Source organism: Ruditapes philippinarum, unplaced genomic scaffold (genome assembly GCF_026571515.1).
Source record: "Ruditapes philippinarum isolate M1 unplaced genomic scaffold, ASM2657151v2 ctg228_1_1_1_1, whole genome shotgun sequence".
NCBI classification, from domain to species: Eukaryota; Metazoa; Mollusca; class Bivalvia; order Venerida; family Veneridae; genus Ruditapes; species Ruditapes philippinarum.
Genome location: NW_026856125.1, coordinates 720055 through 792143, shown reverse-complemented (window position 1 = coordinate 792143; position 72089 = coordinate 720055). Strand labels below are relative to the sequence as shown.

At 31.9% G+C, this 72089-nt stretch overlaps 2 protein-coding genes across 2 annotated transcripts; both read left to right on the top strand.

The window, feature by feature from the left end:
• The first annotated feature begins 14938 nt into the window (after positions 1–14938).
• LOC132745456 (uncharacterized) lies at positions 14939–16374 on the top strand. Its single transcript, XM_060734389.1, has 2 exons — positions 14939–15549; positions 15905–16374. Exons 1-2 carry the CDS (start codon positions 14977–14979, stop codon positions 16097–16099), a joined length of 768 nt encoding a protein of 255 aa, XP_060590372.1. The 5' UTR covers positions 14939–14976; the 3' UTR covers positions 16100–16374.
• Positions 16375–33155: 16781 nt separating this feature from the next.
• LOC132745471 (uncharacterized) lies at positions 33156–46092 on the top strand. The gene is made up of 2 exons (XM_060734420.1): positions 33156–33507; positions 43805–46092. Exons 1-2 carry the CDS (start codon positions 33501–33503, stop codon positions 46012–46014), a joined length of 2217 nt encoding a protein of 738 aa, XP_060590403.1. The 5' UTR covers positions 33156–33500; the 3' UTR covers positions 46015–46092.
• The last annotated feature ends 25997 nt before the right edge of the window (positions 46093–72089 follow it).

Below are 72089 nucleotides of genomic sequence, written 5' to 3'. Positions count from 1 at the left end.
TCATTACTACAACTATTGATATTTTTGAAAAAATTATACAGATCGTTTATATCAGAATTAACAACGTTTTTCATTCCACCATTTAGGATCTTCCAGTACTCTCTAGGACTTGATTGTTTTAGACTTTTAAGTTTTTTAACATTTGTCGTTTTAAATTGATTATAACTTTCCTTCAATTGTTTTTTATATATTTTGCTATTAGTTTTTAAAGTTTGTTTATAAACATCATTTTTACGTAATTTGTACAAATATTTGGCTCGATGAAAATTTCGTCTAGCTGCTTTACATTCAGCATAAACCCAAGGCGGTAAAAGATTTATCTTCCGTTTATTACTGGAAGTTTGTTTAACACCATTTGTAATAAAGCTTTTTTCGATACTATTGCTAAATACTGAGCAAATATCTGTTACTAACATATTAACAATTTCTTGAGAACAGTTGTTAGTCTCCTGTATAGTGATTAATTCATCATATATTCTATTTACATTATCTGTATCTAAGTTATCAACAAACGTTTGAATATTATTTTGATCCCACAATTTAGGTATCTGATTTATGACAGTTGGTTGAGTCTTTACAAATGTATCCCCATGATCAGAAACAATTTCAACTGGACAGTGAGCGTCAGAATACATGGGGCAAAAATCTAAAACAATCAGTTTAGAAATAAAGGAAAACATGCTTCTAGAACAAATAAATAAATCAATAGTACTAACATTTTTGCATGTTACGCGGCCACAGAGGTCGCCATTTGTTCTTCCATTAAGTATATACACTGTCATACTATTGTACTTTAAAAAATCAATAAGTTTGTTGCCATAATTGTCAACAGAGTTGTCTTCACTGTTTCTTAATTTATGCACATTTGTACTAATGAATGTATTTGTTTCTTGTTTTAGTTCATTATATAAGTCTATCATATCATTTTCTCGAAATTTGTCAATACCTGGTTCGGTGATTTCTTGCATTTGTTTTAGTCTAGCATTCCAATCGCCGAAAATACAGATGTGTTTATATTTCCTTGTAAAAGTATCCAATTCTGTTTGAATTTCTAAGAAGGGGTCGTCAGATGCAAACATCGAATTTTCAGGTGGCACATAAACCACATCATACAAAATATCACCGTTTTTGGTAAGACTATTTGAAATAACAAACCATTTCACAAATTGTGAATTAGTATCTATAAAAGAAATGTAAGGTTCAATATTCTTTTATATGCAACACAAATTCCGCCAGACTTTCCACCTCTATTAACTATTTATTTCCTGTGTTTATAGTAAAGATTAAAATTTTCTAAAATAACAGTGTCAAGAGAATCAGTTTTAGTTTCTTGGAGTCCAATCACATCGTATTTCTGAATAAATGAGTTAAATTCTGGACTTTATTGTTTTGACGCGAAACCGCAAACATTTAAAGATAAAAAAGATAAGTTTTTTGCTTGGCCTTTAAAATCAAAATCTAAATCCGGTAGATTTTTTTGTTCGAATAAACAATTTGAATAGTTATCAATACATGCACTGTTATTTTCAGTCACAATTCTCTCCGCCTGGCCTAGTGACCAGGTGAACTTGAATTTATATTTACTTCTCCGCTATTTATTGAATCTATGTGAGGCCCCACCTGAGGGGACAGAAGTTTCGGTGTTGTTTGGTCGTTATATGTACTTGAAGCGCCTTCGATGAGACAATTGTCTACGTGTGCTCTCTTGATGTCAGTTTCCTCAAGGGTGGATCGAGCCTTATGTTTGCTCCTTTGCAGCGATTCAGATCGTTCTCTGTTAAATGCACCGTATCTATTTGGTGTTGAAAAGTCAATATATTTCCTCTCAGTGCCACGTCCGCGGTGTATCTCTTGGTTCAGATAAGGTCTATTCGGTTTGCGATTTTCGTTGCGCGATATGTCACGAGAAGTCGCGTGGCTCGAATTGCTGCTTCTTTTCACATGTGTTTTTGTTCGTCCAGTGTCTGGGTTTCCATTTACATTTTTAATTGTAAGTTTTGGGTCTTTGAGAGAGTCGGATTCAAGATCGTATAGAAATCCCATTTTTTCCGATGAATAACTAAAGAACGATTAAGCCTAGGAACGTCAAACATGGAATGATTATTATACATGATCAGTAGATAACCCTTGTTGATTTTGGTGTGAAGGGTCAAAGGTCAATGCCACATTGATCTTATAGGTAAAAACGGTTTCCGACCAATAACTCATCAATTGAAGTTTCCTAGTTTGATATTCTTTATTTATCTAAAAATGCTTTTGGTATACACATTTGGATTTGTTGTATTAATAACGAATTGGCTGCCATTAAGGAGGCATACATGATTCATTAAATTTATTCATATATTTTTTGATGATAAATTATCATAAAATTGCTGCACACAACTATTAAACCTGTAAAAACCCCTAGTGATTTTTTTTGTCACTAGGACAAGTCAGTCATAATAACCTGACAACATAACCAATTGGCTGCCAATATACATGTTTTACAAACACATCATGTTTAAGTTTGCTGTATCTTTAAAAAAATCAAAAAGTTAATCACTTGTAATATCCTCTGTTCTTTCATCTGTTGCTTTTTGGCAATAAGTACAATTATAGATAATTAATATTTTGTATGGCAGTCAAAGTACTATTTTGTTTACAATTGCTTCTTTTATAACGAATATTTTCAATTTTATCCTATTTTCTTCAGGTAACAATGATTTGACATCCTCTAAAACAATTATTTAAGCATAATTAAAATTATGTTCGCCTAAAGGTCCATTATGCCGCTAAAATGCTTTTATTTTTATTTGGCAAAAGCTTTTTAATGTTGGTGTACTTTCATAGTATCCAGAAATGTTATTCATTGACCAGTTAGATGAACCATCTTTTTTATCTGTTGCTTATTTGCAATAAGTACTATGACAAAAGGTTTCACATTTATCGCTTCTCTCTTCAGTTACCAAGCATTTGATATTATTTAAACATTATTCTGATCTTTTTGAAGAAGTAAAAAACACTTGTTTCTGAGGCATAATGCGCCTTGAAAACAAATATTCAAACGTCCCTTTAATACATATTTCAATAAAGATTAAAGACAGTCTAGCAAAGTTAAGACGCTGTTTAGATTTATTCATTCACGTCATTTAAAAAAATTATCAATCATAAATTAAGTTTGAAAATTTTGACGCTTGAAAACAATAACATGCCTTTGCAAACTTATAATGACATTTTAAACCATAGAATCAATAAAGAGTAAACACTTTAGAAAATTTACAGTATATAAAAATTGTGCCAAAACTTTATATCGAAAAATATAACAAAGATTTTTTTATCTTTCTTAACAAAAGAAAATGTCTAGACTCTCATAATTGTTTTTATAATTTATGTAAAGTTTGGAAATTTAGACTATTTAAAAGAACGATATTGTGAAGGTAGCAAAGAAAGTAATTTGCGCACTGCAAACTATGGTGGCCGGTTGCGGCCATTTCTAACCCGCTAGAAATGTTACGTTTTAGTATGTCACGGGGAATGTATAAACCTCGATTAATCATTACATTTGTCGGAAACAGCAATGAATATTTTGACTCCAGTGGCCGATAGCGTCCATGGTTTGACTCTAATCATCCAGATAAAAAGTCGAGGAACAGACAGAAATCAGCCACATTTTTTTTAGCAAATGTTGTAGAAATTCTACAAAAAAGTTTAGCGGAAAAATTGGCCGCGACTTTTTGTTCTTCAACAACGGTCTTATAAAATATCGCGGCGAGTAATAGCAATTTTCAGCCGCGATCTTTAAAAGAGACCACCCGGAATAAATAGTTGATTTTTAACAGAAATGTCCCCGAACTATGATACAAATGTCTGTTTCAATGTTGATCGCCGACATTATCGAATTTAGTTCTATGTATCTCTATTGAAGGCAGCCATTTTAATATTGTATGTTAATGTATGAAAGTGTTTTCTGACCGATTAAAATATTATGATAAGTGCACAAAAAGTATGTTGTCCTATAGGCCAAGTAAATATTTTATATTTTATATATAGTTTTATATTTTCAACAAGAACATACATTATTTTTAATTGTATTTAGTTTTGGGACCTTTCTGTTGAAAATGTGTCTAGAATTAAATCGTATACATATACATGCACAGTGCGTTAACTGGAGTGCATGTATTAGTTACCCGCACACCAGAGCATGCCCATTGATTGGTTCATTTTGTCTGGGGTTTACATTTACTGTTACATATTGTGATGACGGAGAAAGGGATAGCTATAGAAATATCATGTCCAGATGCTCGTTCATTGTAACTTTTTTTCTGGGGTTTCATATTGTGAAATAACATCAAAACTCCCGGTAATCTGATCTGTACTTTAAGGAAACACCCCCTCCTACAAATCAGATAGCCTCGTGATTCGATGCTCTTTGTATTACTTAGATCATTTTCTTATTAGTCGTTTTTATTCATTTATCTGTTGTTTAAACTTCATCGTCGTTAAAGTCCAATATTGATACTCGTATTTTCTTCAAAAGTGCCTTCTCACAAACGTGAAGAGGACATTTCGCTAGGAAGATCTAGACATTATCCTCGGCCTCGCCTCTGGCAATGTCTTGTTTATCTAGCAAACTGTCTTCGCCTGTAAGAGAAAATAAAAATCTAAGGATGACCTGTGAACATTAAAGACACAGTGTGACCAAAATATATAAATATTTTATTAAAAACGATAAAAAAAATGAAATATTTAGCACGGCTGCAATATATTTTTTTTGTTATAATCTTATGTTTATGTGTATTGTTTAAAAATTGTTTTAAAACTTTCTAAGGTTTGACTTTATAAATTAAATTTTAAATTGGTTCAACTTTAAATTTTGGAAAACTTAGTGAAAATCAAACACCATGGCTGACAAAAGCCGAAATTACATCTGACTTATATTCAAATAACGCAAAACAATTAAACTAGGTTAACCACACCCTATGATCTTTTCAAATGTACATGAAACAATAATGGCCCTGTAAACAATATACAAAGGTGAGCTGTAAACAATATACATTGTATACTTCTTTTCTGCCAACGGTATGTACGAGATATTATATAGAATGTATAATTTATATCTTCAATAGTTTAATGTAAAGGTAGTCATAACATTCGCATTAGCACAGTTGGTTAAGTGAACCTTACTGTTACAATTGTTTTCCTCCTTTATTTTTGCAGCATATTTTAATGGTACTGGTTAAGTGCTTGCAAAAAAAATAGACACGTATAAAACACTGCTTGTTTTTAATTTTCTTTTATGGATCTTGATTTGAATCCGGTTGATTTATATCAAAAATTAAAATAACTTATAAACAAATTATGTTTAAAAACAGCCACCACAACTAAAACTGTCATAGCTTTAAATTAATAATGTTTCAAATATAGATAAGAAAATATCATTGACCTTCCCGGTCTCGGTCGTACAACAAGTAGGACATGTACAAACTTCTTCAATTGCGTTATAACGCTAAGTATAATTATTTAATAGAAGCAAATTAAAATAAACCCGCCTTACAGCGTTTGTCCATCGATCTTACCCAAAATATATCGATCTTTTATTATGATTTAAACGGGTTTTTTAAAAAATCCCCAAAAAAATCCCTTTTAAAGAAAAACCTTTGAAATTAAAATTTTAAAAAAAAATTTAATTTTTAAGTTTTGCCCGTATGGCATGTACTTTTTTGTTATTTTGCCAAATATAACTTAATCGAAATTTTATAAAAGTTTTTTAAATGTTTCCCTAAAACTGTACAGAATTTTAAAGGGAATTTTTTTTAAATGATTTTAAACTTAAACAATTTTAAAAACTTTTTTTCGAAAGGGGAATTTTTCTATTTTTTGTTTAGTTTAATTTTATTTAGTTTTTGCAAACTTTTAGTCCGTTTTGTAAAAGGAACTTTTAGCCTTTTAAAAAAAACTCTTGAATCCCTTTTTTGAACCAAACCAGGTCTTTAACCAAAGGCGATAGAATGTCTTTTTAAAAGGGAACAATGGTTTTTAAACCCCTGACGGGGTTTGAACCCGCAAGGATCACTAGTCCGACGGGCCGACTGTCATGCCGTTTTTATTTAACGGGCAGCTGTGATTTTACCATGTAGTGTATTATACAATACTATTTACTTTTCCTCTATTCTATCATAGGAAACATACTAATTTATCATTCATTCACTTATTCTGCTCTGTTTTTATGCTCAATATATACGATAAGTATTTTATAACTGAAGATAATGTTCAGCGTTTTATTCAAGAATACATGTTATTTAAATACATTTTAACTGAAAATTATGAATTTTATTCTCGTGAAATATTTTACTTTAAACAGCGGCGTTAATATTCAATGATTTCAACTATTTGTATATTTAGATCTTAATGACCTATTCGTCACGGTGCTTTGAGTATGAATACACTTTATTATTGATTTTAAGGACAAATTTAAACGACTTCATATTGCAATTGATATTATTTTGTTCAACCAGTAATACGATAATACATGCAGCTAAAACTATCTCGTACATTTAGCAAAGTGTGTTTTAATTATTTGAATAGGAAAAGAGATAGGGAGGTAATTTCTCTCTTTTATAATTTTATTAATGTTGAAAAGATTTCTATTTGTTTACATTAATCTATTGCAAATTATCAACTTGCCCTTACATTTTCGGTAAATGAAAATGTAAAACATATTAAGTACATAGCACGAGTTGTTATTTCCGAGTTTTAATGTGATACACGTTCTAAATAACATTTCTAAGAAGTATTTGATATAAATTCTTAACATTGTCATAGCTTTAAAGTTTTGTCGTGCAAACACCTAATGTCCAGTTCCAAGTGAGAGAAATAAAATTATTTAATAATGTTATAGAAATGAATATGTTGAGATGTCACATATTTCAGTTCATACGTGTCATCACATCAACAATTTATAATTTAAGTCATCTTATCTAAAAAAAAAGAAAAAAAGGTCATATTTAAGAAGTCAACTTTCTGCAATTTATCCTGTGAAGCCCAAAATCTACCGTTGTTCGCATCCAAAACAATTCTGTTTGTCTCTTTTGCAAAACTTGATTGAAAGAAAGTACTGCATTTTTTAGACAACGAGTCATTACGTCAAGAATAGTCAATAAATTGCAAAAATCCTTCCAGCTATTCGAAGTTAAGCTACAAATTAATGACATATAATTTGTAATATTTTGGTAATTTAGCAGGAAAATGTTGGGAATGAGGGGGGCAAAGGTTAAAAAAAATTTAAAAATTTTTCAAAGGGGAAAATGTTTTTGCCCCTTTCCCAAAAAATTTTTGGAATACCCCTGTTTTTTCCGTAAAAATTGGGGTTTTGGAAAAATACTTAAAACCAAAAAAATTGGATTTTTAAATCCAAAAACGTGTCTACTTTGTAGCCCCGATAAAACCAAGCCCAACTTTCAAAACAAAAACATGTACAAATAAGGGTTGAAAAGTATTATAAATGATAAAAAATATTTTTTAAAATTTCCCAAATTTAATCTTTTTTTTGGTAAGCGGGCAAAAAACCGTCGGGTTGCCCTCATTTTTTGTTTTTGCTCGGGGCTTTTTCCCTTCTTGAAAAAAATTGGAACAAGCTAAAATTTCTTTTTTTCTGTGAAAATGCCCTTGTTTTTTCTTAAAAAAGGGTTTTGAATTTTTAAAAATTATGAAGACCCCTTTGTTAAAAATTTTTTCGTAAACCTTCTTGTTTTCTCGTTCGTCTACGGTAAGTATCTTCCCTTTAGCACCTACTTTTATTTCTTAAAATCCTACCCCCTTTCCATGTGCCCTTTTACTGAAGTGGCCTATTGATCAATCATTTATTTGTTTTCTTTGATTTTGATTTCCTTGTCGTTAACTATTATTTCTTCTCATGTATCATTTTTAGTGATTAAAGATTGTCCTGCTTGTTTCTTGCCGCCATTTGTTCCTGCTAATGGGGTTTGGGTTCCTGCGGCTTATTGCCACTGGTTCTTGTTGCTGGGTCGTGTGGGTTTTGCGTTCATTGAACGCCGCATTTGCCAGGCAAAAAATCGCAAATACGACAAAGTAACGACTTTCCCTACCTTCGTTCCCTTGTGGCACAAGGCGAAAACACCAACATACGACAGTCACCACTCTTTCCTGTTGACAAAAACCAATAGTTGTTAGTTTTAAGTTTTTTAAGTTTTTTTACATCAAGTGCAGAGCCGGAATTACACTATCTGACTGTTCTAGTTCTTTATAAACATGTTTTATTTTTATTTCAATAAGATAGTATAAGACATTTGTGTTTAGTGGGCATGTTAGGTATTAACCGTAGACGTAGAAAGTTTACAATGTATAAAGTCTACAGTATAGTCGGTAATAAAAACAACATATATTATTATAATTTACGCCAGAAATATTGGTTATCTGTTAAAAAACACCAGCGGCATAAAGACAGTGCTGCATCGTTTTATCACATCGCGTTTTCAACATTGTATCATCTCACTTTCATCATCGTAATTATCTTATATAATGCTTATTAATGAATATTGAATAATTACTTTCTTAAGTTTGTCTATTCGTTTTCGTTTAGAAAATATTTACAAATTTATTAGTGGTTGACCATTCATATATTACTTTAATAGAAGAAGATAAATGTCGATATTCCGAATACTTTGATGCTATTTTAGGTGATTGTATTAAAGTGTAATTGGAAAAAATTATCTTATATAATTTTAATTTATGAATAACTTACTTATGTTTATTTATTCGTTTTCGTTAAGTAAATATTTATTAACGTTTCAAGTGAATGTCTGTCAACTAACGTATAAAAAGACAACGACTTTTGGGAGAAGTGATTAATATATTAGAACATATGCGTAATCATAACGGTAAATCAAATAAATATTCTGAATCTCAATAATATTTTTAAGTCAATGTCAACACAATTTATCAATATCAATAGTTTGTAAGGTGCAAATTTGGTGCAAATTTAGAGTTTAATTAACCATAATAATGCACGCAGCTCCACAAACGATAACGCAACCCAGTGAGTGTTCCAATATACCGATGCGGCAACAATAAGTGCTTTATAGTGAAATGGCTAATGTTTTTATAAACAAAAACGAATTAATATGTATTGTCCAACAACATTGACCTTGCACACTTGCATTTGACCCTCTAGTCGGTATTCTAAAACAATTGTTAATCATAATGAAGTTCATGTTTGTCATTTCTAAAGAAGTAAAAAAGGTTTCTGAAGCATTATATGACTTAGAGGCCCATTATGCCTCTAAAATGCTTTTAATTTTATTTGTCAAAAGCTTTTTAATGATGGTGTACTTTCATAGTATCCGGAAGTGTTACTCATTGGCCAGTTACCTGAACCATCTTTTACCTTTTCTTTTTATTTGATTTGTTTTAAGTGCATATATATTTTATACGTCTTTTGTATGGAAGTCAAAATACTTTTTTATTTACATAAATTTTGCTACTTCTATGACAAACAGTTGCACATTTATCGTTACCCTCTTCGAGTAAAAAACATCTGATATTCTCGAAAACCGCTTTTGAAACATTTTTTATGCTCTTTCTGAAGAAGTAAACATTTATTTTCTTCTGAGGCAGAATGTGCCTTTAAAACAATTATTCCAACGTCCATTTAATACATATTTCAATGAAGATTATAGACAATCTATCAAATTTAAGACGCACTTTAAATTAATTTATTCAGCAATTATATTTGGCGTTTTTTCCCGGCAAGTTCGCCTAGTAACAAAATTGAACGCTTGAAAACTAGTGTATCTCTGCAAACTTATAATGCCATTTTAAACCATAGAATCAATAAAAAGTAAATACTCTAGAAAATTTACAGTACATAAAAATTGTGCCAAAGATTCATATCGAAAAATATAACACAGATTTTTTGTCTTTCTAAACAAACAAAAAAAGAAACACACAATTTTTAAAGCATCTAGACTCAAGATATTTGTTTTTAATGTCATTATTGGAAATTTATACTATTTAAAAGAAAAATATTGTGAAGGTAGCAAAGAATGTAATTTACGCACTGCAAACTATGGTGGCCGGTAACATAAAATGTTGCGGGCAACTTGCAAACCTGCGAGACTTTTTGCCGAAATCGTACAAAATGTCGCGGGGAAGGTATAAACCTCGATATTTTATTACAGTTTTTAGAAACACTCGCAGACTTTCAGAAATTTTCGGTGCGAATGGAGAGAATAACAGCAGATCATTGATTTCCCTATATAAATTGTAATGCCTTTTTGCATAGCTCACTGTTAACTACTTACTTCTCACATGCAGATTAGTAATATCACGCAATAGTGTTATGTACTTAATTCGGTTTAATTCCCCAGAGTTAAATCCGTAACGTACAAGCAAACGGTATTTAGCTAGGTTTTCGAAAATGTCAACTAACCAATCATGTACGGTTTACAGATGACGTGCTCCTCTTTGTACCGAAAACAGGTTACATGCTCCTCCATGCCTTATAAATTAATCACGTACCAATACCCAGCGGTCTCCAGCCCACACGGACTAAATAATATCTTCAATAGCTGAATGTAGAGGTAGTCATCGTACTTGCATAAGCACAGTCGGTTAAGTGATTGACTAATACCTAGAGAGGTCTGTGATGCCAGCCTTACTGTTGCCATTGTTTTTCCTTTTCCTTGATGTTGCAGCATATTTTAATGGACCTGGCTTTGTGCTTGCAAAAAAGCAGACACGGATGAAACCCTGCTTGTTTTGTATTTTATTTTATGGATCTTGATTTTAATCCGATCAAATTTTATATAATATGAAAAAGGCAAAGCCTCAAAGCGAGCTCGATTTACTTTTACCTTGAAATAGTATAAAATAATCGTTCATTTTTTATTTTAGATTTTCCGTTTTAAGATTTCATTCGGTATTTTATACACTGCTTCCGTTTATTCTGGTTCCCTGTCCTATTATGATTCATATATAAGCGCACAGGACACCAGTCTTCGCTTCCGTTTTCAATCAGAGTACCTCGGTTTTCATCATCATCTTGTAATTCGAAAAAAGCGATGTGTCAATTCAGTACCTCGGACGATAGTTTTCAAAACCATCACGATCTAGCTGAGCAGGTACTCGCATTACCGAAACTTGCTTTGCGAGCAGGCCCTTTGGGCTAGCTCTTCGAGCTCGCTTTTAATTCTTAAACTAAATTATTTAAAAAGAATTTTAAACCAAAACAAAATTAATGTACATCATATAAAAAAACAAACACAACAACTAAATCAGACATAGCTTCAGTAATGTTTTAAATATACATAAGAAAACAATCATGGAACTTAGCGGTCTCGGTCGTTCAACAAGTATAGGAAATGTACAAAACTCTTACATTTGAATTACGATATAAAGCTCAGTATAACTATTTCATAAAAACAAATTAAAGTCAAAAACATCTTACTCGTACGTATATCTTACAGTCTTACCAAAAATATATCAATTTGAAATATATCAAAGATAAATATACAGTATAGTGTATGCGCTGACCGTAAAATCTGTATACAATTGCAATTTGACAGATTGATAACATCAAACAATCAGCTAAACTAAAGGACAAATGTAAACGACTTCACATTCCAATGGATACAATTTTGTGCAACCAATAAAAAGATAATACGCGCAGCTAAACTAAAAGGAAGCTCGAATTCGACATTCTTTTCATTATCTGTTTACATCAATATTGACAATTGGGGTTCTTATAGAAAAGCATATAATTTATCACTTAAATCTTTTACCACCTAAACAATTATTAGACGCCGGGTGCACGCGGCTGCTATGGTAGATATGCATTCGTTCATTCATTCAGCAAAGGGGGGATTTTAGTGTTTCTTTTGTTTATTTTATTTGTTTTATCAAAATTTTACTGTTTTTAGATCCTCTGATAAGAATAGCTCTTCTGATGTTCAACATTAAGGAATTAAGGATTAAAATATACGTTCAACTCATGTTTAAATATCATATTCTTTTTATTTTCATCTTTTTTCATTTTCCTAGTTAATAACGTGTCAATGAGCCAGTTTACATTTAATGATTGTAACAGTGTAGGTGTTTCCCTTTCCATTGCTTTCTTTTGTCCGGACCATAACTTGAAGTATTCAATATAACTTCATACAATGGTCAACCACATTGAGAAGAAGTGCAATACACAAGAACCATAACTCCATCGTGACTAATTACAGAGTTATTGCCATTTGTTACTTTTCCTTTTCCGGATCATAACTTCAAAAGTACTGGTTGGAATTCAAAACAACTTCATACAATGGTCAAGCATAATAACAGAAAGTGCTGTGCAACAGAACCATAACTCTTTCTAAAGTATTTACAGAGTTATTGCCCTTTGTTACTTTTCCATTGCTTTTTTTGTCCGGAGCATAATTCAAAGACTAATGGTTGAAATTCAATACAAGTTCATACAATGATTCAGAACATTAAGAGAAAGTGCAGTGCACAAGAAACATAACTCCATCTTTACTATTTTTAGAGTTATTGCCCTTTGATACTTTTCCTTGTCCGGAGCATAACTTGTAAAGTACTGGTTGGAATTCAAAACAACTTCATACAATGATCAATCACAATAAGAGGAAGTGCATTGCACAAGAACCATAACTCTGTTTAGAGTGATTATAGAGTTATTTCCCTTTGTTACTTTTTCATTGCTTCTTTCTTGTCCAGAGCATAACTTGAAAACTACTCGTTGGAATTCAATACAATTTCATACAATGGTCAAGTATATTGAGGGAAAGCACAGTGCACAGAAACCATAACACTTTTTTGACTCAATTAAATGTTTTTGCCCTTTGTAACTTTTTATTGTCCAGTATATAACTTGAAAATTAATGGTTGGACTTTAAAGAAAATTCAAACAATGGTAAACGACAGTGAGATGAAGTACAGTGCACATGAACGATAACTCTATTTGAACTAATTACAGTTATTGCCCTTCGTTACTTTTGTTTCCAGTGCATATCTTGAAAACTAGTAGTTCAAATTCAATACAACTTCATACAATGGTCACCACAATGAGCAAAGGTGCAGTGTACAATAACCATAACTCCATCTTCAGTATTTGTAGAGTTATTTCCCTTTGTTCCTTTTCCTTGTGGTGCATAACTTTAGAACCAATGTTTAGAATTTAATGAAACCTTCAAGCGCAATGAGAGGAAGTGTAGTGATCAAGAAGCGTAACTCTTTTGGGACTTATTACAGAGTAATTCAATAAAACTTCATCAATGGTCAACCACATTGAAAGGAAATGCAACATACAAGAACCAAAACTATCTTTAATTGTCCACAACTATATAGCTCTATTTCAGTTCTTTTGCAAGAAATTCTGTTATCAGTAAACTTCATCATTTCCGAAGCAGTCTTGCGGGGTATTAATCACATTTAGCGATAGTTCTAGTTTATTTTGTTTTTGACAATTTTTCTTTATCAAATTTTATGGAGCAAATTGCTTGAAAAATATGTTATAATATTGCTTGCTCTGAAATGATAAGAAAGAACAAATATAAGGTTATAGTGGTAGCAAAAGTTGCAAACCCCCGTCTGTCAACTATATTTATTTAGCAATCTTTTTTAAATAAATGTCAATATGAATCACTCCTCGATATAGTTATTCCATAGTAAAAGAAAAGTCTTTGATTTAAATCTGTTGACTACTATCCAAGAAAGAACTAATTTATTGTCAGAGTCTGGTATTTAGTTTAATAACTTAAATACATACAATTGGTGTTTTGTTTATTTCTTATAAAGTAAAGTCCAGAATAAAGGGAAAACGTGTGATTCCAAGCTTCAGCCCTTCAGATATAAGAAGCATAAAAAGGAGAAAAACTTTCGAAGCCAGGTTATGAAAGCTTTGCAACATGTGGCATCGGGGATAGCCCTCTCCTGCTACGGATTAAAGTAATTAAGACTACGTATTGTCATACATGCTGTCACCATCTTTACTAAGAATTTCAGACATGACATTACTTTGTGAATTTATGCATTAACTTTTACCTTTTCACAAAAATATGCAACTTATGAAACAACGAGCACATACCAAGACAAATCGATTTGTGCTTCAGATATCCAACTGTAATAGAGAACAATTTTCAAGGCTGATTGTGTACATTACCTGTGACTGTTCACATCATTTGGCGGTGTCTTTGATGTCCATCATCAACATCTAACTTGTTTACTATTTATCCCTTCAGCGTATAAGCGTAGTGGTAGAGTGTTCGCTCCATGACTGTCCGAATGCTAGAAAAGGCATTCATTTTAATATTTTCTTTTTAATTATTGTCTTTTGATATTTTTCAACTTACATGATTTCAGTACCTCGTGAATTGCATACATAATGCTAACGAAGAACATGAGATGGTTCGATCTCTTCTTTTGATATTGTTTAAGACCTATTCTTTCTCTATTTTTTAAGTATATTTATAACATTACTGTGTAATTATTTACACCGCAATACATTTAAACTGCATGACTGTAAATTGTATGTATACAATTTGTATGCTGCATGAAATGAATGTCTCGTCAACTATATGTGCATTATACTGTAGATTGAAGCGTTAACCCAACGAATCACATATTTATTTATCAAAATTCATGGTCACCTGCCGTATGGTTTGCTATTATGTGCTGTGCTGTGCTATGCTATGCTGTGAAAAGGACTTTTCTCACTCTTGAAGTCCTCCCATGGTTACCTTTAAACCAAAGATGACCAAAGATGAAACATAAATAGGAACAAAATGATTTTTGGGAATATGAGATTTTATACCCTTAAGCATATTAAACAAGCATAAAAGTAAATAAATATAGGTATTTGAGTTTTAATTTGAATACATTGGCATGATTTAAATGTCCATCATATTACATTATAAAGATATAACATTTATAGATATATTTTCATTCAGACTGACCTGTTTCGAAAATGCTATTATAATAATGGAAAGTGAGAACCAGGATAAAGATCTGTTTAAGAATTGGGTGCGAGGATCAAAAGGTCTTGAATACTTAAAGGAAGGTCTTCAAGAATTTGTTGGAGAAAAAGTACTGCAATGTCGTGATAATACCCTTCAAAAGATAATATTGACATTACCATCTGGATCATCACAACAGTGCAACCAGTGTACAGAGAATAATCTTTCTCCAGAACATTTCAATTCTACGAAGGCATGTAACAGATGGACATGTAGCCAAAAGACCTCGAACAACTGTTTTGGAAGCAAACCAGTCGGACGTAGGAAATGTCCTGATGGCATTTGCAGTAAATTTTACGACGCAATTATAGATGAGCATGCATTTAAAGACCCCTTATGGAAGAACACAGACCCAAGTACGTGGTGTACGGATCCTAATGGGTGGAGTTATGCAAAATGTTTCCAGACAACTAAAGGTCCAGGGACATCAGCTAAAGATACAGATGCTGCTGGTCTGCTTAGCATTATTATAAACAACAAGTCAATACAAAACTTTGTGACCATGTTTAATCCTGATACTACCAGTTCGTTTCATACGGTAAGTACAGGAAACAGTCAATGATTAATACATGATTTTTATATTCATAAATATACTAAGTTAATTACTGAATAGATCTAGACTTACTTGTTAAAAATTTCATTTTGCCATTTTATTTTAAAGATAACCTTGATCGAAATGTAAACGTTTAAATATGAACTCGAACTGCAGACTTTCCTTAGTAAGGCTTAAACGTATAAAAAATCATTATAACCAAGTATTCCTTATTAACCTTGAGCAGAAAATAATAATGTTCTTTATGATTATACATAAGAATTAAAAGTAAAAAGTAGTGGAATTATGTGTTATGATTCCTTCCTCTTCACAAATGTATGTATTTTAAAACTTCTTTCAGGCGCGAGACATCCGAAATGAAATTTTACATAGGTCAAAGCTTGAAATCGACGAAACAACTGTGTGTTCTTATTTGGACGCGTTCATTGTTGTTCTTCAAGATCCAAAGTGTCTGATTAATGAAGAGGCGTCAAAGAAAGCTGTTAATAAACTAACACAGGTTATCACTATTATTTTACAATATGAATCTGATTGATTAATGTAAAATATGAGTATTTGGTTTGATTTTAAGTGCTCATTGAACATTTTAAAAGCTGATATCCGGCTGTATTTGAGCTAATTTGGTATACCAGTTTTAAATGACGACTAAAGTGCAACATTATATAAATCACAATGAGTTTATATCCATAAATTCCCACTTTTTTACACTCGATACTCGATGTTGCATGTAAATATGTCTCAATATGATTTAACAGTGTAATACAAACTTGTTAATGAAAGAACAAAAACACAAGTTATAAAGAAATCAAAATGATGGATAACGGTCACTGTTGCTAAAAATAGAAAAAAAAGAAGAAAAAAAGGTCTCAAGCTAATAACAATAGTTAGGACTGAGACATCATAATTAAACAAAGAACATAGCTTTTTATTTGGAATACGACTAGTTAATGAATGCTATTTGGCTCCGTGTGGTCAGGATAAAGGTCACTCGTACTAAAACCAGAAAAAATGCGAATAATAACTTTAAATGAGATACTGTAATCAAACTAATTGTTTAGCTAGCAGTTTGTGTTTTTATAAGATACTATGGACTATCGAATTTGAATTATATGGGGAAGCATATAGTTTTGTACCATTCATTCTTCCGTCCACCCCGCTGTCCTTTCGTCCGAATACTGTCCAGTTCATAACTTTGCCGTTTACGGATGGTATGAAAGTAATTGTATATAAATGGGAAGCATGGGACAATGTGTCATGCATAACATATGGATATGAAACTTTAAGGTCAATGTCACACTCTAATTTCAAAGGAAAAATAACATAAAATGCAATAAATTTCATGATGCGTCAACATTGTTGGTGGATAGATTTAAAATGTATTATGCAAATGTGTTGGATATGTTGGACATAGTAATGACCACTTGTAGTGCGCAAGAATTGGGTCCTTACATCAAAGATCAAAGTTACACATGCAGATCAAAAGTCATGATATGATTTTTTTGTAAAAGTACACTGATGTTCATATCCGGTCAATAACTGTGTCATTCCTGGATGGATTTAACAATTATGATGCAGAAAAATGTTGAATATATTGCCAGCGTGTCACAAGCATGTATCAGCTCCCTATCTCAAAGGTCAATGTCAAACATGTATTCCAAAGTCATGATACATAGTGTTGATCTGCGCATATATGTTCAAAGAACAAGGTCACACATGTATGTCAACTTGACGATTGTGAATATACCTTTTTTGCACAGCTTTGTCATACAGGTTAGGACTTTAAAGCAGCACGCCTCCAGATACATGCTTATTTGCATGACAATTTTGAAAATGTATCTGAATGTGTAATATTTTGAAGTAACCGAAAGATATAAATTTACATATTGTTAATGGCACTTAAAACCGCGTTAATTACCAAGAAGTGGTCAAAATATGCATAAATAGCCTAAAGTGCGTTTGTAACACAGTAGAGTAAAAATATAGTTCTAAATACTAAAGAAATCAGACATTAATCGCAAATTATATGTAAAATGTTATTTGAATCTTGAAACTTTTCCTTTTCCTTATATCTCTGTACATTTCTCAAGTTTGATCTTATTGAACTATTTTGACTCATCTGGAGGCATGTAGCTTTAAAATAAGTATGCATAAATATGCTGCTTATTAAATTTTTTTAATGATAATGGTGATATGTGATGATAAAATTTTGCTAAGCATCCCAAAGGTCAAGTTCATTTCCTTTTGAATCCACGTGTTACAATACAGAATTACCATTTAAACATTAAAAAATAAGAGAATATATTAACACCCGAAGAGATAATTGACAATGAAATCCCAACTGGCGATGTTTACTCAATTTACGGTTGCTAACTTAATAAAGAAAATCTTTTTTCTAGTTATTTTAGAAGTCACTGTATGGTTGTCCGAAATATCTCTATTGCATTTCTTATCACTAAACTGATTAATATAGATATACATGTTTCACGGGTAAATGAAAAATTCCTTATAAATTAATTTAAATAGATGTCGAGTAATAGTACTCATGAATGAATGAAAAACAGTTTTACATCATTTAGCGTTTATTTTCCCTCTGTTAAATCTGCTATATGAAGAATAGATTGTGTGAAGTCTATTTTATGCATGCACACAAAAGTTAAAGCAGTAGTTTAAAATATATAGAAACATTTCTTAATAAAACAAAAGTCGGAGGACAGCACTGCTCGACTATCCGATAGAGTTGTCACAAATATGTTTCATTGAGTATAAAAAGGTGCATAATTATGTAAATAAGTAAATAAGCGTTATGGGACCTGTGCCAATCATGTTAGAAATGACAGTGAAAATGTATGTTAAGTTTCATTCCATTCCCTTCAGTAGTAAGGGAGATACCAGCTTACAAGCAAAAACTTAACCATGAGTTTCATTGAGTATAAAAAGGAGCATACATTTGGAAAAAAATCAAATCAAAGCTGTCCGATGACAGCATGCTCGACAATAAAAACAATTATTAAAATCATGGCATTGGACTAATGGAAAGGACTAGGATTGAATACAGGTCTACCTTTCAACAGACCAGCACTCTACCTGTGCGCTAGCTAGGCTAGTTTAGTGGTAATGCATTTATTTATTTAAATATTATTATGAACATGACTTTTAAAAATAAGTTTGAAGTACTGCAAGTGATAATTGAAATTTTTATTCAAAACGATTCAGTTATATATGAAGCAACTGGTACTTTTTATAAGTATTTATGAATATACAAAATGGAATATGCCGTCATAAGCTTAAGTTACCAAAAAGAATCTGAATATCATAAAAGCAAATAAACATTTGAACATAGCAAAAACACTTTTGAACAAAGTACACTTTCGGTCAAATTGCAATGTGTAAAAGTGTCTTAATAAAGATGTGAATACTTATGATAGCAAAAGTACTTCTGTACACAAGAGTACACATTAATGATAAAAAAGGCCCTTAGATGTGAACAAAAATACATAAAAAGATTCAATTATCGGGAACCCTTATTTTTATGCCCCCCTTCGAAGAAGAGGGGGTATATTGCTTTGCAAATGTCGGTCCGTCGGTCTGTCTGTCCACATGGTTTCCGCTGATTATCTTGAAAACTAATTGTCAAAAAGTCTTCATAGTTCACATACTGATGGGCCATAACTAGTTGATGACCTTTTTGATTTTGGGGTCACTAGGTCAAAGGTCAAGGTCACAGGGGCCTTAAATGTCAGAATAGTTTCCGCTCATCATCTTGGTTAATATTGATAACAAAGTCTTCATATTTCACACAGTGATTGCTCATTACTAAGTGACGATCCCTGTCATTTTTGGAGTTACTAGGTCAAAGGTCAAGGTCACAGGGGCCTTAAACGCCAGAATGGTTTTCGCTCATCATCTTGGTTAATATTGATAACAAAATTTTCATATTTAACACAGTGATTGCACATAACTAATTGATGATCCCTATTTATTTTGGGGTTATTAGGTCAAAAGTCAAAGTCACAGGGGCCTTAAATGTCAAAATGGTTTTCGCTTATTATCTTGGTTACTATTTATCACAAAGTCTTCTTATTTCACTTATCGAATGGTAATTACTAGTAGATGAACTCTATTGATTTTGGAGTCACTAGGTTAAAGTTCAAGGTTCAATGGGACTTGAATGATATTATGATTTCTGCTGATTATCTTGGTTACAATTTATCAAAAAGTCTTCGTGTTTCACAAATTGAGTGACTATAACTAGTTGATGACCTCTAATTTTTTGGGTCACCAGGTCAAACGTCACAGGGGCCATAAATGTAAGAATGCTTTCCGCTTGATATCTTGGTTACTATTTGTCACAAAGTCTTCATATTTCACATATTAATTGGACATAACTTAGTCTAGTAGATAACCCCTATTGATTTTGAGGTTAACAGGTCAAAGGTCAATGTCACAGAGTCCTTTGTAGTATGATTTCAGCTCATTATCTTGAAAGCTGATTATCACAAAGTCTTCATATTTCACATAGTTATTGGTCATAACTAGTAGATGACCCCTACTAACTAACTGCCATGTTATGATTACCCATTTATTGCAAGTTTCTATTACAAAAATACCTTTGTTCTGTAATAATTATTGCACCTTTATGTTGATCAACATATAAAGCTCAAAAGGGGAGGAAAATCAGCCTAAATGCAAGATAGAATTATTATGAATCTTAGTCAGTGACCTACAATTATGATTCTAAATGCATATGTGAAATTTTAGACAACTATCTTTGATTGTCATTGAGATATGTAAAACTTGCATGTAAACGTTAAGCACGAGACTAAGTAGGAAAGGGGACATAAATCAACCTAAATGCAAGATAGAGTTATGGAACTTGGTCAGTGACATACAATTATGATCCTTCATGCATATGTGAAGTTTCTAATAAAAATCTCCGATAGTTATTGAGATATGTAAAACTTACATGTAAAATTAACCAAGAGACTAAGTAAAAAAAGGGGGAGATAAATCAGCCTAAATACATAACATATATATGAGTGCTGTTCAGTGATCATTATTCATGACCACAAATATACATATGAAGTTTCAAATTTGTATCTGTACTAGTTTCAGAGATATGCAAAACTGGCATGTAAAACTTATCCAAGGAAAAGAAATTTTTATGCTCCCCAAAGGATATTCATATAGTCGCCGCTTTTATTGCAAGTTTCTATTACAAAAATACCTTTGTTCTGTAATAATTATTGCACCTTTATGTTGATCAACATATAAAGCTCAAAAGGGGAGGAAAATCAGCCTAAATGCAAGATAGAAATATTATGAATCTTAGTCAGTGACCTACAATTATGATTCTAAATGCATATGTGAAATTTTAGACAACTATCTTTGATTGTCATTGAGATATGTAAAACTTGCATGATAACGTTAACCACGAGACTAAGTAGGAAAGGGGACATAAATCAGCCTAAATGCAAGATAGAGTTATGGAACTTGGTCAGTGACATACAATTATGATCCTTCATGCATATGTGAAGTTTCTAATAGAAATCTCCGATAGTTATTGAGATATGTAAAACTTACATGTAAAATTAACCAAGAGACTAAGTAAAAAAAGGGGGAGATAAATCAGCCTAAATACATGACATATATATGAGTGCTGTTCAGTGATCATTATTCATGACCACAAATATACATATGAAGTTTCAAATTTGTATCTGTACTAGTTTCAGAGATATGCAAAACTGGCATGTAAAACTTATCCAAGGAAAAGAAATTTTTATGCTCCCCAAAGGATAATCATATAGTCGCCGCTTTGTCCGTCCGTCCGTCTGTCTGTCCGCTTTTCTTGTCCGGGACATAACTTTGAAACAACAAGAAGTATCAACCTGAAACTTTGTAGGTAACTATCTTATTGAGTACGTATACTGTGCACAAGAACCGTAACTCTGCCTTGCCTTATTTTTGAATCATTGCCCTTTATCTATTTCTACACTTTGAACTTTGTCTGGGACATAACTCTTAAACTATAAAGGTATCAACATGAATCTTTGTAGGTAGATAGATCTCATTGAGTAGGTGTGCAGTGCACAAGAACCGTAACTCTGCCTTGCCTCGTAAATGAATTATTACTCTTTGTTTATTTTTACACTTTGAACTTTGTCCGGGACATAACTCTAAAACTATAAAAGTAATCAACATGAAACGTTGTAGGTAGATAGGTCTGATTGAGCAAAAGTGCATTGTTAAAGAACAATAACTCTGTCTTACCAAATTTTAGAGTTATTGCCCTTTGGTTATAATGACATTTTGAACTTTGTCCGGAGCATTACTATAAATTATAAGAGATATCAACATGAAACTTTGTAGGTAGATAGGTCTTTTTGGGTAGAAGTGCAGTGGTAAAAACTATACCTTGCCTTGTTTTGAAGTTATTGCCCTTTGTTTATCTTAACTTTTTGACTTTTGTCCGGGACATAACTCTAAAACTATTAGAGATATCAACATGAAACTTTGTAGGTAGATAGATCTCATTAGATAGAACTGCAGTGCTAAATAATCTAAACACAGCTTTGTCTAATTTTGGAGCAATTGCCCTTTGTTCATTTTTACACTTTGAATTTTACCCGGGACATAACTCTAAAACTATAAGACATATCATCACGAAACTTTATAGATACATATATCTTATTGAATTGAAGTGCAGTGCAAATAAAAACCATTTCTCTGCCTTTCCTAATTTTGGAGTTTTTGCAATTTGTTCACTGTTTTTGTAAACTTTCCTGTGTCCAAAACCTTCTCGGGGAGCATTACCCGGTTCAACTGGTTCTTGTACAAAAGGGAGCATAATTCAGTCAAAATAGATAGCAGAGTAATGGATCTTGAGATGTGACTTCAATTATGACTTTAAGTAAAGTTTCAAGTAAATATCTTTGATAGTTCTTAAGACCTTTAACATTTAACCAACATTTCTAAGTTTCAAAGGGGCATAATTCTGCAAATATTGCAGGCAGAGTTATGCAACTTTGCAAACTGATGTTCATTGTTACTTTAAAAAGTATAGTAAATTTCAATTGAATATCTCAAGCAATAATTCAGATATTTGACTTTACAAAAAACTTTAACCAAAGTTTCTAAGTAAAATAGGGCATAATTCTGTAAATATTGTAGGCAGAGTTATCCAACTTGTCAATCTGATGTACATTGTTACTATAAATAAGTATTGTACGTTTCAATTGAATATCTCAAGGAAAAACTGAGAAATTTGACTTTACAAAAAAACTTAAACAAACGCCGACGCGGACATGGACGTCGATGCCGATGCCGGCGCGACTGCATAGCATAGCTATCCATATTCTTCGAATGGTCGATCTAAAAAGTATATATATTGTCCTAACTCTATTTTCGACGAAGAATCGTATTTTCTCTTGCATTCACATCACATTACATAATATAAGCCAGCAGCCCTTATAAAATCAATACACTTTAAATTTCATTATTATTTTGAACGCATCCAATGCACAATTGTACAAATGATGTAAAATGAAAATAAAGAAGTTTTGCTTTACTGTTTTAAGCTTCGCGAAAAACACGCAAAATTCGCTAACTACCATAGACGGTAATGCCTACACAGTTATTCGAGGTTTTCGATTAAATATGATGCATTCCAGGAATAAAAGATTTTAAATTTGTATTTTTGTAACGTTCTATATTTATATTTCCCAATTCGAGCAGAAATTTAGAAAAGAAGGATAATATTTAGCACTTGCAGAAGTTACCTCATGTCTCTGTTCTCTAACTACTTTAGTAAGTTACCTCATGTCTCTGTTCTCTAAATCCTTTAGTTAGTTACCTCATGTCTCTGTTCTCTAAATACTTTAGTTAGTTACCTCATGTCTCTGTTCTCTAACTACTTTAGTTAGTTACCTCATGTCTCTGTTCTCTAAATACTTTAGTTAGTTACCTCATGTCTCCGTTCTCTTACTACTTTAGTAAGTTACCTTATGTCTCTGTTCCCTAAATACTTTAGTTAGTTACCTCATGTCTCTGTTCTCTAAATACTTTAGTTAGTTACCTCATGTCTCTGTTCTCTAAATACTTTAGTTAGTTACCTCATGTCTCTGTTCTCTAACTACTTTAGTTAGTTACCTCATGTCACTGTTCTCTAACTACTTTAGTAAGTTAACTCATGTCTCTGTTCTCTAACTACTTTTTAGTAAGTTACCTCATGTCTCTGTTCTCTAAATACTTTAGTAAGTTACTCATGTCTCTGTTCTCTAAATACTTTAGTAAGTTACCTCATGTCTCTGTTCTCTAAATACTTTAGTAAGTTACCTCATGTCTCTGTTCTCTAAATACTTTAGTAAGTTACATCATGTCTCTGTTCTCTAAATACTTTAGTAAGTTACCTCATGTCTCTGTTCTCTTACTACTTTAGTAAGTTACCTCATGTCTCTGTTCTCTAAATACTTTAGTAAGTTACCTCATGTCTCTGTTCTCTAAATACTTTAGTAAGTTACATCATGTCTCTGTTCTCTAAATACTTTAGTAAGTTACCCCATGATCATGTCTCTGTTCTCTAAATACTTTAGTAAGTTACCTCATGTCTCTGTTCTCTAAATACTTTAGTAAGTTACATCATGTCTCTGTTCTCTAAATACTTTAGTAAGTTACCTCATGTCTCTGTTCTCTTAATACTTTAGTAAGTTACCTCATGTCTCTGTTCTCTAAATACTTTAGTAAGTTACCTCATGTCTCTGTTCTCTAAATACTTTAGTAAGTTACCCCATGATCATGTCTCTGTTCTCTAAATACTTTAGTAAGTTACCTCATATCTCTGTTCTCTAAATACTTTAGTTAGTTACCTCATGTCGCTGTTCTCTAAATACTTTAGTAAGTTACCTCATGTCTCTGTTCTCTTAATACTTTAGTAAGTTACCTCATGTCTCTGTTCTCTAAATACTTTAGTTAGTTACCTCGTGTCTCTGTTCCCTAAATACTTTAGTAAGTTACCTCATGTCTCTGTTCCCTAAATACTTTAGTAAGTTACATCATGTCTCTGTTCTCTAAATACTTTAGTTAGTTACCTCATGATCATCTCTGTTCTCTAAATACTTTAGTAAGTTACCTCATGTCTCTGTTCTCTAAATACTTTAGTAAGTTACATCATGTCTCTGTTTCTCTAATACTTTATAAGTTACCTCATGTCTCTGTTCTCTAAATACTTTAGTAGTTACCTCATGATCATGTCTCTGTTCTCTGTAAATACTTTAGTAAGTTACCTCATGTCTCTGTTCTCTTAAATACTTTAGTAAGTTACCTCATGTCTCTGTTCTCTAAATACTTTAGTAAGTTACATCATGTCTCTCGTTTACTCTTTACTAAATACTTTAAGTAACAGTTACCTCATGTCTCTGTTCTCTAAATACTTTAGTAAGTTACATCAATAAATACTTTAGTAATATACCTCATGCTCATCTCTAAATACTTAGAGTGTCTCTGTTCTCTAAATACTTTTAGTAAGTTACATCATGTCTCTGTTCTCTCTAAATACTTTTGTAAGTTCTCTACCTCATGTCTCCGTTCTCTTACTACTTTAGTAAGTTACCTCATGTCTCTGTTCTCTAAATACTTTAGTAAGTTACCTCATATCTCTGTTCTCTAAATACTTTAGTAAGTTACATCATGTCTCTGTTCTCTAAATACTTTAGTAAGTTACCTCATGTCTCTGTTTCTCTAAATACTTTAGTAAGTAGTTACCTCATGTCTCTGTTCTCTAAATACTTTAGTTAGTTACCTCATGTCTCTGTTCTCTAAATACTTTAGTAAGTTACCTCATATCTCTGTTCTCTAAATACTTTAGTAAGTAGTTACATCATGTCTCTGTTCTCTAAATACTTTAGTAAGTTACCTCATGTCTCTGTTCTCTAAATACTTTAGTAAGTTACCTCATGTCTCTGTTCTCCTAAATACTTTAGTAAGTTACCTCATGTCATGTCTCTCTGTTCTCTAAATACTTTAGTAAGTTACCTCATGTCTCTGTTCTCTAAATACTTTAGTAAGTTACCTCATGTCTCTGTTCTCTAAATACTTTAGTTAGTTACCTCATGTCTCTGTTCTCTAAATACTTTAGTAAGTTACCTCATGTCTCTGTTCTCTAAATACTTTAGTAAGTTACCTCATGTCTCTGTTCTCTAAATACTTTAGTAAGTTACCTCATGTCTCTGTTCTCTAAATACTTTAGTAAGTTACCTCATGTCTCTGTTCTCTAAATACTTTAGTAAGTTACCTCATGTCTCTGTTCTCTAAATACTTTAGTAAGTTACCTCATGTCTCTGTTTTCTAAATACTTTAGTAAGTTACCTCATGTCTCTGTTCTCTAAATACTTTAGTAAGTTACCTCATGCCTCTGTTTTCTAAATACTTTAGTAAGTTGCATCATGTCTCTATTCTCTAAATACTTTAGTAAGTTAACTCATGTCTCTGTTCTCTAAATACTTTAGTAAGTTACCTCATGTCTCTGTTTTCTAAATACTTTAGTCAAGACCACCCATCATTACTGCGTCACATTGCGCGAATACCGCCGCACCCTTGTGTTTTTTTTTTCAAAAAATACTTATGCTAGATTGAACCAACACCATCACTTACGCCACCAACACAACCACTATGACCACCATCATCACTGCGAAAACTGCACCCTTTTATTGGTTTCCAAAACATACTAATGCTAGATTTAACCAATGGTTTGTTTGTTTGTTTTGGGTTTTACGTCACATCGACACAGTATAGGTCATATCGCGACGTTCCAGCTTTTCTGGTGGAGGAAGACCTCAGGTGCCCTTCCGTGCATTATTTCAGGCACGAACGGGCACCTGAGTAGAACCACCGACGTTCCGTAAGCTAGCTGGATAAGTTAACCAATGGTACAGTATGGGTTCTCATACATATGTTATACGATTCTGTAGATAAGGATTATAAGTGCGTCAACTAAGGAATGGTTGTTATGATCTGGACTGACGGCGGGCATTAACTGGAAAATATATATAAAACAATATATATTTTGCAACTATCCAAATGCATTACACAATTGAATGTACAATTCAATGATTCATGATAGTCTCATCAATATTGTACATGTAAACAATAAACAATTACGGCGACGTATATAGTTTCACAAAGACGCATAGAAAAACATCTTCAAAAGCATTACATTTGTATTTATGAAACAGATTTACATATTAACACATATAACATACAATATTGTAGACACATGTATATCAAACACGATGCTATGAAAATACCTGGAAAATATATATATAAACAATATACGATGGTTGTTCGGGAAGTCCAGGGAATTTTGTCATATCTCCTATATTTTTTGTTTCTAAGACGTAATATTTTGCACATACTAAGATTAGCATATCACGGAACTATTCCTAAAAATTGAATAGAATCAGACAACAATAGCCGGAAATAGCAGTAACCATAGCAACACTATAACGCCGCACCGGAGCAGTCCGACTTTAAAAAAAGGTATAACGCGCTACACTTATAACATTTCGTAATTTTGATAACGTAAAAATTGCGCGAAAACGCTGGTCAGCAGCGGAACGTTAAGACGTCATTTCCTGAAAATATCATAACGTTATTTAAATTCTCAACGTATCAACATTGTTTTAAAGTTGTTGCCCAGAGCCACTGAGTAAGCAACATGACGTCGATAGGTGACATTGAATTGCGAAGCATCGTGAAATTTTGTGTTGCGCTGGAAAAGTCTTCTACAGAAACATTGAAAATGATCAATTCTACAGGAAAATACAAGAAATGCAGTCCGGCTACAGTGTATAGATGGCATGCTCGTTTTTAAGAAGGAAGAAACCCTCCATACAGCCCGGACCTCGCTCCGATGGACTTCCGAGTGTTCCCGGAGCTCAAATCACAGCTGCGTGGAAAACGCTTTGACTCAGCTGACGATCTTGTTAAGCATACGCAAGCTATAGTCTCGTCCTTTACCGAGAGCTGGTACGTGGAAACATATAATAAGTGGATCAGCCGACACAGGAAATGCATTTAAATTGCAGGTGACTACGTTGAAAAGGTGCGACGATCGATGGACTTTAACGTCGCATAACGTTGCAACTGACGTCGGCGTGCTCCGGGTGTTTGTTATAGGGTTATTTACTATTTTTATTATGTTTTAGTTCCTGTGTGTATGATGATGATATTTTTAGATACTGTACAGTATATATTGAAATAAATGCGTATATATTTATATTTACGCTAACCCGACTACAACGTGTGCTATAAAACAATTCTCAGAACTTCCCGAACAACCCTCGTATATTTTGCAATTATTCAAATGTATTTCCCAATCGAATATACAATTCAATAATTGGAAAATATATAAGCTTACAAACTTTCTCACCTAAATATTGAACACTTCTGAACCGTGACACCAACAACATTACATTCGCTACCAACACAATATTTACTACCACTTTAATAGCAATACAAAAATAATAAAATATTGTTTGGTTTGGCTTGAAGTCTGCCGAAACTTTAAAGAGCATGTGGAGAGCTGGTGAAGGAAAGCCATGGGTATCCATCTATATATTATTTTATATGGACTACTCGAAATAATATACAGTTATTTCATACGTGATTTGGGAACAGTCAAACTGTTGGCTCGAGGTGGAGGAGATAGTGTTTTGAAATGTTGCCCAAGGCCATAGGCCGAGGGCAACAGTTGAAAACACTATCCCCGACACCAAGGGACAACTGTTTGACTGTTTCCTAAATCACATATGAAACAACTGTTTTATTACCTGATCAATTACTGTTTACAGTACTTGCAAAATGAAAAAAAAAAAAAGAAAACAGCAAAAAATACATAATTACATTTATATAAGGTATCAGATTATAAAAGGGGATAATGCATTTAAATGTTTTAACAGAATTACTAAACGGTAGTTTCATATATTAAGATAATGTGTTGTAAACGTAGGGCGACACTTACCAACGGGAGGTTGTATATTTGAGTCCTAGGTAATCGCGTTTTTGGTTCGCCTTCTACAAAATGGTGGCTGAAGTAATAAATTCTCCATCCTTTGTCTGCAAGTCCGTCCATTACAAAACTTTTCCGAACTACTTTTCAAAACTACTAATGCAATTTCATCCTCATTTTACAGAAAGAATAAATTATCTATTCAATACATTTTTGCATTTTCCAGTTCAATAATGTTTCGTCAGAGCTAGGTCCCTTTAATGATTTTTTTATGTTTGTCCGGACTACTTTTCCATTACCAGAAAAATGAAAGTTTATAAAGTTGTGTGGCAGCCTAAGTTCTTGCGCATATAAAACTGTGTTTCAGGTTAAATGAGTTTTGCTGAGTTATGGCCTTTGAAATAAAAAACGATTTTTTTTGCCGTTTTTTTTTTCATAATATCACTGACTTTGTGCCATTTATTTTTAGCTCTACTTCTCGGACAAAAAAAAAGTGGAGCTTTTGTCATAACCCTCTCGTCGGCGTAGGCTTTGGTGTGTAGGATTCGGCGTTCAGAAACTATAAAAGTTATACACGTATATTGTCTTTAAAGGACAAGATGGGCAAATAATAATGAAATTATTTTTTGCAAATTAAGGTTTCCTTTTAAACTTTTTTACCCTTGGTCAGCCTTTTTGTTAAGGTCCATTTACTCAGTAACTATCAAAGTAATTCACTTCAAACTATGTCCACTATCAAAACTGTAGACCATTAAAAAAGAACAGATAATCATGAGATTCATTATTGCAAAGTCATATCCCTTTTACAGGTTGAAGGCCTGTCTTAAATCTGTTTAACTTGCTGCAAAATGTACAGGGAAGAACTGAATAGAAGAAGAGTTTTATAGATCATTTTAAAATTGCAAATTGAAATCTGGAAATCTAAAATAAAATGTAAAGTAACGGATAGCATTTGTCATTCTAAGATAGTTCTAAACTAAAATGTAAAAGATAGTTCTTGCCATTATAAAATAAAATGTTAAGGATAGTTCTAAAATAAAATGGACAGCATTTTCTAGTTTAATTTCTCAGATATTTAAGTTATTCCTCCAACAAAACACTTTACTGATTTTATTTTCAACAATATCTGAAATTTAAATTTTGTCCAAGATAACTAGATTAATATCAGAACTTACCAGGTATCCTAACTATATGATTTTCAACAAGTGTCAAATATTTCATATGATTATTGATGTGTTCAATTGATACCATGCTTATAATTTTCATATATTTTTGCATATTGATCTAGCATTTATAAAAGTGATTGTCTACCGACTGCGTAGATGTTAGTGTTAGAAATCTTTAGAAGACTTGAATTGAACGCCGCCTTTCCTTGTTGATCTTGTCTATCATATTTGTTCAAGTACCGAACAAGTTCGTTTAATTAATAAAAGTGTTTCATTTTTAGCTCGACTATTCGATATGAATAAGTAGAGCTATTGTAGTCACCCGAGCGTCGTCGTCGGCGTAACCACTTATGTTAAAGATTTTGTAATACCTCAAATATTTTCAAACTCCATTGACATATGGCTTTGAAACTTTGCACACTTCATTGCCATTATGACCCCAACTTGTAAATTGGATCATCAAGCATTTTGACAGAATGATGCCCCTTTTTTTACTAAGAATTTACCTTTTAGTTTTTGTAATACCTCAAATATTTTCAAAGTCCATTAACATATGGCTTTGAAACTTTGCACACTTGTTCATCATTACCACCCCAACTTGTAGACAGGAGGAGGTAACTCTGTCAAGAATTTTAACAGAATTATGCCCCTTTTTCAACTTAGAATTTATGTTTAAGTTAATGTAATACTTTAAATATTTTCAATGTCAATTTACATATGGCTTTGAAACGTTGCATATTTGTTCATCATTATGACTCCAACCTGTAGACAGAAGGAGGTAACTCTGTCAAACAATTAAACATAATTATGCCCCTTTTTCGACTTATGTAAAGTTTTTGTAACATCTTAAATATATTCAAAGTCAATTAACATTTGGCTTTGAAACTTTGCACACTTGTTCACAATCATGACCCCAACCTGTAGACAGGAAGATGTAACTTCTATCAAGCAGTTTGACAGAATTATGCCCCTTTTACGTTTAAGTTCTTGTAATACCTTAAATATTTTCAAAGTCAATTGACAAATGGCTTCGAAACTTCACACACTTGTTCACCATCATTACCCCAACTTGAAGACAGGAGGAGGGTATCTGTATCCAGCATTTTGACAGAATTATGCTCCTTTTTCGACATAGAATTTACGTTAAAGTTTGTGAAATACCTCAAATATTTTCAAAGTCCATTGACATATGGCTTTGAAACTTTGCACAAGTGTCCACCATCATGAACATAACCTTTAGTCGTGAGGAGGTAACTTCATCAGGCATTTTGACAGAATTATGCCCCTTTTTACGAAGAATTAACGTTTAAGTTTTTGTAATACATCAAATATTTTCAAAGTCCATTGACATATGGCTATGAAACATTGAACATTTTTTCAACATCATGACTAAAACCTGTAGACAGGAGGAGATAACTGTATCAAGCATTTTGACAGAATAATGCCCCTTTTTCGACTAAGAATTTACGTTTAAGTTTTTGTAATACCTCAAGTATTTTCAAAGTCAATTAACATACATGTATGGCTTTGAAACTTTGCACACTTGTTCATCATTACGACCCCAACCTGTAGACAGGAGGAGGTAACTCTGTCAAGAATTTTAACAGAATTATGCCCCTTTTTTGACTTAGAATTTATGTTTAAGTTAATGTAATACTTCAAATATTTTCAAAGTCAATTGACATATGGCTTTGAAACTTCGCACACTTGTTCACCATCATAACACCAACCTGTTGACAGGAGGAAGTAGCTGTATCAAGCATTTTGACAGAATTATGCCCCTTTTTGACTTGGGATTTTCGTTTTAGTTCTTCAAACACCTCAAATATTTTCAAATCCATTGACATATGACTTTAAAACTTTGCACACTAGTTCACCATCATGACCCCAACCTGTAGACAGGTGGAGGTAACTCTATGAAGCATTTGGCAGAATAATTCCCATTTTCAACTTAGAATTTATATTTAAATTTGCATACCACCTCAGATATTTTCATATATTCTATTGACATATGGCTTAATTACTAAATGAAATTTTATACTCTTCAGTTGGGGCATATTATGACTCTTTCAAAGGCCTATTACTGTAACATAGATTTAAAGAAAAAATTTGCCCTTTGGATAACGTAATTTTTTTTTACATTATCCAAGCTCTTTTTCTATCAAGCATTAAGAATAGTCGAGTGTTGCTGTCCAACCGACAGCTCTTCAAGATTAATAGCCCCACAAGAAATTATAATTATGTCATTGTTATGCAAGCTATGCTACCATTTCTCTGTTTTTTGCATGGAACACGGAGAACTAACACATGCAAGTTAGCCAGTTTTTCTTTAGCCGAGTATTTTAGTAAATAAATTATTGGTAATCTTTTTTTAGTTTTTAAATCCAAATACAATTATCATTAAATTATGCCCCCTTTTGGGGGTTCATTTCTCAAAAAGCATCCATTTACGTTAAACTTCGTGTCGTTGTTCAATATCAGACTTGAAAAGCATTTGTAGGGGTTGATATAATCCTGAAAGCCTTAATGTTTAATTTATTATTTCCCTCGTATGACTTAGAGTATTTGCCATTTTCTCAAATACAATTGAAGGTATTCCCTTCACACTGGAAATATTTGATGATTGACTGAGACAGGCAAGTAAGTCTGTTAATCACGACTGCAGAATATTGCCCTTTTTTTTCAAGTTGTTTTTATTTTACTATCCTTCGCTGGCAAATGTGGAGTGCGCTGTCCGCGGACATTTCTTGTTTGATTTAAGTTTTCATTTGAACAAAGTGCCATATTAATTTATATTTGTCAGTTGCATTTACCGGTAAATGTCGTTAGTTTAACTATATTTTAAGTATATTTTACTGGACGATTGTGTACAAAAACGACGTTTGTATACATCAAGTATAGTCAAATTATCAAAAGAAAATATAAACACTTAAATTATACAAAAAGAAATACTTTGCGATCTTGTAGGGCAAACTATTACACCATTTTTTACCAAACCATGTCCATATAAATTAAAACGTCGTAAACATGTGCTTTAGATTCTAATATCATTAAAAATAGTTAAAACATATAGGACATTAACAATGACAAAACCTATATAGTTATTATTTATGGAAGCAACCGTATAATGAGTAAGCTAGCAACCATGCAGTCAGAAACCAACACTGGTGGCAATTTCTTTGTTATTTTTCCTAAACCACTGTTTGTACACCTATTATTGATTAATTTTCTGGAGCTCAAATGACTATTTTTCAAAGTGTCAAGAGTATATGAATGTATATGCTAATTTATTATAAGTTAAGCAGGAAGTTGTTGTTCAAAGTCAATTAGAAAGAAAATGTTAGGAACCCTTTCCGGAAAATACAGTTTTTACAACAAAACTTATCACAGAAATATATGTCATGTAACTCCTATAGTAAACGAAAGTGGTATTGCATTAATCTTTATTGAAATATTTAATCCATTTTTTTAAGTTGAAATCAGTAGTTTACATTTTATTACTTTATTTGTGATAGTTCGATTCAACTCGACACATCAAACAAATTGTGTTGTAAGCAAACTGTTGATAAGTAGATTACACTTATATACACATTTCGCATTACAGTTAAAAAAACAACACAATTCACATAAGCCAGGGAGACACAGTGACACTCCTTGTGAATAGAAATAAGGCCTTAACTGAACTTGACGAAAGAACAGCAGAAACATTGCGTAAACTTGATGAGAAGGCATTGGCTGTTCAAAAAGAAGAAGCTGCAAAACGAACAGAGATGAAAGGTAAATAATTCATCTTTTATAATTTTAAATAATAACATGATGTTTTCTTCTTAAGTAAAGTTATATATATTAAGTTATTGAGATTTAAAGTTATGTTAGTGCTTATGGCTTTCACGTACTATGCTGGTACTAACAGAACTGTCAACGATTTAGCTGATTTTGAGTATAAGGTAAAAAGATAACATCATTATTTGCATGTTGATCAGAAGCCCGTGTAAATGTTACATTGTTAAGCTAGCTGAAACTGAGTGAGGTTTTATATAAAAAAACTTATTTTTATTGGAAAAGAACAATAAATATCTTAACAAATTGATTATTGCCCAAAATTAATTTCATGAATCATAGATTGATTTAGAAAATTGTCAAAATCGATGTACTGCTGAATTAATTTAAAAGAATACTAACATAGAATATTAAAAGTTATAAACATTAATTATTGCAAAGTAGTTTGTTTTAAACATCCGCCAGAGAAAATACAAATATATTATTCAAATATAAACTATCCTACTCTGTTATGCTAAATAAAGATTTTAAAGCGGCGCCGAGATGTCCTTTCCGAAATCAAGAAAATCCTTTTCTTTTACACATATTTGCAATCTTTAATAAGGCATTGTTCAGATATACTTGAAGCTTTTGTTCTTGAATTCATATAAGTGTGGTTTTAAAGACGGTGCTAGGGGGCGTTAGGGATGTTGCACTTATTCATTATCTCTCATGTACATACTCATTTAAACCGAGTCTGCAATTTTCGTGATTAATGCTTCCGAAGGATCACTTTGCTTCCAGACTTTTATACTTCACAACAGCAGGTGTTAAGTGCTGTGTGGCAGCTGTAAAAAGTTGCCGCGTACTTCACTTCAGTGTTGTTATATTTTTCTGGTCCTTTGGGATCATTGATGCAAGCACAATTAAGTGTTGAGAATTGAGTACCGCTCAAGCATGTGTTATAGGGCATGAGGGATGCTGCACTCATTTATTATATCTCAAGTACAGACTCAATCAAACCGAGTCTGCAATTTCCATGTAATTAATGCTTCCGAGACATCACTTTGTTTCCAGATTTCAGAGAGAAAAAAGAACTCGATAACGAACTTTGAAACAAAAATTTTAATAGTTCTAGTTAAGTATTTTTTTATTTTATTTGATAAAAGAGTTATAAGAATTGATCAAGAAATAAAAAGAAAAGTAGTGGCGACATTTTTTCTTACTGAATTTCGGAGTGTGGTTTTCAGAAGGTAACCTGACTTGGCAACGAAAAATTAAATACTTCTTCCTATTTCATTTTCAATTTTAATTAAGACACTGCTATAAACCTTATGAAGCAATCTTTTATTTGAATCCAAAATGATCAAAACTGATTTAGAAGCAAAAACATGTTGGAGGGGACGCCGTGTATTTCTTACGTATCGATTTCGAGAGGAAAAACTTATACACTTTGAAACAAAAAAAATAAAACATTTACTTAATTCATTTATATTTCTAAAGTTTATGAAGTAATCTTTCATTTGATACCAAAATTATCAAAATTGATTATAAATAAAAAAAGAAGGGGCGCCGTGATTTCATTGTTTATTGAAACATACGGGAGAGTGTCCAGAAGTTCGTAAATATTCAGTGAAAGAAAGGCGGGGCGTCATGCTTGACTTAAAATCGTTTAAATTTGTGAATCTACATTTGTCATTTTTGCACTTTTAGCTCACCTGTAACTGATCTTTTGTGATCGCAATTAAAGTAAGAAAAAAACGTCAAAAATCAAAATCCTAACCCAATGAGCTAGAGCTTAAATATGTCACACAAAATATCTTCGAGTGGCTCTCTACAAAGTTTGTTAACAAAAAGCCCTGGGGTCAAAAGTGGCATGCCCAAGCGTCATTGATTTTCCTTATATGCAAGATCTTCATCTTTTATACTATAAATAAAGCTTACACATTTGGTATGAAACATAGCATTCATTGTCTGGGGGGCCTCTACAATTTTTTTTTAAATTATAGCCTTTTTATCATCAAAATCTGCCCCTTATAGAAACAATTGGCTTCACGTAGTATCCATTGACTAAAATAGCACTCCATGAATTCCTATTGCAACTATAAATATCCATAGCAACCAATGACTTTCCATAGCAAACACTGACTTCCATAGGAACCACAGATTTCCATAGCGACTATTGACTTCCATAGCAACCATTGACTTTCCATGGAGACCATAGACCTCTTAAGCAACCAGTTATTTTTCTATAGCAACCAGTGCCTTTTCATGGCAACCATTGATTTTCCAAAGCGACCTTTTAGTATTTGTTCAACCATTGATAATTCATAGCAATCATTAGCCTCAATAACAACCACTAACTTGCCATAAAATATCAGTGACTTTCATAGCAACCAGTGACTTTACAAAGCAACCATTGATTTTCCATACCAACCATCGACTTCCATAGCAACAATTGACTTTCCATAACAATATAGACGTCCATAGCAACCAGTGACTTTCTATTGCAACCATTGACTTCTATAGCAACAAGTAACTTTTCATGGCAACCATATACTTTAAAAGAAACTAGTGACATCCCATAGCAACCAAAGACTCTCATAGCTACCATTGACTTTTCATAGCAACAATACACTTCTTTAGCACCAAACCTCTTTTCGTATCAACAAGTACCTTGTCAATGCAACATTGGACTTTCCATACAAACCAGTAACCTATTTTGCAACCATTGACTTTCCATTGTAAACACTGAATTTCCATAGCAACCACTGATTTTCATAGCAATCACAGTCTTCCATAGCAACCGGTGACTTTCTGCAACAACCCATTGACTTCATAGCAAATAGTGACTTCAAATAGTAATAAGTGACTCTCGTGGCATCCATTAATTTTCCACAGCATCCACTAGGTTTCCACAGTAATTATTGACTTTCTATAGCAATCATTGACTTCATTAGCAACCAGACACTTTCCATAGCATCAATTGGCTTTCATTAGAACCAGTGACTTCCATAGCAAACAATGAGTCACATAGCAACCATAAATTGTCAATGGCAACTGATGATTCACATATCAAGTGTTTGCTTTCCATAACAGCAATTGGCTTTCATAGCAACCAGTGACTAAATAGCAGTAATTGTCTTTGCAATAGAAACAAGAGACTTGGCAAACATTTACTTTTTACATAACAGCCAGTGGCCAGTGGCTTTGAGCAAACATTCTTTCTATAACAACGAGTGACTACCGTTGAATTTTATAGCAGTCACTTTGGAGATCATTTATTTTGTATAGAAAACAATGACTTCTTTAGTAACTATTGTTTTCCCTAAGCAATAGCAACCAATATAGTTTTTACACATGCACTATTTCAGATACGAATATGAACATTGTGTTATCAAATTAAGATTTTTATAATATATCTGCTTTCGTTTACAATATAACTTTTGCCTTGTCATTAAAAGTATTTAGGTGAGCGATATAAGGGCAATAATAGCCCTTTTGTTCATTATCCCTCATGTATATCGGCAATTCTAACACTCCACGTGATTTTGTCACTATAGACAAAGAAGAAGAAAAACGGTGTTAAACTGCCAATAAACACTGGTTAGGGGCTACTTGTATATGCGGCTGTTATGTTTTCACCCTCGATTATATAGTTTATAAAGCCTTTTAAAGCAACAATAAAAACATTTTTATTTATATTTTCAGTTCTTATAATGTTTTCTTTTCACACAATACCGAAACAATATCTCACATACACTAACACCACATATTTGATCCATATCAGTTAATAAATATTTTGAAGAAAAAAAAAACGGCGCCAATTCGTAAGCAGTGTTATGACGTCATCCTAAGAATACACCTCATTCATAAACGCTGACGTCATTTCATACATAAAGAATGATAAATGGGGCACTGATGTAAACACAATAAAATACATTCTAAGACGCAAGTTTTTATTGTTGAAAACTTGATAAAATAACGTTTTCTTTTATATAATTTCTTTTGTTTAATAATTTCTATATCTGTGTGAAAATCGAACAGCGTACGCCCTACGGCCTTCGTAGTCAATTCAGACGCATCAAAACTCCAAACTCCGGTGTTAAATAGTCGATAAACACCGCTAAGACCGATATTATTTCTTAATAAAACAAAGTCTGCAGTGTTCATGTAGTTTTGTGTGTGATTTAAGCTTCCGAGGGAACAGACTGCATCCAGATCTTTTAACGTTCATAACAAATTATCGTCGGGTGTTCTAAATTCGTCCTTATCCTAGAGTCAACACCCTTCCTTTGTATGTCAGAAAGTCTCAACAAATTGTCCTTAACAGAGAAAACAATTGGATATTTTTAACATCAAAGTAAATTTAACGTATCTGCCAAATTTCTTCAACATAGCATGTTTGGAGCATTTGAAATTAGAAATAGAAAAAGAAGCACTGTAAATTGCTAAGGGTGTCACCGTGGCAAATTGGCCACCCGAGCATAAATTAGAAAAATTGCTTTACTATCTCTTTGTAATTAAATTTTATAAAATCAACATGTTTCAACTTCATACAAAGTATATATGTTTTGTTTTAAAATCTACACACTAAAGGAGGCCACAATATGAATATATATTATCATTAAAAAACTGGCAGTGTTAATTTTTTTCTTTAAGAAAATGAAATTGAAGCTATAAGGAGTACGATAATGAATTTTATATATATTAACTTGAACTCCATGATACCGGTGGCTCCACGGTACCGGTGTATTCGCATATCTTGCGATATCATTGTCAACGCCATCTACCGAGCGTTTATATGGACATGTTTTAGTTATTTTTGCTATTTCAACGTTTTTATACATATTAATGAGTTTCAGAAGAAAATATTTCTTATATCCTACCTTATTACCTTACCGGACTATAGATTAATGGAAACGAAGCTATATGGGGTTATATGGCAATTTGATACAATTTGATATAATTATTTGGACTCTGGAAATGAAAATAAAAATTCGGCAATATGTTGTTAGATATGCATTTGATAAGAACAATTTGGACTCTGGAAACAGACACGAGAATAAATTGATAAAATTTTATCCGATAATTGTTCAAACACTGAAAGTTAACAAGTTAAATCGTGTAAGGTGTGAAGTAAGGGAACATATTAACATATAACACATAGAAAAGACAGGGACACTTATATGGTCTTTAAGAGAAAAGTACATGTACATTAAAGTAGAAAAGGAAGTTAAAAACATGCAAGCAAAAAATGTTTAATACATGCCAGCAAAAATCAAGACTATTTAAGAAAGGATAAAGTTTCATAAGTATTTTCCTCACATGAAACTTAATATTTCCCAGTTTATTTCAGAATTATTGTCGTTTTCAATTATGATGAATGAACGATAGCTGACTAAATTTAATTATAGTCCGTAATTATTTATGTTTTTAATGAATATGAATAACATTTGTTTGCAATTTATTTATAAACTATTGTTATGTATATTTTGCAGATGTCATAGTGGGTTTCCATAAGCGATATGTCGGAGTTATTACATGTATCATTATTTCGAACGTTTGTTTAATACGATAACATTATCTTTATTTTAGGTTTAATAAACGTGTATTTCGAGGCTATTGTAGATATAATACATTTTTAAAAAAAAATGTTAAAAATTAAAGAAACAATGTCTCGAAATATATTGATTATCACTAGTGTTACAATTCTAGGCCATGATCCGCGTGGTAAACAACAAAGCGTTACTGTAATATTATCAATTTTATTGTTAAAGGTACATTATGCCTCAGAAATCCATATCTTTTTATTTTTTAAGAAATGTCAAACATGTGTTCAGAGCATGTTAGGTGTTTTACAGCTGAACAAGTAATAATGTGTCTTAAAGGCATTAAAATGTAAATTAAGTAGTATTTTGAATTCTATACAAAATACTGATTCACTATAATAAAATGCAAATTACAAACAGAGCTCGAGATGCAAAAGACAGTTCATGTATGTAGCAAATGAGTATGTTTTTTTTAAAACTGTAACAAGATGCCAAAAATAAGTTTTTGAGAAATAAACATGTTAGCACTGCTGACGCATAATGAGCCTTTAATACAGAGGAACAATCAAGTATCAGATAGTTATATTTGCTTTACACCACTTTCTAAAAATAGGTATAATCTTAAGCGATGGGTCGAAATACCATGCATCTGTGGTGTTTTTTTACCATGATGCAGAGCTGTATGCAAAAACCACATAATTATTTATATTGCAAATGTTTACTTTGAAAATTTTATAGCTAAAATGGGGATTATAATTGGCATGTTTAAGAGATGACAAAAAAATACTTACGCACGCATCTTCATTTTTTTAATCTTCAGGGCCTTGTATTATCATGAAGCCTTGTTAATGTGATAATATTTGATTTAATTATGTATTTCGTTTTCAATAGCGAAGTTTGTTTGATTGGTTACGACACACAACAGATGGTCCGTATATGCTAGCTGAATAGCTTTCTTACATATCGGGATTTGAACCCACAGCGGTGAAGGCAAGAAGTTTAAAGTCAACGAATCAATTGGAACATCCTCGGCTATTATTTATTAATGAAATTTTATTATTACTATTATTATTTATTTAATTTCTTCTCTATTTCTTTTTTAAAAAATCTTGGTTAAACAATTTAGTTTTTATATCATATCTATCAGTAACTTTAAACAATATTCTGTGCTATTTATAATTCTGACTGTTGTAGTCTTAATCTGAACTGTGATTTTATTTATATTTTTTTAAAATAATTTTATCCGATACCTCATCTGATTTTAGTCATTAACTGGATTTATTTAATTTATTATTTATATGAAATGATATTTTAATTCCTTAAACTGTTATTTTATATATATATGTATATCTTATTATGTAACTGTGATCTATGTTGTTGCTAAAATAAAATAAATAAATATAATGTCCTTATCCGAAGACTGACGGAAAGGGCCGAAAAATTGAGATTGGTCAACGAATGTATTAGATTACAAACAAAGTGACGTCATAAACAGTCTTGTTAACGACATATGATATAATACATATAACAAACAGACCAGGTTTTAATGATTATTAAATAACTGAGAAAGTTGTTTCATTCAGTCAGTATATAATGCATGTCTGTGCAGCGACTTTACTTTCTTTTCAAATTTCTACGAAAGTATGATGAATTTTTGAATTTGACATTTTAAAGAAAAATGAAGTTATATAAATGTCATTCATGAAACGAATATATCGATAAGCCATCATCAGGTAAAGAATCATTCTATTACGTTCTCTCTTGTGTGTGTGTGTTTTTTGTTTTTTTTTGTTTTTTTGTTGTTGTTGTAGTTGTTGTTTTTCTTTGCAATATCGAGTGGCCCGAATATATCCATAATGGCTTAAAAGGGCGAGAGATAACTCGGATTTTTCACCGTCTTGGGTGAAAACATAAATATTATATCTCTAAAAAAAGTATAAAAATCAACCAATAACAACAACGCACTTTTCTTTAAACTCAAAACCCCAGGCACACAACTTTACATGCTGATCAACAGTCCCGTAATAAAGAAAAATGAATATATCTCAAGCACTTTCAGATCTACATGTGACTAAATATGGGAATGCAAGCACGTGCGCGTGCATGGACGGACAGACATGGGCAAATTTAAATGCCCCCACCCTTTCCAGGGGCGTAACTAGGCGTATGCCCGTGATGCCCGTGCGTACAAATCAATCCTTTATTCCAAAAAATCACATGCGCTAAAAGTTCTAAAAAAGTGATATAACAGAGGGGGTAGTGAGATTGGGGCACATATATTCGTTATAGGCCTTCTGACTCTTTCGACTTTATCATTATATAAAAAATTCATAACATATAATCTTTTTAAATGATCTATATTGCAATATCTTATACATCTTATATATTATATATTATAAGTCACAATGTCCACGCTATTATCATTCTTAATTTAATATATTGTTACAACAGTTGCTACTCATGAAGGTGCAGAATGACATTCTTTCCTGAGAGAGCATTGAGGCATTGTACCTCGCATTTAACGCAAGCTTAAATGTGAATAAACCCATCTTTGTCCGAGTCTCAGTATTAGCTGTGGCTTATGTGATTGACTAACGTGAACTTGATACTTGCCGTCCAGCGGCCCCATCTTTTCGTAAGGAAGCAGGGCTCTGTACCCAAACATTAGGCATTGTTTGACTGTTTTAATAGTCATGTCATTGTCAACGGCAACAACTGAACTAAAACGTCAGAAGTAAGTACGTTGGAGACTGAGCGTATGTCTGGTATAGGCCTCATAAAAGTTTAGGGTAGTAAATGCCGAGTAGACAAGTTGGCATACCAACGAAGCGCTTGATTTTTTGTGATTTTTTTAATTTAAAATTTATTAAATACGGGAGATTTGCTGCTATAACTCAGTTTGAAGGTCGCAAAATAGCAAGTTTTTAATGCCAAAAAAATCGATTATAAATACATGTATAAAAACAGTTTTATGGTATATGTAACGCACCTTGTTCATTTTACATATTTTAAAATTAACAAAAGAGTTTGAAAAATCATAAGCAATATGTTTTCAATATAGCCTTTAGATAATCACGAAATGTCAGGATATCGCTTCCTCTTTCAAAATATTTCTCGGGGGAAATTATCCCCGACCCCCCCCCCCCCAAATTAAGGAGTACAACTTAATCAAAATAGCTCAGTTACGCCCCCGAGCCCTAGAATGGAGGCATGAAATTCTTCCCATCTAATAATGTAAAATGAACTGTTCCTTTTTTTTTCGTTTTTAGTTTCAAACTTTAAACAATTTCCTGTGGTTAAACTTGGCAGTGTATCTTTTCAAAAGCTATTTCTTGTTTCTACGTCAGGTGAACTATTTTTAGATTGAGATGTTTATTACAGTTAAGTCAGTGCAAGGGTTCCTTCGGTGCATTGATATAAATTTAGTAAAGACAGCAGCAGGCTGCTCAAAAACTTATTTATGATTTACAAAATTTTAAGATGCAGACTGAATTGATTAAAAAATCAAGTGAGGTGCTCTGCAAATACAGCAAATAGGTATCAAAAACATGTTTTGTTTGAGTTTAAGTTCAGTTAATTAGAATATTTTGTGTTCGTCTGCTTCGTTAGTTGAAAATATACAGTTACTGTACTGTACAGTAGCAGACGAATACGGTTCTTCTTCCGTGTGTTCTATTTATTTTACTAAGTCTACATGTTCATATTAAGGAGAACTTAAAATAATTTTATTTAATATACAAAATGTTTTATGATATTTTGTCTTTTTCAGTGCACACTACAAATCGCCAGTACAGTAGAGCTACTGTAGATCTGAAAAAATATATTAAAAAGCATTAAAAATTTCGTTCATATACTTTAATGACATTGTATAGTAGATCGATAGTATATAAATAACACATGGGTTTGTGGGATGATATTGTTACCGTTACTTACAAACCCACGTGTTTTATTACCCCGAACAAAAATACTGTGAGGAACTAAATCTAACTGTAACAAAAATAAACCAAGAGTAACAATAACTAAACTGTCCTTACCTTGTACTTTAGGCCTACTTGAGAAGTTTTCTTTTTCTTTTATTCTTTAAGCAGGTGATGATATCTACAAATCATAAACATACAATAAGCTAGGTTTTATTTAGAAAACAAAACACTAACCCATTTACACGGGTATCACCTGTGAAATCTGAACCTTCTGTTTCCAGAATATTCTTAGCATGGTTTTGACAAAATAACGATGATATCCTATGTCTGTCTACCTTATCTGTAACGTTTCACTGATTAAAATTGTAAAATAATCCTTTGTTGCATGCTTAAATCGTCTGCATGTTCCAGTTTTACACATAATTTTTTGCATTGCAATTACTTCCGATGAAAACGGATGTTCATTTTTTGACTATTCAACAAAAAGATATTTTATACGCAAAAAGCACATCAGGTTGCAAACAACTAAATTTTATGAGTGTCATAGTTACTCCAGAGAAGAAATTGATGTCCTATCGGGGTTTAACGTTGAAAATAAGAATGAATCGAGAAAAAAATGGCGGCCATTTTATTTCATTTTATTTAGAAAATATACCACGTGACCAGATTTTATACTGTTAAAAAATACTGTTACCTATGTAACAGTACAAAATTCTTAGTCACGTGGTACACTTGCATTAACAGTAAAAATAACCCCCAGAGGCCTATGGGAAATTAGCATTACGACAAAAGTGAGGGGTAATAATTTATAATAAATAATGTGAGAATTATTTCTTTTTTCAGAACTATTAAAAGATGAACTTATAAGATGGTACAACACCAATCAGAGTACAGTTTTTCTTTCACCAATCACAGATGATGTCCCTACCCCTCTTGCCGGGTTCTACATTATGCCAGAAATTGACATACAGACCTATCTGCCAGGCGGTAGGAAAGAAACAACTAGAGTCAAGTCATTACAGGACCTGTTTACATCTGGCAGGTACAGTTCACGGGAAATATATTTATCAGCTGTCGCTGGATTTGGGAAAACTGCATTTTCAAAATATCTCGCTTTGACATGGTGTCAAGCTCATAAAAAGGATGAAAATTATAACCATTTTAAAGAAGAAGAATTAGAGGCGATATCTTGTTTTGAGTTTTTATTTTTGGTGCTATTGAGAGATTCAACTAAAGTATGTGATGTCGACGACATGATTGAACAACAAGTCATACAATTTCTTCCGTGCTCATCTTCATTGCCAAAAGGACTATTAAAGGATATTCTACGTGATGAAAAATGTCTTGTTATAATAGATGGACTAGATGAATGGACTCATCCTGACAACTTTTGTACAAGACTTCCTAAAGGTATTCCGCATCGATATAGACGTGAAAAGTGTGTAATCTTGACAACGACCCGGCCATGGAAGCTTGGAGACTCAAACGTAAAGACAAGTCAAATGGACAAAACAATAGAGCTAGTTAAACTAAACGAAGATAATTCAAGGCAATTTAAGCTAAATGCACTGAAAATATTGAATGTAAACCTTCAAGATGATGAACTGAAAAATGAAGTGTGTAGATTTGAAGAATCAATCAGTGGTCATGACCTTGAAGATATGGAATCCAACCCCCTTCTTTTACTCTATCTTATATGTTTATGGGTTGCAAAAATTCCAATAGGAAATTCTGCAGTAGAATTATATACAGGCATTATTCAGCTCCTTTTATCTAGAACAGAAAAGTTACATGGAAAGTTTCATTCATCGTGTGAAATATCCCATAGTAATGTTCCTGAATGTTTCAGAAAACATAAACATTTCTGTCGTTACTACACATTTCTGAAGACCATTGGGAAACTAGCTTTTTATACATTGTTCGGTAGGAAAAAGGAGCAAACATTAGTTTTTGATAAAAATGTTGCAGAAAAATATCTTGACCAAGAAGATTTGATATCAAGCTGTCTATCAGGAATATTGTCAGAAAGTAAAGTGAAAACATTAATTAATGAAAGTGCTAAAATCTCATTTTTACATAAAAAAGTGCAGGAATACTTTTCAGCATTATTTATAAGTTTTCAAAATACAAGTGAAGTTCAGGAAATCATCTTTGAAGAGTGCAACTGCTTACAAAATATTCTAGACATGTCAAAAGTGTTTGGATTTATTAGTTACATGAACCCTAAATTAATGTCTTCACTATCAAGTGATTTGATGCCTGTGATAAACAATGATGAAAAAACAAACAAATACAGAACTTTGATATATTATGATTTCGTGTACATTAAGCCATTACAAGACATACAAGACATGTACATTTGTTGTACTAAAGAAAGCCAGGAAAACAAAGACCTCAACTTGTGCTTACAAGATTTTATCATTAATGAAAAATGTCACCAAGAAAACTACTTCAAACATTTACAACATTTGTGTCAAAAAAATAAAGAAAACATTAAATCAATAATGATAGAAAATGAAGGTATTTGTAGTCTACAAGACATTATCAACTTATTTACACTTTCTCACCTTCCACATATAGAGAAATTATACTATAGAGGTGAAATTGTAGAAGAGGAAATAATGAGCTTGTTATTTAACCCTTTAAAATGTTTAACTGTGATATCAAGTAAATGGGAAAATCATAAATTTGTAGGAAGACGTTGCCGGCTGTCTTCAGAAATAAATGAAGGACTGGTGAAATTACAACACCTGGAGTGTTTAAATATACAATGTTTCACTATGACCCACAAGGTAATGGAGACATTGTTAAATTTCCTCACTAGTAAAAAATCAATGAAAGAAATAAGATTGTACAATTTATACTGTAGTGATCATGGAACCTCATGTAGGGGATTAAACCTTGACCTGTCTCAACATTCACAACTAGGACATTTAGGATTGCTCGGGATACCTGTGTCACAATTAAACATGGATGTATCGTTGTTAGACGTATGTGAGGTAGGTACCTGGTGTTGTGTCGTCTTATCTAAGTCAACTACCAACAGCCAGTAGTCAAAATATATTGACGTGCCAAAGCTTAATTCTGAGATATTTTCGTTTTGGGACAGAATCTCGCTTTTGTGATATAAACCAGAAACACAATTTGAAAACTTTAAAACATTTATAAAACAATTAGACATTTGTGTGGTCACCTATGATGACACCTTGAAGTCTTGAGTGTACATGTTTGAGTTTAAAACAACAACAAGTACTGAGTAATGGGAAAAGCAATTTATAAATAGATTATGTGACAAGTGACAGGTGAAATAGGCATCATTTTTATTTAATCAATATCCTCAGGTGAATGTTTTATAGTGAGGACATGAATTAAATTAAACTACAGTGTCATTTTATGTACGACACAATCAAATTATTGAACCGCCCCCGTGGTCGAGGGGTTAGAGTCGATGACTTTTATTCCAGTTACCTCTCTGGCGTGGGTTCGATCCCCAGGAGATGCTTTGGTAGTTTAGCGCGGAGGCAGGTAGTCTAGTACTGGTGTAACTCTCCAGAAACGATGTGTTAGGATAGTACCCGCCTATATGACTGAAATACTGTTGGGAAAATGCGTAAAATGAAACAAGCAAACAATCGAATTATCCTAAATTATAACTGATTTGATGCATGGAAAGGTTAAAGGTTAGTAGTCTGTACATTAATTTTACTGTATTTAAATTATTTTAGAGCTAAGTTTTTTAAAGATTTTATTAATCTTGATGTTTAATTATTAAATTTATTTGCATAAGAATTTAAAACTACACAAATCTAGTTTAAGGTCTTCAACCTACCCGTTTTTATCCATAGTACATATACAATGTTTATTAGTACAGCCCCTAAAAACCAGTGCAGAACTAATAAAGTTTTCTACAGTGAATATTTTTACTTCGTTTCAGTGCACTTTAATATTAAATATGTGCATGCACTACTCAACCTGTCCACCTGTATCACAAACTAAGAAAGTTATTTTTACTTGTCACTCTTTTTGCTTTACTTGTACCTCTTTTTATGTGTTTTGTCTGTTATTTGTCTTATGGTAATTACTGTAAAACTCTATCAACAAAATGTATATATATGCTTATGCACCATTTTTAACTCATCTTCAGTTCACGTTTTCACCTTCAAGAATTCATGTTTTGAACTTTGAGATTTCTGCTACTCCATTTCAAATTCACGAATTCATGATTTCAAATTCAAGATTTTATTTTCATGAATTTAGGTTTTGAACTTCCCGATTTCGAATTCAAGAATTCAAGATTTCGTCTTCAGGAAGTTGAAATCGTGAGAACACAGAGTTGAAATCGTGGAATTATGAAGATGAATTCGAAAGTTGAAATTGTTTAAATCGTAAAATCATGAAGTTGAAATTGTGAATTCGTTAAGATGAACCTGACAATATAAGAAGTTGAAATGTCGCCACCGGTCTTTCGTATGTCCGCTATCCCGTCTATATATAAAGGTATATATTGGCCAATTTTAATCATCCTTTATTCTTGCAATCGTTACAGGCCCTTTTCCCTCTATTTTGGGAAAACGCCACATGGCAACTTTGGGAATTTTTTATGTCTTAAAATATTCCAATTTGGGGAAAAAAGTTATCATGAAATTTGCTAATTTGGAAAAAATTCTAGCATTCAAGTATTACAATTGTTAACATAAATAGATCTAAATAAATCTTACGTGAAATGTTAAGGTTTTTCTGTCATATCAACAATACAAGAACAGGCTAAAATGTGTACAAATGTTAAACTGATATAAAATAAAAAATCCTGAAAACATGAATATATTCCGTAACGACATTTCGCAACACCAGAATTGAAAATGCGGTTCATTTTCTTTCAAATTGTCGACTTCTAGATTGGGAATTATTTTTTTTTTTTGGATTGGGGAAAATTTGGATGGGGAATGGGGCCCATATTCGAACCCTTGGATATGGGAATAAAGGCTTGCGTTATATTTATTTGGTTCTACATATTATGGTATTCTTAATTTAGGCCCTCCATGGCCAACTTATTAAAGTCGCTGATTTTAAATCACAGCCCTTGCCTGAGTGTTTGAATCTTTTGTCAGGCACTAAGGATGATCTTTCGTATGAGGAAAATTTGCGGATAGCTTTATTGGCTTATGAAAAGGTCACTAAAATGAAAATTTATTCTGCATTTTGTACCTGTAAATAAATAGTATCTCGTGTCTTTATTTCACGATGCCCGACCTCATTTAAGCTACTTCAGGCCATTTTTTTTCAAATGAATAATTCAATTTCTTGAAGAACACCTCGAATAGCAAAATTTAAAATGTTGAAGGCTCTGTTTGATTCGGCCTTATTCGTGGACTATATTTCTTTTTAACATTACTACATTAGTTGATAAAAAGAATATATCACGTTTGTTTTGCATACATTTAGTATGAAAAGTTGACAATTTTGAACTGTTATTCTACTCGTAGTGCTAAGTGTTAAAAGACACGGCTGTTGCTGTTGTTGTTTATTTAAAAAAACCTTATATAATCAAAATAATAATCTCCGTAAATCAGAAGCAAATGAAGAACATCTCACAATTTGTGTTTCGTTAAAGACCTTAGTGCAATCATTCAAAGTGTCACATGCAACAGTGGTCTGATTGCGTGTTCCAAATTGACATCACATGTGGCGCTCTAATTTCTTACCGCTTACTGTGTTCGACAATGTCTGTTCCAAAAGTCAATTAAAGTCCGTTATGAAAATACAATTTTTGATACCGCATATGTCAGTTCTATTGTCAGAAATTCTTTAACCATCAGTTGAATATTTCATTGTTAAACCCAAAGATTTAAAAAATATTGCTCTATAGTTAACGATGTAATAATGATACATTGATGTGAAATTAACGATGTTACTTCAGTGTCTTTGAAACTTGATAGTTAGGCATGTTTTGTTTTCTTTATTTCAGAGGATCCCTTACTGTACAATGCCTGTATACCAATGTGTTCATGTCTTGTGAAAGCATAGCAAACAGACTACTTATGTCAAATTCACACTAGATTCGCCTTAACGAAGCATACTTTCTCTGGATAGATTTGTTTTTATAATTAACATTTAAGCATGGATATAATTGTTATAATGAGATGATAGCCATTTTCACACAGTTGTGTAACAATCGTGTATATGCCAAACAATACAATTTTATGCATTCGTTGGATGGCAGATTTCTGTATCTTCAACAAAAATTAATAAAAACAATGCATGTTGAAAATAATGAAAGTAACACTTGTGTGGTCAGAAGTTTTAGTATCGAAATAAAATATAATTGTCACATGTTAATGTAAATTGAAGTTGTATACAAATTTATGTCATAAATTGTACTCCGACATATATGCAGTAGAAAATTGTAAAAGTTTTATCATAAATATTATGTTTTTAACTGTCCGTGGGGAAAAATATGCAGCGTGACCGAGATTCGAGCTAGGTACAGTCAGAATACCGCTTTAGCGGCTTTGCAGCATTGCCGACGGAGTAACACCTAATATCCACTTTTGTTAATGTGATGGAAGGGAGGTAACCTATTTCGTATTCAAGCGAAGCTCACATTGAATTAGTCTATAAAACATTACATTATGTATTTGTAAATAGTTTTCTATGCATCATACTAACTTGTGTTCATCTTGTATGACTGTTTACTCAGGCAAGCAATATTTAGTGCTGTATATTATCATATTCATCGATGTTTCAAATATTTTCCGCTTTAACTCAGGAAAACTGTTGTATCATAAATTCAGTGTGTATATTTTTTATTGTAAGTTTTGTTTTTATTAGTTGTATGTGCTTAATATGAATATTTTTCAAAGTTTAATGTTATAAATGAAAATATTATTGCAACATATCAAATCATGCCACAACTATCGCTACGTCATTATTGAATAAATTCATTACATATTTATTCTATTTTACTGTAGTTCAAGTTTTAGGTATGAATTCATAATTCACATTTAGTTAGTAAAAGTTTCGTATGTAAGAAGATCTGTTTGTAAGAATAGCTTTATGTCAATCGACTTTATAGTATACTTTCATTGTTATTGTTAACCATGAAATATGTCTACTCAGAAAAGCAATGGCTAATTTAGATTGAGTCCTCTTTGGATTTTTTTTTGCTCAGTCTTTAGCAAACATATATTATTCAGTTAAAATAACAGAAAGTTTATAATTTCTCTATGTAATGTATTGATTGATGATATGTTTATATGTTTGTATATTACTTATAACTGTTTGATTTAATTTGATATAAGTGAATATATAAGTACTTGAAAAAATTGTTTGTACTGAAATTGTTATAATGTTACATCATTATTATATCAACTGAATTAGGCTCCTGTGCATTACAATAATTGATTGTTACATGAGATATATCTCTTTGATATTTTAGCCAATACTGGTATAGTAACCAGCAGTTCAATATATTATTCAATAAAACACTAAATATATTCACTTAGATTTTTAACAAACAAATGCAGCTTTTAACCATAACCTAGTATCCAATTAAAGTACGAATCAATTAATTATTGTACTACGTCTAGTCTCGTCTTTATATTTCAAATATTTTAATGAAAAATATATCAAATCCATATTTTACTATAAATAGCAAAGTTCTGTCAACATGTTTAATAAAGCATGGTGATGTAAAATAAAAATGCAATTATAAAGTGTACTACATATTAAATGCATTTTAAATTGGAATCCATCTTTAAAGGGCAGGTAACTATATTATTTTGTCGACTTTAAAATTCTCGGTTAACTTTTTTTGAGATACATTATCTAAAACAAGACTTAAAACTTAGAGTAATTGTCCACTCAAATTTGTATTTCACTTGTGGTGTTATTTGTTCAATGAATGAAAAACATTTTTACTCTGATAAAAAGATAACGTTCTGTGTTTTCATGACATACAAGCTGGCATGATTTGTTTATGCTAGTATCTAATGTTTGAAATAATTTTATTTTTGTGTATGAGATAATTGACATAAACCGTATTGTGACGATCATTTGTAAATTTTCTGTGAAATCTGATATTAGATTAAATGAATCGCAACGCATATTAAATAGTATTTTCTTATTTTGAAATTAATATACTGTAGCTTTATAATGTGATACAGGAAGCCCACCATCTGTCACGTTGTCAAACAGTAGACCGGATTGTGTGTCACACTGTCAGACAGTAGACCAGTTTGTGTGTCACGTTGGCAGACAGTAGACCAGTTTGTGTGTCACGCTGTCAGACAGTAGACCAGTTTGTGTATCACGCTGTCAGACAGTAGACCAGTTTGTGTGTCACGCTGTCAGACAGTAGACCAGTTTGTGTATCACGCTGTCAGACAGTAGACCAGTTTGTGTATCACGCTGTCAGACAGTAGACCAGTTTGTGTATCATGCTGTCAGACCGTAGACCAGTTTGTGTGTCACGCTGTCAGACAGTAGACAAGTTTGTGTATCACGCTGTCAGACAGTAGACCAGTTTGTGTATCCCGCTGTCAGACAGTAGACCAGTTTGTGTGTCACGCTGTCAGACAGTAGACCAGTTTGTGTATCACGCTGTCAGACAGTAGAAACAGTTTGTGTATCACGCTGTCAGACAGTAGACCAGTTTGTGTATCATGCTGTCAGACAGTAGACCAGTTTGTGTATCACGCTGTCAGACAGTAGACCAGTTTGTGTATCACGCTGTCAGACAGTAGACAAGTTTGGTATCATGCTGTCAGACAGTAGACCAGTTTGTCTGTCACGGTGTCAGACAGTAGACCAGTTTGTGTGTCACGCTGTCAGACAGTAGACAAGTTTGTGTATCATGCTGTCCGACAGTAGACAAGTTTGTGTATCACGGTGTCAGACAGTAGACCAGTTTGTGTGTCACGCTGTCATACAGTAGACCAGTTTGTGTCACATGTAAGCATGTGAATTTATTGAAAACTTTTGTTGATATATAGTAGAGTATGCTACTTGTGTCACGTTTAGCGCTGTAACGATTTATGAAAGTATATATAAATACATGTATATGTCAGCATGTGAATGTACGTGCCTGGATAACAAGGCACATTAGTAGGTTTGAACCCCGCTGTTTTAGCAACTGCAAGAAAACAATGAAACTTTCCAAGATTAGTTATATGCATATGACTTATGCATCTGGTATTTTTAAGCTTTCAAATAGAAAGACCCTGTTTTAAGCAAATATATTTAAGATCGGAAGAGTTAACCCCCTGATTTAGTAAACAGAAACATAATTATCTGGATGTGTAACTGCTATGTATATACAGCCAGCCATTTTGTAAGATTCTGACAAACCAGCATCTGTAGACACATTTCTAGTTTGGTAATTTTTATTGTTGCCATCTTTAATTTATGAAATATTTGAAATCGTATAGTATTGTCTGGTACATAATGTGTTTGTTTTTATGTTCCAGATGTCTGTTCTTTGAATTTTAAATTTGATAATAATTATGATATCTGAATTATATGAAAGAATAAATTATTAGTAAGTAATGAATTATTTTGTTTTTATTATTTCATTTTTATCACAATAAACATACAATAGGTAAATAAATATTTGCTGATAATAAATTGCAGACTCGGTCTGATTGAGTCTGTACATGAGAGATAATGAATAAGTGCAGCATCCCTCATGCCTCCTGGTATTCGATTGTCAAACATGTTGCTAATTGATGCATTTTAAACCGGAATACCAGTTATATACAACATCTGTACCCGTTATTTACACCATCTGTATTCGTTATTAACACCATCTGTATTCGTTATTTACACCATCTGTACCCGTTATATACACCATCTGTACCCGTTATATACACCATCTGTACCCGTTATATACACCATATGTACCCGTTATATTACACCATATGTACCTGTTATATACATCATCTGTACCCTTTATATACACCATATGTACCTGTTATATACACCATCTGTACCCGTTATATACACCATCTGTACCCGTTATATACACCATCTGTACCCGTTATATTACACCATCTGTACCCGTTATATACACCATTTGTACCCGTTATATACACCATCTGTACCCGTTATATACACCATGTGTACCCGTTATATACACCATCTCTACCCGTTATATACAACATGTGTGCCCGATATATACATTATCTGTAACTGTTATATACACCATCTATTCCCGTTATATACACCATCTGTACCCGTTATATACACCATCTGTTCCCGTTAAATACACCATCTGTACCCGTTATATACCCAATCTGCACCCGTTATATACACCATCTGTACCAGTTATTTACACCATTTGTTCCAGTTATATACAACATCTGTACCCGTTATATACACCATCTGTACCCGTTATATACACCATCTGTACCCGTTATATACACCATCTGTACCCGTTATTTACACCATCTGTACCCGTTATTTACACCATCTGTACCCGTTATTTACACCATCTGTACCCGTTATATACACCATCTGTATCCGTTATATACACCATCTGTACCCGTTATATACACCATCTGTATCCGTTATATATACACCATCTGTTCCCGTTATATACACCATATGTACCCGTTATATACACAATCTGCACCCATTATATACACCACCTGTACCCGTTATATACACTATCTGTACCCGTTATATACACCATCTGTACCAGTTATATACACAATCTGTACCCGTTATATACACCACCTGTACCCGTTGTATACACCACCTGTACCCGTTATATACACCATATGTACCCGTTATATACACCAGCTGTACCCGTTATATACACCATCTGTACCCGTTATATACACCATCTGTATCCTTTATATACACAATCTGTACGCGTTTTACACACCATCTGTACCCGTTATATACATCATCTGTACCCTTTATATACACCATATGTACCTGTTATATACATCATCTGTACCCGTTATTTACACCATCTGTACCCGTTATATACACGATATGTACCAGTTATAAACACCATCTGTACCCGTTATATACATCATCTGTACCCGTTATATACACCAATTGTACCCGTTATTTACATCATCTGTTCCCGTTATATACACCATATGTACCCGTATAAACACCAACTGTACCCGTTATATACACCATCTGTACCAGTTATATATAACATATGTAACCATATTAGCATCATCTGTTCCCGTTATATATACCACCGTAAACAGTTACCTTCGAGCTAGATATTCCGGTCTGTACCGGCAGCCAGTGTAAGATTCTTATAATCTGACGTTGAAAGACGCCATACACATTAATGTAGACTTCCTTTACATCGGATGACGCCATAATGGTCATGTAGCAAAGTGAGACGCCTTCATGGGCGAATAACAAAGGGAGACGCCATTATGGTCGAATAAAGAAAGGTTTCTCTGACGTCGGATGACGCTATATAATTGTCTAATAACAAAGGGAGACGCCATAATGGTCGAATAGCAAAGAGAGACGCCATAATGGTCGAATAACAAAGGGAGACGCCATAATGGCCGAATAACAAAGGGAGGCGCCATAATGGTCGAATAACAAAGGGAGACGCCATAATGGTCGAATAACAAAGGGAGACGCCATAATGGCCGAATAACAAAATCTTCTCTGACGTCGGAAGACGCCATAATGATCGAATAACAAAGGTAGTAAGTGATACAAAGTCATGTAATAATATAACTATAACACTTAAAAATAAGAGAAATTAAAGCCGAGCAGACATGGCTACATCGCCTTGCCACTCATGCAATTGACTAGAACGTACATTCGTTCATGCCCAAAATAAGAACTCCTGACACGATTTATATCATTAACAAAATTGGTATTGTTCATCAATAATTCAAGAGGCCTAGGCCCGTATTCAGAAACGATACTTAATCTCAATCTCGACTCAAACTCACGAAAGGTCACCTCAAGGAACGCTGGGGTAGACTTACGGTAAGTAACTCATAATGTACAAGGTGGTATTCGTTTTGTTTTCTCAACCTTACATATCGTGAGGGAGACTTCAAAAGTTGACCGACCGGTTTTATTGCATAACATCACTCAATTTACATTGAAAAAGTGTAACCATGTCGTTTAAAAGAGTGTATTTCACTGAAGTGGAACAATTTTGTTAAAGAGTTAATTATTAAAAATCTTTATTTAAAAGAAAAAAAAACGATTTTGAATATATGTTCGATAAAACAAAAGCATAAGGAGAAATTTAAAGATAATTTAATAATTTTCCAGTAGTAAATGCCAAATAGCAAACTAATGTTGGAAAACCCGAAAAACAGGACGAAAAAAAGCTAAAGAAAGTAGTGAAAGGCTTATGACAGGCATTTAGAACTGAAAAAAGAAATACATTTCAATATCGTTAACTTTATTTTGAAAGTAGCATGCAATTTTTTATGCCAATGAAATTCTTTTTGCAATACAAAATTATGTTTCTCTTTTTTAATCATCTTATGACTTTTGCCTCAGAAATTCTATCAATTTTATTTCTCAAAATTTTAACTTTTGCAAAGGGTATAATCATATTGCATTATCATTTTATAGAGAAGTCAAAATATTCCATTGTTTACATTTTTCTACCATCATAACACATTAATTACTGCACGTTCGGTGCAACTTTAAATAGTTTTTAATTATTTTTTTTAAGAATTAAAATAGAAAGAGGCATAACGTGCATTTAACAAGACTGTTTTATTTTAATCTTCGTCGTTGGTATTTGCAAATACATAATCCTTATCTTTTTAATTTCTTGAATCAAATTCAATGAGTTTGTACATAATCCCCCCCCCAAAAAAAAAACAAAAAAAAAACAAAAAACAACAACAACAAAAAGTAATAAAAAAAACCCAAACAACCCTGTTTGATTGTTGTGACGCTGGTATGCCTAACGACTGAAGCGGTAAATCATTTATCAGCTGTTATTAAAGTTACAAACTAAATCTAAGTATTGAAACGCCATACTCGCTAAGTAAAGTGTATTTTACATATATCATGCTAAACAAATGTTCAAGATATTGTTTTGCTACGTGGATTTTGATTGTTGTTTTTTTATTAAAATACTCAGACGTAAAAACTAACTTAATGCCATGGTTATTCATGACGCCATGCATGCTTCATTTGAAATATCTCCAAATAAATAGATTTGGAATTCTATGTCAATCCCAAAATTCAAACAGTGTGATACAACTTGTATCTAACTGTTATACATATGCCTATATTTAGACGCATACGACAAATCATCCGAGGACTTGAGTCCTGAATCATCGATGGTCACATTGACAAACACAGGAACAGTCATTTTCATGGATTTAAGGAAATTCAAGAAAATTCCAATTTGAAATCATATAAATTAATTTCTTTTTGGCAAAAGTACTGATATCCCGCGAGCTGAATACCCTGTTAATACTTGTACAAAACTGGGTACACCTCTTTGAGTGTAAGTATCGATTCTGAATACGGGCCCTAGATACTGCCCCAGGATAATAACTTGAGCCTTTGTTTACATAACAAAGATTAATAACAATGCGAAAAATAGGTAAGGCAGATTGAAACCTAATGAATAAAACACAAAGTTACACTAGGCATTTACATGTGTCTTGATAGCGCAGTAGACCTGTGTTGATATCATGCATTTTTCGAATCATAGTTGGGTATTATTACATCGGAGTGTTTCTATATATCATTTTGTTTCAAATGTGTGGGATACACAGGTTGAAATGCACTTATGTAAAAAGTTTTAGGATAATGTCAAACGTCAGGAAAGCGCATTATTAGAAATGTAAAAATTTAATGAAATAAAATGTGTTTATATTGATTCATGTACTGAGTTATTATTAAAATTTTTATTATTATTTCTTAATCGCAGTGTGTTAAAATTATTCGATTTTTAAAATTAAATAAAAAAGTAACAAAAAAGGAAGATTAAAAAGATCAAAATATATTCATACAAAAGACGGAGAAACACAATAACAACAACATCATAACAACATGGCAGAGCGTAGGGTTCGAACCTATGAATTCAAATCATTACAGTGACGTTGATATACCTCCTGAGCCATCACGATGGTACACCGTCTTCTTAGAATTCAAATCTATATAGTTGTTGACACTATTATACTCGGATAAAAGGCAGACTTGCCCTTTTAATGGACCTTCCCATGTACCGTTAAGACCAAAATATCATCCTAGAACAATACTCATACATACAGTTCTATCAAGTACAAATTTGAATTTGAAAGTTATCTTGACTTTTTATGGACAAACAAATCGAATTGCACTTACAAAATTTCGCACGTCACATATTGAAAAGGGAAAATATACAAAACATACCTAGACATGTAAGAATTTACATAGTATAATTATTTAGAATGATCTCTTATAACTATATTTTACGAGCTTTGACTCGGGCAATTATAAATTTGTAAATTTCTTCAATGTAAACCATGTATAATTTACAAGTATGTTTTTGTGGAAATCAGCATATTGTGAATATGTGGTCAATAAAATGAAACTGTTTTCAATTTGTATTGAAGAACACATATTGCATAGTATTACAGAATTTAAAAAGATGAATTCATATTTTTCACATAAGATTGTATTTTTAAGCTCCTTGAAACAAAAACATGTTTCCTGCCTATAGATGGATAGTTTGTAAGTGCATATCAGCTTTAAAGATATTTTGTATGTTTAATGCAATAAAATAATTTGAGTTATTTGAGTTGATACACTGTCCCCCACAATGAATAGTACTCGATTTGGTATGAAAGCCGCACACAAATGATAATCAATGTTTGTAATTGATAATTCGGTTACACAAGGTGTCCCTCGATCCGGGCAATTTTCAGGATCAGGCGGGCACCTTGCATGAACACTGAGTTCGTCAAGTAAAGTTTTGACATAGGTAGGTCTCGAACTCACAGCGGTGAAAGGCAAGTGATTCTTAACCAAGTGATTCGAAAACCTTAACCGTGCTGCCACTAACAGAGCTGAGACCGAATTACCCATCCGCGCAGTCTGATCAGGATCCATGCAGTTCGCTATCAGTTTCTTTACTTGTAATAGGGTTTGTAAGCGTACAGCATGGATCCTGATCAGACTGCGCGGATGCGCAGGCTTGTCTGGATCCATGCTGGTTGCAAACGCACTATGTTGGTTTTGTCATGCCACGGCTCAAATATAAACTTTCAAGATGAAAGACAATCGCAAAAACAAGATATCTGCTTCATGGAATAAAGAATCATACGTAAACAAATTTAACTCAAACCGATAGTTTGTTACTTTTCATTTACAAGATATTAACGCTCGTGCATAAACTATGCAAAGTATATTAAGGTGCGATTATATTTTTTTAATCATTTATTTCATTACAATTATTAAAGATGATATACATACGTATATAAAATTATGGACATTTTTCAAAATTATAAATCTGATAAGTTGCTTCTGAGTATATCTGAGGGTCTGTTTTCATGTTGTAAACATATCAGATACACAATGAAAAAACCTAACAGCCTCTAAGGGTAAGAAAATATATAATAGTCATAAGAAAAAGATGATTTTTTCGCACTAATGCGAAACGTCTACTAATCAACTACACATGTCCAATTATTCAAACACTGATAAACAATTACTATATTGATACAACATTTAATTATTTTTCAAATAAGCTGCTTTTAAAAGAATAGTCAATATAAATTTATTGATTATGGACGTTCTTGAAAAAAGTAAAATTTGAGCGACACTACCTGAATGTTTAAAATACTAGGGGAAGCGTGAGTCTAAATGTATGTTGAAGCTCAGTGTTTTGTTTTATCAATTTGTTAACTTTTTAAGTCATTAAAAATTGATTTAAAATCTTTCATTGTTTGCTGTTACAAAAATTGCAACACAGAAACGTCACTTTATAGCAGAGAAACGAATGTCAATATTGTTATCAATCAAGAAGCTTAACATTTGGAAAAGTAGTCATTTTTTGAAATCACGAAATTTGATATTCTGTCCCTGTTCTATATATTACACACATGAATCGGCTCTTTTTCGGCCGATTTTCGTGAAGTGGATGTATATTCATACAGTACAGATAATCAAGTTAGTGACAGATTAAATCTGTTTGCAATATTTACGAAACTTGAAAGAAAACTCGATTATATGTCCACAATTTACTGGCACAAATGTCGGTCGCATATACACACTTGATTGTTGTTAGAATACTTGACATAATCGAGTAAATATGGGAACCCAGGCAATCCAATAATTAGCGCTTATAAAAAGTTTGCTCCTATTAATTAAATGAATTTTAATCTGTATTTGTGCGAATGCTATTACGTAAACATCAAAGCAGCCACCGACTTTTTTTAGATCCACGCAATCTCGTATTATTTACTCAGATTAATTTATATGCATGTAAATTTACACAGTCGCTGTGACGTTGGGTGTAGTAACTGTAAATATGGTCGGACCAATTCTGGTTGTAAAGTGTTTAAACTCGCTGGTTAAAACGTGTCAGGTGTCGTATAAATTATGCGATGTTTACATCGGCAAATAACAGAGGCAGCGAGTCTGAGGTGCATATCATGTCACATAAATGAGTTATCGGGAGTATCTGTGCTATAATAGAGTTATGCCTAGAGGCAAGGATTAAATTTATTGACAAGCGCTGTGTGACACGTAAAGATATGTACATTCTGTAAAATGTTCGGTGATTAAGTTTAAGATGACCTTGCATTAAGTTACTAAATTTTTGTACAAGAAAATGAAAATCCACGATTTTAAGAACCCACCCATCAATTTCACTTCATGGGCGGTAGTATTGCTTATGGAAAAGTTCCGAAACTTGTGCATATAGTTGGTTATTGGCATATTCACAAAGACAACCCAAATTTTCACGAACTGACTTCAATGGGGTATGAGCGAAATTTCAAAGCATTTTAGATTGAAATATAATTGTATAGGGGAAAAATTGTACAAATGAAGACTAAATAATTCACGTTTCAACATGGATAAGCTATTTCTTATTAATGTGCAAGCTTCCCTACGGTCGGACAAGCTAATGGCTTTCTTGCTCAGAGAAACGCAATTTTCTCACAATTTTACCGCATCAACCTTTTTACTTTAATGTAACAGGGCATAATTTATCATGACAATATCTCTTATTTCTGTATCGACGGAAATCCAATTTATTATTGTCTGGAAATTTTCTGCTGCTTTAATGCTTAATTAGTGGTCTCTTTCACAGATTTGAATATAATTTCCACATGGTAAGAATTTACAATAATCAATCCAAAATTAAATAGCATGATAACTAAAGAGGATACAAACTTGTCTAAAAATGTTTATCGAAGACGTCATAGAAATTAAATGTGTTAACCTGAAATAATTTGATCCTGTACAAAAGTCCCTTGTGAAGTCCAGCTTGAAATCCAATATGATTTCTGATTTACTTCACGTTTCTTTGATCTTAGAAATAGTTTGCTTTATTATAAATTGTCGAACTTTGTAGCCTTATATAGCAATCATAACAATTTTACCTGAATGAAAACAATACAATTTAAATCAACACAAGGGTGAATATTTTCAGATGGATGGGTAAATTGGACATAAAACTTATTTGCATCCCTAGAACTATTTGTTTCGTTTTTCATTTAGAAAAAAAGCCGTCTTATACAGATTGAAACTGAATTAGAATTAAAATGTAAATTTTCCGTGTCAAAAGATGGAAAGATTGAAACTTTGTTATCGTTGGAGTGGCTAAGAATGAATATCATTGAAGTTTGAAAGTACTTAATATTATTAATGTTATAAAGAGCTGAAGAAATGCAACTTTTCCATACGACAAAATGTATTTTTGCAGGAAAAAAAACGCGATTCAAACTCAAGAAAAAACAATATCATTATAAAATGTACACTACATAAAGAAGCAGTACTATAATTATATTATATTTATAATTAAAGATTATTGTTATCACACAATATTCTTATGATAACGATAAAGAACTGTAACAGTTACAAATAATACATTTTTTCCTGTTAATAAGGATTTATTTTTTGCCCTATTAGAAACAGCATACCTTAAACTATGGTATGAAACTTATTTTGAGCATACAAGTAAAAGTGTACATGTAAATTGTGCCATGTTGATACCATAAAGAGCTCTAAAACTGATGTGTATCACAACAAAATGCTTATTTGTTTTTATAAGAACTAATTGTTTCAATGCCTGATTAATAATATTGTGATGACTGCAACAAATAACACAACAACTTTGTTCAATTAATTTTAGAAGTGTATGTAGTCGTTAAACTTGACAACGTATCATATCGGCCTTGGGTAGTCGTTACTGATAAGATAATACACGATGTTTTTGAACCGTATTCATTTTGATAACTTTTCCCCCTTTAAGCATTATCAAATTAAAAAAATATATAACCTCTTTTAAAATGTCTGATTTAATCTGTCCTTTCATTTCTTTCTATTAAAATCAATTAGATAAAAATTGCTTCATTTTTCCTTTAAAATATTTTTTCTTTGTTAGGGTTAGCATTTTACTCAATTGCCATTGTATTGATGTTTTCCGATATAATTCATTACCTCCGTATTGAATTATAAATAATTTTGAAAACCCTGAATTCTAAGATCTTTTTTTTGCCTCTGAAGATATGGAAACTGTTTTTTTTTATTTGCATGAAAATCAAACAAAACGTAACACTATTTTACATTTATGATCGGTAATTATCTATTAATCACATGCAAAGAGGAAACAGTATTTTTTTGTCCTAATAGTATTTAAACCCATGAAATCGTGTAAGTTAATTATTCAAATAATTTACAAGAATAAATTTAGAGAAAATGAATCCCCTAAAATGCAATTACTGTTTTGTTTTATCTTTAGTTGTTTTGGTCCGTTTCCAAAAGAATAAATTTACCCCCAATTCAAATTGACAATTTACTGCTGTGCTGTCCTTAATAAAGTAGTAGAGACTAAGTGTTTTATGGAGGACGAAATGCCATGAAACTGGCTTTGAATCAATAACAATTTGAATCACTTGATACAAGAAAATAAGAAAAAGGTTTCTAGGGTTTATTGTCCTTTTTAACAGAAGATATAAAAAATGTTCATGTAAGGGCATAAACCTAAATTGTTTATGTATTTATTTTTCTTTAAAGCAGTTTTTAAATCATTATAGCGGCGTATTATCGTGTTATTGTAAAAATATCTTAATATTGGTACATACAAACTTTATCTAAATTAAAATAACTCATCTTTATAGAAAGAAATCTGTTTCGGTCTTCGGTCTTTGACCAAGGTGAATATCACAAAAGCTAGGTTCATAGACTTGAATAGTTTTATTATCAGACCGAATTGAAAGTCATGATTTAGTTATTTTTCAAAGTTGATCTGATTTCCTTTTTGCGCAAAATAGGGTGCGGAAAGCGCAGGGTTTGTTCACCCACCTATTTACAGCACTTTTATGACGTTATGACATTCTTTGCTCAACAATATCATCAGGTTGATATCTCACACTGTCAATCTCGACATGAGAAAATTGGCATTCATATATATATACCCACTTGATTGTTATACCAACTGGTAACTTTGAAATGATCTAGATGACGGTATACATGTTGTAAGGAGTAGTAAGAATAATTGGAAATAAAACTGCATTATTTTGAAATATATTTTTTAGCATATTTTCTTTTTTGCTTCAAAATCCCGTTATCAAAAGATAAACAAAAATTGCACAGGTTTGCCAGCTTATTGTCGAGTTGTGACATATTCTAACATGACCTTATATTTCCCTGTTGAATACAAAAGGATTGCTAACGCTGATTAAAATACAACATTAAACAATTTGGTACATTTATAGAAAACATATTAATCTTGACATGTTTATGCCTGCCTCATCTGCATGGTTGGTTCTGATGCCATAGTACATATGCACATTGTCACCTATTCCTTAGATTTTTTCTGAGAATATAAAATTTTATATTGAGGATATTTGTTTTTTTTTTATTTTATGCTTAAAAGCAAGTTTAAATGAGATTTCCTCAATATAAACTTTAATATTAAAATCTGTTTTCTTCACTGGTAGCCTCATTTAGTCAAATTTCTCATAAAATACAAGAAGTCTTTGGCTAGAAAATAAGTTCGACAATCAATGTTAAATATAGCTGATATTTTTATTCATTTTTTTTAAATAATATGAATGATCGCTTGTTTTAATAATAAAAACAAACAATTCTAGTAGGAGAAAAAGTCAAAACATTCATCAATGTTTCTGTTACTTACTGCGAATTTATATTAGACCTGGCTCTGTGAAATGTAAGCGGTCGCCATTGTTAAATGTTGTATTTTTCAAAAATTATCGTGTATGATTCAGAGGGTATCATTTGGATTTGTTAGTCATACATCTTTTAAGAATAAAGAAAAGTTATTTGAGGATTGTTACATACAATAAATTAGTGTTGAGAGATGTGTTAACATTTAAAAAGCGGCCAGGAAATTGGAAAACATGGAATTTTTTAAAAGGCTGCCTTACGAACACTGGGTTGTTTACTTATTCTTCGGACTGATGTCACAGTTGATATATACAGTTCTACAGTTGTAAAATTTGAAATCTGAGGTATTTGTGGAAATAGTGCTCATGTATCACAAAGGATCTTATTGATAATTAAGAAATTGTGGAGATATAAGCAATTTTCTAGGCAATATTTTGTATAAAATGTTTGGGTGTAAATTCTTTAACGTTTCAAAGAAAAAAATCAAGGCTACAGTCTTGTTAATGAAAATGACAATATTCTGGATTATGGGATATGCTGGTTGTAATGAAATTTGAACCTTGGACAAGAAGATGAAAACCAGAATCATAAAAAAAATCAGGTAATAGCTTTTGGATACATTTCATAATGCAAAAAAAAACAAGTATTATTTCAGGTCTGCTAGCAATTATTTTAATCAACTTAATTCTGAAAAAAAAAATTACATTCTATTTACCCAGTTGGATGTGCTATTGTCAAAAATGCTTAAATACTCACATGGGCGAAACTAGCAGGCGAGGCATACATTTGTTTAATCACTTTCGCAATTAATTGTTGGGCGTTTTCATTAATATCAAATAATACCAATAATTACCAAGACATTTATTGTTCCAACAAACAGAAATGAGTTAAAATTTCAAAAATATGCTATAAAATCTTTGATATTAGCTTATTCAAGTCTTGTTTCCGTTTTAAACAAGATAACAATATGAATTTTAATATGAAAGAAAACTACTGTAAGTTACATTTTCACAGCATTGAGCAACACATTAAATGAAATCTTCTTTTTAGAAACGGACGACCTTCTCAAAATAATTCGAGGTCACGGATAGCGACATTGAAATTAGAGGCACCAATCTATTTCTATCTAATGAAGTTCATATATTTATAGACATAAAACATCTTTTTATTAACGCTAAAATAACAAAAGGTTAGAATTAAATATTTCTTATAATTAGAATTGTCACGTGGTTATATTTCGTATGATCTTTGTGTGTTAAAACAGTTAGAAATATATAAGGGTTCATAATTGAGACTGTCAAACAGTACAATAATAATATCAACGGTTGCATTTACGTTTTTGATTATTAATACTGGTCCCTTACAACTATCTAAATAAGTGGCCCTTATCACATCAGTACATCATTGCTAACACAATGTTATCCTATCACTGGAAATATAAAATAGATCTTAAAGAATTCCCAGTTCCTTTGTTTTTTGAGCAATGAAAATGTTGATCGGTTTGTTTTTATCTTGCAATCAATTTGCTGCTAGAATCAAATGATGTTACTAGATATTACACGTTTTTTGCTCTGTCTCTAGAGAGGTTTGTATTCTTGCATCAATTGATTACATAATATTGTAATGGAATTGTCTTGTACAATGAATGTTTTATGATTGAATCAAACTTTTATTTCATTATTTTAACTCACTTCATCATATTTTAAATAAAATATTCTCGTCTTGTCCAAGTGATCTTTAACTATCACATTTTTAGAAACTTATGTTATACAAAAGCTGAAACTAATTTCACTTTCCATGTATGAGTATATGTATTTGTTTGTTTGAGATAAGTCATATTATTAAATTTTGGTATTATATGATATATATTATATTATATAATATTTACTTTTAATTTATACAACAACGTGCCTGCAAAAAAACCATCTCATATAGTAATTTATCTCAATGAAATAAAGGTTATAATTTTTAAGTATGATTAAAACTATGACTGAATTTACATGACCTCTTCATCCCAATCTAATAAAACAAATTTTAACATTGATCGTAGAAGCAAGTAAGCCTGTTGTAACATTTTTAATTTTGTGACAGTTGCAAAACTCCCGACATGTCTGTAAAAAAGATAAACAAACGCAAATGGTTCATAATATTGTCTCTAACAAGATGTCAAAACATCCGGAAACAGAGGCATCGCTTTAAAGTTTTTAGTTTGGCACGTCAAGACTACTTTTATGTGGTTTCAGTTACAATGACAATGTAGGATGTTCATGACGCAAGTTTGGTTTTCCTCAAATCAAACTTGTACCAAACAAGTTGTAAAAATTGATTAAAAATAATAACGGTATTATCCATAGATTACAAAATTTTAACTTATATCAAATTTGGAGACACTTTTTTAATTCTTTCAGGATGTTGGATATAAAATAACTGATTCAGAAATACTCAATAAACATCATGTTATTCATAGTGCACAGGATTTTAAAGCATATATATTTCCGTACAAAACATTTTTTGCAATTATTTAGGAAACACATCATTGCATGGTCAATACTTTTTAAAACTTTTATGCATAACGATTGTATTCAAAACAGTATCAAGTCGAATTAACGCCTATGGAAAAATCAACTTCAAGTTGACTTTTCTTAAAACGGTTTCACGTTAAAATGACAAAATAAACAAATAAACACAATACAACAAAAAACAGAATAAATATAATAAAAAGCTACTGACTAATGGAAAATTTATTACACTTAAATATTTACTTGAAACATGATATCGGATCTAATATTTAATATTGTAATGGATTTTGGTACTAAATTTCCCATTTAGGGATATCGTTTGACAGAATTATTATTTGAACATCTCTAAATTTGATATTTTTCTATCAATCATTACAATTTAACACAATTAGTTCAAGGCCATTATCAGGACAAATTTGAAATGGTTTCATAATTACAATAATAAAAGTCTCTTAACTGTTTGATGTGTTACATGAACTTGCATTTTAATTATAACTAGCATGAGGTATATATTCCTGTAAACTATTTAATTGTGACAGTATGGTTCCTTTTTCTCTTTATATAATCTCATCAATTGTGTCTTATAGACACATTTCTAGTCGGTTGGATACATGTTGTAGGTTGACAGCTTTAAATTTTATAAATAAAACAAGCCACTAAAACTTTAGTGTGCTATACGCAAGCTGATAAAAATCAGCCCCTAAATAACGCTACGCATTAGGATCTGACTATCACCAATAGGTTTTCACCTCGTGATCGTTCTTTACGATTTTGAGAATAAACATTATGTTGTCCAAGAAGCCGATAGGTAAACTTGAAAAACAATATTGCCCATTAAAATTGGTTATATTATTTCTAGTTTCATTGTTTCAAATTACTTCAAACAATAGCATTTCTTACAAAAATCAACAATATGTTTACTTCAATATACAACGATATTTTGATACCTCGTCTTATTGCTATCTGTAATTGCATGGCTTAAAACAGCTTTCTTTAGAAATCCGAATCACTTTGAGAGCAACACATAAACTAAAATAATGGTAATCACACCAATATTTTAAACATAAGTAGATCTGTACTTTAGTCAGATTGATGCTATAAGTTAAATGTAATAATAGTGTATGTTGTGCTTACATACAGCATGAAATATAAAAGTATTTTGTGTACATTTGATTGTATATATGTGTAAATATGCGTAATTACTTGAAATATTACTGAGTACATATATCAATTACTGTTGCTTTGTTTTCTTTGTGACAATAAGCAATTATAGTAATTGAGTATTTTTCATGAAAGTTTAAGCATAACTTGGACGTTTTCCTTCTTTTATGGCAAACTATTTTACATTCGGCGCTACTTCCGGTGCTAAGCATCTAATATGCGTTGCATGCATTCTTAAACATATCTGCGGTATTCCTTTTTGAGAAACAAAAGATTCATTTCTGAAATAAAATGTGCCTTTAACTTGCAGGTAGATTGTTGCCAATTGTGTGTTTTCAATAAATATCAGTAAAATTATTAAAAACATTTAAATTTACATTATATTTATCTTTGAAATATAAACTACCGGTAAACCAAGCAATTTAATTAAGTGCAAAATATGTTTAATGTTTAGCATGAGGACATAAATGAAAACAATATGAAATATTCTTAATTGTAGATAATTCAAGATTCAACATGGATAAAATATGTCTTATTCATGTGCAAAACACCGTACGGTCGGACTAACTATTGACTTTCAAGCTAAATAAGCACGAATTTCGTACTATTTAATCAATTCAACCTCGTATATGTAAGGCAAAAGAACATAATTTATCAATACAGACATCTCCTATTTCTGCATCGACGGAAGTCCAATTCCTTACAATCAGGAAATTTTCTGCTTCTTAAGTGCCAAATTAGTGGTATCTTTAATGGATTAAAATATGTTTCCACACGGTGAGAATTTACGATACTCAATAAGAAAATCTAATTACATTTGCACAAAAGACATGACACAAATATCTCTTTTTTCTGCGTCAACGGATATCCAATTCCTTACAATCAAGAAAACGGTTGCTTCTTTAGTTCCTAGATAGTGAAATCTTTCAAGTGACATTGTCCGCATTTCTTCACGTCAAGTTAAGATGAATTGACTATTTGCTTTAAAAGTTAACTGTTATAAGGGTGATTGACCATCAATTGATATTGGTAACTTATTCTGACTTTCACCTGTTCACTAACTATATAACCTGAGAGGAGTAAGATCACTTTAATAGTATTTCCCAAAGGAAAGAATTAACTAACAGTCGATATATTTGATTTTGTTTTTTGTCGTTGACGTTTTTTGTGTGTTTTTAGTTTTTTTGATGTTTGTTTGTTATGTTTGTGTTTTGACTTAAGGGTATTTTTCTCGATTAAAATATCAATAATGTATTATAATAGGTCAAATGACCCCACAATAATGAGTATAAATTGAAAAACTCTTGTTTGATCAGCGTTCATGGAGTCGTTGAACGCGTGACGACATTGTGTTAGCGTGCGTCTTTTTTCCTGCACTTCAATGAAACAGACAAAAGTTGTATAAAGCTTAAATTTTGTGATTTCTTTTTATATCTCAGCCTATCCATTTAATAAAACAATTTTTGACTAGTGAATATGATGTGAAATTCACCAGCAGAAAATGATATTGACCTCAGCTATCGCCTCGTTCCATACATCATCTGCCAGTGAATATCAAATGTTATTCCATTTTGCACCTGGTTAGAATTATTAATTTATTACGATGAAATTTAATCTTCTAGTTCTTGATTGAATTGATATTGAACAATTCGCAGAATTAACTTTTACATATAATCTTTACATAAAATGTTGTCAGATTATTGTTAAAATGAAAACTAGGAGGTTTTGTAATTACTGATTAAATTTATTATTGTACCCTATAAATTTAAACTGTTAGAGTATTGCAAACGTTACTTTGTATTTTAACAAGATTTTAAAATATATTTACGATTGATAACTTCAAATAAAGATGGAAAATAAAAAAGATATGTTACATAATTCAGGATTCAGCATGAATAGGATATTTCTTATTCATGTGCAAGATTTTCTACGGTGGGACTAGCTAATGACTCTTCTGGTTCTCATTATTTTATCGCATTGGCCTCGTACTTTAAGGCAACAGAGTATAATTTATCATTACAATATCTCTTATTTCTGCATCGCAAGAAATTTAATTTCTTACAGTCAAGAAAAGTTCTGCTTCCTTTGTGCCTAATTAGCGGTCTCTTTCGCGGATTTGCATATGGTTTCCGCATGGTAAGAAAATAAGATAATGCACAAAAATAAATCAGATTAGTTGCATTTACATTTGAACACGCTTTGGACATCGTATGCTACTGACTACATAACTGGAGTATCTTTTAATTTTTTATTTCATGAATTTCATATATCGTATCGTATTTTAAAGCAATAGAGCATGATTTATCATTTACATGAATCTCTTATTGTATCACTGAAATATATCATATTCCTTATAATAAAAAAAATTTCTGCTTCTTTAGTACCTCATTAGTGGTTAATAAACGTTAATCAATAAACAATGAAATATCATGACACAAAAACAAAATAAAAACTTGTCCCAAAACATATTTCGAAAACGTAATAGAAAACAAAAAGTGTTATTCATGAAATGACCTGATCCTATACAAATTCCCTTTATGCAGTTCAGCGCAAAAGTCAACTTAATCGTCAATTACCATTCATGTCTTTGATGTTATACACAATTTGCTTTATTATCAAATGTTACAGTACAAACTATTTGTGCTTTATCTGAATTTCCTAGTTGTAAACGAAACTCTCACATGACTTATTTTCTACAAAAAAACACTATGTTTACTAAAGCAAAGCAATAATTAAAATATGTCTATACAATTCACGTAAGTGTTCACTAAATCAAAGACAGTCTAGTAATTGTATAGTCAGTTTCAAATGAATAACGTTGAGATGAAGATAAAAAGTAGTTATTTAAAAAAAATATTATTTTACACATGTCATTGCTATTGTAACAGAAACACAGAGTTAATACAAATGATATTACACAATTGATTATTTTTCCGTAAATAAGTGGTAATTTGTTCTTTCAGATTCAGTATACTTATGCAATAAACAATGCAAAGATACTCTAACTCACACTTCACATCCAATATACATTTGTTATTTGTGCAATTTTTCATGATTGCCTTAAGAGCTTTAAAGCCAATGATGATTTCAGCTTTATTTTATATCTTTTCTTTTTCGATTCCTATTTAATTATATTTGTTTGCATCATGTTATCAAACAGGTTTGTTTTAATAAAGTTTCTTAAGCCGTTACATTTGACTACGTATCATTCTGACCTGAGGCAATCTAACACAAGATGTTTTAATCCTTACTATTTTAACATGTTGTAGGTTGACAACTTTAAATTTTATTACAAAAACAAGCCACAAAAACTTGAGTGTGCTATACACAACCTGATAAAAATCAGCTCCTTAATAACGCTACGCATTAGGATCTGAATCTCACCAATAGGCTTTCACCCCGTGATCGTTCAAACAGCCAATCATCGGAAAGCTTTCACAATTTTGAAGCGATGCCGTAAACTTACTAGTTTTAGCCACTGAAAAACCTATACTAAATAGGTACTCCTTTCGATTTTGAGAATAAACATTGTGTTGTCCAGAAAGCCGGTAGATAAACTGGAAAAACAATATTGCCCATTAAAATTGGTTATATTATTTCTAGTTTCATTGTTTGAAATTACTTCAAACAATAGTATTTCTAACAAATATCAACAATATGTTTACTTCAATAGACAACGATATTTTGATACCTCGTCTTATGGCTCTCTGTAATTGCATGGCTTAAAACAGCTTTTTCGGGAAATCAGAATCACTTTAAAAACGACAAATGAACAATGGTAATCAGATCAATATTTTAGAAATATGTAGATCTGTACTATAGTCAGATTGATGCTATAAGTAAAATGTAATAATAGATTTTGTTGTGCTAACATACGGCATGAAATATAAAAGGCTTGTGTGTACATTTGCTCGTATGTATGTGTAAATACGCCTAATTACTTGAAATGGTACTGAGTACATATCTCAACTACTGTTGCTTTGTTTTCTTTGTGACAATAAGTAATTATAGTAATGTAGTATTTTCATGAAAGTTTAAGTATAACTGGGACGTTTTCCTTCTTTGATGGTAACATTTATTTTCATTCGGCGCCACTTCCGGTGCTAAGCATCTAATATGCGATGCATGCATTCTTAAACATATCTGCAATATTCCTTTGATTCATTTCTGAGGTTAAATGTGCCTTTAACTTTGCAGATAGATTGTTGTCAATTGAATGTTTATAATGAATATCAGATTGAAGTTTTATTACTAATTAAAAACATTTTAATTTACATTATATTTGTCTTTGAAATATAAACTACCGGTAAACCACGCGATTGGATTAAGTGCAAAATATGATTAATGTTAAGCATTAAGACATACAGTCCAACCCCGTTTATTCGAAGTGGCTGGGACTGAATATTTACTTCGAATAATCGATGGGTTCGAATAATCGAAATCCGAATATTGTGATAGACGAAAACTACTCCACTTTGACCAATCGTAGTAAAACTACCGTTTACAACACATTTACTTCCTGTATTCAATTGAGAAATATAAATATTAAAGAAAAGATGCGTAAAAATTATTGTATTGACATTGAAGACAAAAATACTTGCATTTTATTCTACATTATGTATCGTTTCGTTTCGGGCAAAACCTTGATAATGGCCGTGTTGTCACTACGGAATTTACAGCTAAACTCTGGTATTTTCGATTAGGAAAAAGGCTCTTATGTAGCGTTTTGGATGTTTTGACAAATTTACATATACGGTATGTATTAAAATTATTGCTGTCATCTTCAAGCAATAACAGTAACAAAATCGGACACGGTGCATTGCTTTTCATTTTCGGTAATTAAAGTTGATTAAAGAACACACAGAGAGTTATTATCACGATTATCTAAATACACGCATAGTCGACCAGTCAGCGAGTGGATCTGCGCCAATAAGTCTGACTTCGAAAAATAATTAGGTTGGCTTCGAATAATAGGTGTGAAATTCTTTCATAATTGTATAATCGGGACCGAAATTTTACTTCGAAAAATAGGAGATATTCGGATAATGCATTTCGAATAATACGCTCGTATTTATATTGATTTATATAGAGATAAAAACGGGACCGCCGGGTCGGACTGTAATTGAAAAAAATATGTAAGA

Excerpts from the sequence above, each read along its gene's own strand:
- LOC132745456 (XM_060734389.1), top strand. The coding sequence starts at position 14,977 with ATGGAAAGTGAGAACCAGGATAAAGATCTGTTTAAGAATTGGGTGCGA. Across the intron at positions 15,550-15,904 it reads CTACCAGTTCGTTTCATACG|GCGCGAGACATCCGAAATGA; the intron begins GTAAGTACAGGA and ends AACTTCTTTCAG.